Source organism: Centruroides vittatus, unplaced genomic scaffold (assembly GCF_030686945.1).
Source record: "Centruroides vittatus isolate TY-2023 unplaced genomic scaffold, ASM3068694v2 contig_79, whole genome shotgun sequence".
Classification (NCBI taxonomy): Eukaryota; Metazoa; Arthropoda; class Arachnida; order Scorpiones; family Buthidae; genus Centruroides; species Centruroides vittatus.
In genome coordinates, this window is record NW_027122509.1 from 15,022 (window position 1) to 87,110 (window position 72,089).

At 38.4% G+C, this 72,089-nt stretch overlaps 5 protein-coding genes and 2 long non-coding RNA genes across 7 annotated transcripts; 1 reads left to right on the plus strand and 6 right to left on the minus strand.

The window, feature by feature from the left end:
- Window positions 1-16,980: 16,980 nt before the first annotated feature.
- LOC136981698 (uncharacterized) lies at window positions 16,981-19,863 on the plus strand. Its single transcript, XR_010881760.1, has 3 exons — window positions 16,981-17,025; window positions 18,454-18,527; window positions 19,710-19,863. It is a non-coding gene; the product is annotated as an uncharacterized lncRNA (long non-coding RNA).
- Window positions 19,864-27,390: 7,527 nt separating this feature from the next.
- LOC136981704 (uncharacterized) lies at window positions 27,391-28,371 on the minus strand. The gene has a single exon (XM_067278046.1). It carries the CDS (start codon window positions 28,369-28,371, stop codon window positions 27,391-27,393), a length of 981 nt encoding a protein of 326 aa, XP_067134147.1.
- A 13,257-nt stretch (window positions 28,372-41,628) lies between these two features.
- LOC136981705 (uncharacterized) lies at window positions 41,629-42,843 on the minus strand. The gene has a single exon (XM_067278049.1). It carries the CDS (start codon window positions 42,841-42,843, stop codon window positions 41,629-41,631), a length of 1,215 nt encoding a protein of 404 aa, XP_067134150.1.
- A 321-nt stretch (window positions 42,844-43,164) lies between these two features.
- Window positions 43,165-44,325, minus strand: LOC136981712 (uncharacterized). Its single transcript, XR_010881762.1, has 2 exons — window positions 43,904-44,325; window positions 43,165-43,308 (listed from the first exon to the last, which is right to left on the minus strand). It is a non-coding gene; the product is annotated as an uncharacterized lncRNA (long non-coding RNA).
- A 1,640-nt stretch (window positions 44,326-45,965) lies between these two features.
- On the minus strand, window positions 45,966-46,697 carry LOC136981706 (uncharacterized). The gene has a single exon (XM_067278050.1). The coding sequence runs from the start codon at window positions 46,695-46,697 to the stop codon at window positions 45,966-45,968; it is 732 nt and encodes a 243-aa protein (XP_067134151.1).
- A 7,587-nt stretch (window positions 46,698-54,284) lies between these two features.
- LOC136981711 (uncharacterized) lies at window positions 54,285-66,615 on the minus strand. Its single transcript, XM_067278056.1, has 2 exons — window positions 66,479-66,615; window positions 54,285-56,083 (listed from the first exon to the last, which is right to left on the minus strand). The coding sequence occupies exon 2, from the start codon at window positions 55,622-55,624 to the stop codon at window positions 54,428-54,430; it is 1,197 nt and encodes a 398-aa protein (XP_067134157.1). The 5' UTR covers window positions 55,625-56,083; window positions 66,479-66,615; the 3' UTR covers window positions 54,285-54,427.
- LOC136981699 (putative nuclease HARBI1) lies at window positions 57,246-58,391 on the minus strand. Its single transcript, XM_067278043.1, has 2 exons — window positions 57,813-58,391; window positions 57,246-57,608 (listed from the first exon to the last, which is right to left on the minus strand). Exons 1-2 carry the CDS (start codon window positions 58,236-58,238, stop codon window positions 57,246-57,248), a joined length of 789 nt encoding a protein of 262 aa, XP_067134144.1. The 5' UTR covers window positions 58,239-58,391.
- Window positions 66,616-72,089: the final 5,474 nt, after the last annotated feature.

A 72,089-nucleotide genomic window follows, 5' to 3' on the forward strand; every position in this document is an offset into this window, starting at 1 on the left:
TTCGTTAACCTGGATCGCTTCGATCTTCTTACGATTGGATAATGACCCGATTGACTGTATATGTTACTGTAAATGCTCGAACTGTGGTAAATCCTAAGATCTTCCAGTAAAACCTAAGATTTACCTATTTTTTGTGGTAAAAGTCCGAATTGTTCTGCGATCATCGTTAATTTCGAACTTTTACCAGCATTCACTCTGTATATCTTAAATTTTACCTCAGAGACATGGTAAATGTTTAAAAAATAGTCCCCGCTACCCGCACCGCACCGCCACCTTCTATCGTTTAACACGTTAGAACGCAGACGTTAATTCTAATCCTGTTTGAGATTCCGCTCTCTAAAAGTTATTTATGAATCAAGATGAGTGTGAAACGGAGATTTTATGAAATAATGGATGAGCTCGTGGCAAGCAAGAAAGATAATAACTTTTATCTCAATAGGGACAAATACGCAAAGTGTTTGGAGAAAGTAAAGGCTGTTAAGAACATGAAAAAGAAACTAGTTGTTCATTATAGGCGTATAAAGCGTTACGACATTTCGACTATAGGCGGCGAAGAAAAACTAATCGTGCTTATGAAGGAGAATAAATGTAGATACTTATTTTTATAAGGTATTACATTTGTTACGAGGACTTATTCAACATTCTCGAAGAAACGCGTGTTGCTGTTGGTCACGGTAGAAAGACACAGATGCTTAAAGAGTGTAAACTCAGGTATAAAAATGTAAACAGTTGGACGCTACTATGAAATATTTGAAGCTATGTCAACCTTGCCAAAAGAAACAAGACTTTGAAAAAGGGCATTGTTATCAGACCTATACTTCACAGTGAAATTAACTCACGCTGTCAGGTTGATCTAATAGATCTACAGACTACCCCAGATGGAAATTATAAATTCATTTTAGTTTACCAAGACCATCTTACCAAATTTGTGATCCTTCGTGCGCTTCAAATTAAACGCGCGGTAGAAGTTGCATATCATCTTTTGGATATTTTCACCACTTTTGGAGCGCCGAGCATCCTTTATGGATAATGGTCGAGAATTCTTTAACGAAGTTACTGAGAGTTTATGCTCCATGTGGCCGGATGTAAAAATCGGACATGGAAAGGCCAGGCATAGCCAAAGTCAAGGATCAGTGGAGCGTGCTAATCAAGACATAGAAAAATATGTTGAGCACGTGGATGGAAACCAATCAGTTATCAAAGTGGTCAGAGGGTTTAAGATTCATAAAGGCGATGAACATTTGATTTCCTCGTGATAGAGCATATCACGAGGAAATCAAATGTTCCCTCTACGAAGCGATGTTTGGTTGTCCAATGAAAACGGGCCTTGCAACTTCAGCAATCCCTAGTAATATGATTAGAGTTATAAGATCTGAAGAGGATTTAAAGAAGTTGTTGCATTCCCATGAAAACACGGAACAAAATAATGACGTCGAAAATGCAATCGAACAGGACAAGGAAGAAAGCATTATTAAAAATTAGTCAGAAGAGGATATAGACAATAGCACTGTCAATATAACACACAAGAAGATGAAATGATTATTACTGAGATGAAGGCGAAGCAAATAGCCAATGATTCCAATGTAACGATTCAGAGACAGGAAACACGATTGAGTCTCAGGAAGTTCTTGTAACTATAGAGCCAATACCAAACAAGATAGAATCTGTAGTGACTATAAGAAACAACGCAAAATTGAGTTTGGAGAAACAAGCTAAAAAAATAAAAGCCACGTCTGTATAATAAATATCCGAATGTGAAAATTGGCCAAAATGTAAGACTGAAAGTGCCTAAAATTTACAAAGCAAAAACCGATCCCAACAGCGTTATTGCAGTTGTAGTAGATGTAAAGGACAACGAATTTTACCAACTAGGTACCAAAATTGTAGTAGTAAAGCAGCTTTATAAACAAAATCAATTTATCCCATGCCCTGAAAGACTATCAAGATAGAAGTTGTTAAAGATAAAGAAGTAAGTCTTCGAGAAGTTGTCGCAAAATTGTCTTTGATTGGAGATAGCCAACGTAGGCTATTATATTATTTTTGACAAGATAATTTAATTTTTGTTATGTTAAAAAAGGATTTTTAAACTGTTTCACTAGTTATTAAAAAATAGGACTTAGTAAGTTGAGTGTTTATAATAATTGCAAGAAATGATTATTAAAATACTCATAGTTTTAGTTCCAAAACCAACATTTACTAACCGTCCTTAGTAAAACCTAGCATGTACCAAATTCTAATAGTAAAAGCCCGGAAAACCATCTCACTTTATAAAAATCCTTACATTTACCAACTCATGTTGGTAAATCCAAAGATTTACAAGTAAAACCTAGAATTTACCAATATACGGCCTTTTACAGTAACATATATATTACCTCCATTAGTCCATGTATTTATAATTTTTCTTTGCTTTTTTCAACAGCGTAGTTCTAAAGAAGAGATTTCTGTTTTAAGGAGACAAGTGTTCGTTTACGTAAACGTTGTGTTCTTCAATCACTATACCACAATTATTTGTCGTGATGCGCAGTTTCTTTTCCTGGATGGTATTAAATTTTTGCTTTGTAACGGCGTTCGCGAATTTTACAATTATAGGGTGTTTTCGTTTATTTGCCGCATTTTGAATTTTTTGGTCCTAATTAACTCGGTGGACATTTATACTTAAACTGTTATCGAAGTTATCATACACTTGCGTGATTATTTTATTGCTTATGTCGATTTGGTGTTCTTTTTGAAGTTCAGGTACTCCTGCGATTTCCATCATAGAATTATATGGTATTTGCTCCAAATTTTTCATTTTATCCTAAGAAATTAGTAGTTCCGATTTTATGTTGGCAATTTCTTGATTTAAATCAAAAATCTTTCTTCGAAAAGTATTATTATTATATTGTAAGATTATTTTTGTCACTAAATTTTCGAAACTTTCCGAAAGACAACACAATAGATTTTTGTATTTCACTATATCTCTTATTAGTTTTTTCCACTTCTTTGTATATTGTCGTCAGTTCTCTAAAAATTTTGTCGATATTCTCTTGTACAGTACAGTTAAGTGTCGTTGGAGTGTGAGAAGTTTTGTCTTCTTTGACTGCCGAAAGATTTAAGCGTTTCGCGTTCTCTAAATTCAAATTGGAATTGTTGAACTTACCCAAGCTGTTTTCACCTGTTATTTCCACTAAGTTCTCTTCCGAAACCACCTTATTTCTTTGGCATTTTCCTGTCTTGCAGCTTGAGCATTTCCAGTTATTTTTAGACGTTTTGCTTATTTTTAAAAGTTTGTACGAACTGTGCCGTAGCAATCGAAATGCGCTGACTTTAGACACTGGGAACAGGTTAGAATGTCACTTTCTAGTAGTTTGTAGCTGCATTTTTCGTGCGTACTTGATCTTCGAGTCGATATTCGCCCAAGCCAAACCGCGCCATCTCGCAGAACCTAAGATCTAGCTAATTCAGTCGGATTTCTAAGAGCCGCCGCAAACTACCGCTTTGCGAGAGCAAAACGCTAGCAAACGTGCGCTAGCACAACCGATGACGTCAAAGACTCCGCCCCTCTTTGTCCGCTTGGTTTTTCCTTCGCTAGCGCAGCGATACGAGAGTACGCTCGCGTTCACAGAATTCAACAGCGAGAGCAATCACGCTAGCAAGAGAGAGTGGGGAAGATGAATGAATACATGAACATGTCACATGTCGAGAAAGAAATAATAGAATTGCGGGTACCGGAGGTAGACAGAGTCGTACCTCCTTTGATTCGGCTTACAGGTCAGTAAGACCTGTCCACTGTCAAGGATGGCGGTTTCCGGTCTGAAATTTAATTGTCCCGAGATGTCGGGCTTAATTGTTTGTTGGGTCGAGTGGTAGGAGGAGAATGGGCTCGTCGATAAGACAGAGACGATATTCGAATAAATGACACCAGTTAAACAACAAACAAAATTTATTAATAAACAGAAGAGAACGATTACAAATGCTAACATCGATATGGATATATTGGCCCTACGTGCTAATACGAGGGGTTACTAACCTGACAGAGAATTAACATAATATTGGTCGTCATACCTCGTCAAGGTGATCCTCGGTGGAATGGATGGAGTTGCGGACGGCGTTGATAATCGAATCGTCGGCGGCGGTGAGACGTCCTTCTAGACTCTGATGTTTCGGGTCCGGCTTGAGGCTGGAACGACGAACGACGAACGACCCCTCTGTCCTCTCGCCCCCTCTTTTTATTTCATCTGGTTACGTTACTTTTCTCGCCAATTGGCGAATTTTGTCTTTAGTTCCCCTGACTCAGATTCGAGTTCCGCGGGGAGAGGAAACAAACGGTGGGAAAGGAAATATAGACATCATCCGGTGGAAAAATTTTCGACTTTTTGTTTCCGATTTCGAAATTTGTACAGAGAACAAAGAAAATGAATAAAATAATATGCCATAGTAACAATTTAAATTTATTTTTTTGATTTGTCAATTAATTCGGACTCTCACAGAATTTTATCGATGTACGTAAATTACATCATTAATACATTCAGTATTGAAAATAGTATAAGCATTGTATATAAATAGTTTTCGGCTTAACTAATGGGCATGCTTTTCCCATGCTGTTTCAAAGTTCGGAACGAAAACTGGCTGATTATAAGCAAGGTCTGTATAAGAAGGTCAGGACACGCTCCCGTGATTCTATGCGGCAGCGGCCATTTTGGGACTTATCGATAGAGCTCACTACACGTGGTTCCTGCGCGAGTCGACTATTATTGCGTGTATACGTACTCAAAACGTTAAACAATGGGTTATTGTGTGGCACCTAATTGTAAAATACGTCTACCGACGTTCGATTGTTTAGATTTCCTGCAGATAAGCAGAGAAAAGCGAAATGGGTAATTCACAAGCTTGTAAGAGGATCAAAAATAATTACTTGTAATAATTGCATACAATCTATTTGTACCGTAGAGCCTTCTATAACATTACCACTACTGGAATGGACCACTACTCCTAAGTAAAGGTAATTTAATTCATCCAACAGAGATTGCATTCAACATTGTTTGGGAAAGTGAAAAAACATTTAGAAAGCATATTAATTCATTCCTAAACAGAGACAATTTAAAGGAAAATTTGTTACAACTCACTTCAAGGCTGGTAACTCATGTGATACAAAATTCTTGTCAACACAATATCAAGGATTTGTTAATCTCAACTTTTCTGTCAGTGAGATTACATATTTTTGCCAGAGATATGAACAGTATTTTGAATGTAAAAGAACTGTACGGAAGCAAAAGCTCATTTATGCGTACTTCTGCTAATCTCCAAGAATAGTGTTTTATTATATTCGTGTTTACAGAGAAAGAAGTTGTCTCAGATAAGCTCTGTTAAAAATATCATTAAATTGTGTTTAATATTATCCTTTTTGATTAAGTCATATGTAATTAGGAAAATGACGTTTAAGCCTTTGAAAAGCCAAAAATGTTCATTAATTAAACGTTACCCCAGTATTTATATTTCTAATGCCTTAATATTGTATTGGTAAATGTTTTAAAATAAAATTTTGGATAACTTCATTGTATATTCTTTATCATACTTTAAATTTTCTTTTATGTTATTGCATTATTTTACGAAGTGCTTATATACGTAATTGCATCAGTTTTAGCACCTATTTAATTACCGTATATCTCGGCGGATAAGAGGAGGTATAAATTTTCGTCGAAGTTTTATAGTTTCAGCTTATATCTGTCATATAATACCCCAAACTATCAACGACCTATGAATTTAGTTTAGATCAGCGATCATCATTTGAATAATAATACTGTATAGCGTATACGGAATTATGTCCTATCTGTAATTTTTCGAATGGACAAATTTATTTTCTTGCATCAAGCAGCACTGCCTTGCGATTGTTGCAAGCATTCGCACTGATTCGGCATTCGGGTAATGACCTTGAATACTCACAAAAACGTCGTATGGGCTATTCTATTTTTGTGCACATACCCTACTCGCTATTAGTAAATAATTACGGTCTGTCCGTTTTTTATAATGGTTTTGATTTATATAAATTTCAATCTAATTTTTTGTATCTGTCCTATAAGACGACCGCGGATTTCGGGGGCCTTTTTTTATGATTCAACTATCGTCTTATCCGCCGAGATATACGGTAGTTTCAATCACGACAGCAAATGATATGGATGATTGTTTCTTTTAAACTATTTGATCGAAAACTTATATAAAATTGGGGTTACTATTATATTTTTGACTGGAAATCACTAGATTTAAGCAATTTTACTTTAATTAATGTCGTATAAAACTGACTGCTCGTACAAGTTTGCTTAAAACATGCGACTCAAAATACCCCAAAATGGCGGCTCAAGAAGTAGGTCACGCGTGTACTGACCTTCTTATACAGACCTTGATTATAAGTAAAGGTTATAATAAAATCTTTGTTCTATAGCCAGTCCACATCTATGGAATGCATGTCGTGCGGACTACGTTACGTGAACAAACGTTGTGTAGTTTACGGCTGCTTCGTGCCCGCGTAGCTTACTTAGCAAAAATGGCTTACAGCCTCATGGAAAAAAAGGCGGGATTAGAGAGCGCAACCGAGTGTACGCTAGCTCCCGCCTCCTGTAGTTTGCAGCGGCTCTAAAAAGTCTGCTCTGTGGTCATTGGATGAGAGACTTATTTTTTATCTTGAAAAAACAATAAACAAATATATAGAAATAGAAACATAAACCTGTATATTAGAATTCACTTATCAGTTTACCATTAGAATTTGCTATTATTAAATTTAATAAATAATTTCTTGGTAAGTAAACCAAATTATATGATGGCATTTTTAAAATTGCAAGTAATAAACATCAAATAATAGAAAAATATCGTCTGGTTTATTATCTTGTGTTGACGAAATAATTAATTTATTAAGTTAAATTTTTGAAATACAGCATAAAATAAGAATTTTTATAATGAAAATATTACATAATTAAGTAATAATATTAGTACATAATATTCAGTGCTCTTCTGATTGTTGTCCATTCCGAATATGGTTTCAGTCTCGCCCAAACTTGCTTTCCTATTGTGGGATTGGTCATTCGTGCGATTAGCTTGGTTAACAGACTTTGTTATCGCCCAAAAAACTTAAAGAGTAAAACGTATCTTTATTAGTATGACGCTTTGTCGGTATGAGTTAATTGCAATATAAAATCGGCTCATACTCCTCACCATGAAATAACCTGCATTCTCTTTAAACTTGTCTTATAAGCATAGATAGCAAATGGAAGGTACTGTACAGTTAATGATGCCGTGTAAGATATACTTGTCTCGAAATAAAATAGACACTCCTGCTTCTTTAATTAAATTGCAAATAATATGCAAAATTGCACACAGTATAGTATAAATAAAAAAGAGTCGTAGATTAAGAATGAATTTCAACATGACATACTTTTAAAATACATGATGAGCCAAGGTTTTATATTTATTTTAAGGGCATTTATAGAAAAACGTGGTTTTCATTATTTCGTGGCAATTTACATTCATTCCAGTAGAGAAAATAAAATACCTTCTGGATTGAATTCAAAAATTGCTTACTTTCAAAAAACTCAGCAATTCTATTCAATACGTGAGTCCGAAGCAAATTGCATTCCATCTAAATGTGTCAAAATCAACAGTATACAGATTTTTCTGATCATCTAAAAATAAGAAAATGAGTTTGAAACAAATATCTGTTTTGGATACAAGTGAGTCAAAATCAACAATTTCACCACATACAAAAAAAGGAAACAAATCTCTAAATAAATTTTTCTCATAAATTTTATGCCTCTAATTAAGAGCCAGAAAGTTAGTTAGTTAGTTCTAGTTTTTTGGCACAAGAGCCAAACAGGCTATGCTGCGCCATGACAAATGGTAAAATTAAACAAAGCTAAATATATATATCACAAGGCGTCAATACAACACAAAAACACAAACAAACAGAACAACACAAATATAAATATATAATAAATAAATAAATAAATAAATAAATTAGTTAACTTAAATCTCTCTATTAATATTTATAACTTTCAAAAAGTTCAGTATCTTATCAAGATTTGGCCTCTGGCCCAAAATCTCTCTCAAAGTTGCATTTCCAAAATGCTGTCTGCGACTCTGGTCAAAAGCAACACAGTTGCAAAGTATATGTTTAACACTTAAAGTACAAATGCAATACTGGCATACTGGCTGGTCATCACCCTTCAAAAGGTATTGATGAGTAAGCCGAGTATGTCCAATTCTCAGGCGAGTAAGAATGACTTCAGATCTCCTATCATACTGTTTCTTGTGTGTCCAATTTTCTATTATAGGTTTGATCTCGTAAAGTTTATTGTGGACTTGTTCGTTCCACACATTTTGCCATCTCTCTGCTAGTCGTTTTTTAACAACCAGCTTCAAGTCACCTCCTTCAATGAACATTGTATGCTGAGAAGGACTTGCTGACTTTGCAGCTGCATCAGCTGCTTCATTCCCTTTTATACCTACATGGCCTGGGACCCAACGAAATTTTACAAAAATATTACTTGCAATAAGATGGCAAAACAGTTTGTGAATTTTAATCACTATAGAGTGAGAACTAGGTTCATGTGAGATCAAAGCCTGAAGTGCACTAACTGAGTCAGTGTAAATAACACAGCGACGATGACCTTTACTAATTATATATTTTAAGGCTAGATAAATAGCCTGACACTCTGCAGTAAAAATGGAAGAATTTGATGCAATTTGTTCTGCCACGATCTCATCCTGGCAGACAAAGGCTGAGCCAACGTAATCAACCGATTTCGATCCATCAGTATAAATAGGAATTAAATTCCTGTCGTAGTGTTGAATTTCTGCAAAGTGCTGCCTATAGATGTAGTCCGGGGTGGAATCCTTAGGAAACTGCTTTAAGCTAAAGTCAACATTAATCACAGGAGTTGACCAAGGTGATATATTATCGACCTCGACCTGTGAAATGTTGCTTGTGTCCAGGTCAATCGTGCTGCTTACATTCTCCATTCTAATGTCAAATGTAGGGACACAACTTGGGCGAGCTGTAAATAATCTTTTCAGCTGAGTATCTGATACTCTACAATAAACTGAAGGTTTAGCCAGAAATTTCTGTTTAATGTAATAAAACAAAGACAACTGCTCTCTCCTGAGAGATAGTGGAGGCTCATAAGCATCCACGTACAAACTTTGAACAGGAGAAGTTCGAAATGCACCAGTGCACAAACGCAATGCTTGATGGTGGATTGGATCCAGCATCCGAAGAGTAGATTCTCGCGCAGAGCCATAAACAACACATCCATAATCCAGCTTAGAGCGAACGAGGGCTCTATATATCCTGAGCATCGAACATTTGTCTGCTCCCCAGGATGAGCAGCATAATACCTTTAAAAGGTTCAGAGATTTTAAACATCTACTCTTCAAATTGCGCAAGTGTGGCAAGAACGTCAATTTATGGTCGAACACAACACCCAAAAATTTTGCTTCATTGACCATTGGGATTTTAACCCCATTTAGGTGAATTTCAGGTTCCAGGTGCAAACCACGCCTTCGGCAAAAGTGGATGCACGAGGTCTTCTCTGCATTAAAAGTAAAACCATTGATCTTGGACCAACAGTCTATGCGATTTAGGGAGGTTTGCAGTTGTCTTTCAATAAAACTCATGTTAGTAGACTGACAGGAGATCTGAAAGTCATCCACATACAAAGAGTGTTTCACACTGGAAGGAAGACACTTAGCTATGCTATTAATTTTGATTAGGAACAGAGTCACACTCAGAATAGAACCTTGAGGAACACCCTCTTCTTGTGTGAAAGGCCTAGACAAAGTGTTGCCCATCCTGACTTGAAATCTTCGATTTTGCAAGAAGTTTTTTATAAAAATTGGCAGATTACCCCGCAGTCCAAATTCTTGCAGATCACGGAGTATTCCATATCGCCAGCAGCGGTCATAAGCCTTCTCTATATCGAAAAACACAGACACTAAGTGCTGTCGTCTTACAAACGCTTCGCGTATAGATGTTTCAAGGTTTACTAGATTGTCTGTGGTACTTCTGTTCCTACGAAATCCACTCTGATGTGGTGAAAAGTAGTTCTTTTCCTCTAGGAGGAACATCAGGCGTCGGTTTACCATTCTCTCGAAAAGTTTGCAGAGACAACTAGTCAGAGAAATTGGTCTATAATTAGAGGGATTCTTGCAGTCTTTACCTGGCTTGGGAATGGGAATTATGATAGATAGCCTCCAAGAGTCTGGAAAAGTATGTTCTGTCCATATTCTGTTGAACAGATTCAGAAGGTTACTAAGGGAATTGTCTGACAGATTTTTAATCATGCTGTAATGGATTTTATCCGGACCTACAGCAGTATTCCCCGAGCGAGAGATTGCTGTACATAGTTCTATTCTGCTAAATGGCACATTATATTCCTCATTAGATGGAGAGTGGAAGTTTAGATATTGTTTTTCACTTTGGACTTTATAAGCCTGGAAATTTGTTGTATACATAATATTGCTGGATGAAGACGAAAATGTTTCACCCAACAAATCAGCAATACCTTTAATGTCACTGATTATTGTGCCATTATTTTCCAGCATGGACAGAGAGTGAGAAGCATATTTCCCATTAATTTTATGGATTTTATCCCAGACTGCTTTTGAGCTGGTGGAAGATGTTATGCTAGAAACATACTTCCTCCAGGAATCCCTTTGGCTTTGCCTCCTTATTTTTCTGGCATTTGCCTTTGCTTTTTTAAAAGCTATCAAATTCTCAGCAGTGGGGTATCTTCTGAAAATCCCCCATGCTTTCTTTTGTTTTTTAAATGCTGCCTCACAATTCTGATCCCACCATGGTTTCGGATGTTTTGGATATCTGGTTGACGTTTTCCCCATTGTTTTTTCGGCTGCCTGAATAATACTGGAAGTGACAACTTCTACTGCATCATTGATATCGGCAGTATTGACCATTTCCTCAGTGATGTTAGCCAAAGAGGAAAATGCAGGCCAATCTGCCGTTTCAAATTTCCAGCGTGGTGGACGGGCTGTTTCACAGCTTCCTCTGCCCCTATATTTTAAAAATATTGGAAAGTGGTCACTGGAAAGTGGATTAGATCCAACCTCCCATGTAAACGCTGAAAACAGATTTGGACTAGCTAATGTCAAATCAATGGCAGTAAATGTTCTTGTTGGGGCGTGGAAGTATGTCACTTCTCCAGTATTAAATAAATACAGTTGGTGATTACCTATGAATCTTTCAATGGCTCTGCCTCGACAATTGATGTCGTGACTGCCCCACATTGGATTGTGGCCATTGAAATCACCAAGTAGAATAAACGGAGTTGGCAGTTGTTCAACCAAGTCATCCAATTCATCCTCATTGACTCTGACATCTGGTGGCAAGTATATGGAACAAACTGTGACAGTTACTCCAATTGAAATTCTGACTGCCACAGCTTGCAGCTCTGTTCTTATTTGTACCGGTAAGGAAGGGATGCAATTTGAAACCAGTACAGCCACACCTCCACTGGCGCGAGTGTGGCTATCATCATCCTTACGGTAAAGATTAAATCCTTTTAAAGTAATTTTTTCTCCAGGTTTTAGATGTGTTTCCTGGAGTGCCACGCAGAGAGATGTGGGAGATGATGTCAAATGTTTAATGTCAGAGAAGTTGTTGCGGAAACCACGACAGTTCCATTGGATTATTTTATAATCCATTATGTGGTTGAGGCAGCATTCTTTGCGAGGGTATCCCTCTTTAATTTAACAGGCGGTCTCTCTTTTGGAGGTGACATTGGTTTTTTTACCTCCACATTATTCTCTTCATCAGAGATATCAGAGAACTCGCTCACAGACTGAGTCTCTGATTTTTTAGCTTTAGAGAGAGCTGCTTTCACTCTCTGTTTGTTTAATGGGTTCTTACTAGCCTTTTTTGAACCCAGGTTTCTTGTTATCACCCCTGTTTTAGGGAGGGGTGTTTTTTGTTTTTTATTGTCATTTTCTGCTGTTTCTTTTGAAGGGATCAGTAAACATTTTGCATGGCGAGTGAAAGATTCCTTTGGGGAAACAGAAATGTCTGTCTGAACTTCACATGTCTTTGTGAATTTCAGAGCAGCAGCAAATGTTTTTTGTTTCAGTGGTGCACTTGAAGTGACCATGCGACGTGCCTCTGGGTAGGGTAAGTTGTTGACTGTTTTTACACGCTGTATTTCTTTTTCTCTCTGCCATGCAGGGCATTTCCGGGAGTAAGCAGGATGGGCATCTTTACAGTTCACACAGCATGGGGTACTTTTACATTCTGTACTGTCGTGACCCTCAGTCCCACACTGTGCACATGCGCTTTTTCCTCGGCAGGATGTTTGCGAGTGTCCAAACCGCTGGCATTTGAAACAACGCAGCGGATTTGGGATATATGGACGGACTGAGCAACGTAGGTATCCTGCTGTTATAAAGGATGGCAATGTTGGTTTGTTGAAAGTAAGAATCAGGTGTTTGGTTGGTATCAACTTTCCATCTCGACGAATTGAAATGCGCCGGACAGCAACGACACCTTGATCTGAAAGACCAATCTGAATATCTGATTCGTCTTCAGACATCAGATCAATTTCAGATATCACACCACGTGATGAGTTTAAACTTCCGTGTGGTGTGACAGTGATTTCCATTTCTCCCAGGGTCTTTGTTTCTAGAAGTTTTGCAGATTGTTGTGGGGAGGATGTTTCCACCAGTAAATCACCTGATCTTAATTTCTGAATTTTTTTCAAATCTCCAATAGTCGACTGGAACAATTTTTGAATCAGAAAAGGAGAAGCTTTAGATAATGGTTTGTCACCAGTTGCGTGTACTATTAAGTACGCTGGGGTACTGGACATTTTTAAATTTTTCCGCTCTTTCGAATCTTTTATTTTTGGGGAATCCATGATTAAAAGTAAAACATTCAGCTTCTGGTGACCCCACCCACCATGGGGCCCAACAAGGGGATGCCGTCACATGGGAGACTCCCATAGACCGTCGCACCAGGGTTTCCCAGGAGCTATACCCTCACAATGCAGTCGAGAAGAGCACACCTTGTCTGACATGTCTGCCCGGTCTGCATCGATCGGTTGACTCCAAGCCGAGGTCCAGAATGACTCAACGACCAGCCGATTGACTCAAACGGAGCCTGATTTGAGCCTCCCGTTTATCCGAAGCAGGGGCCAAAGCAGTGTGTTGGGGACGGTATGTTGCCCCTCAACTACCAGGATCCCCCTTTCCGGCGTACGGGTCACCACGCACGGCAAACACGTGGGTGGGCGTTCAGATCCCAGGGATGGTAAAGAAGAGTTACTAAACCATCTCTGGGAGGTCCCCTCACCACGGACAGGAACCCACATCGAGGGAAAGAGCCAGAAAGACATGATTTTGGCATGTGCAAAATATGTAATGCGGTCCACCTCTTGAAAAATTTGGGGACCTCTGTTGTAGGATATGAGATAGGCACATAATGCTATTTCCAGAAAAATTAGAGATTTTTTCCAATTTCTTCAAAATCAACTTATGTTTTATCACGAAAAGCAAATTTGATTATCTATCTATCGCTATATTTTTCTCTTTTTGACCTATGGGCATTAACATTCCATTAACAATTGTTAATGGAACCCATTAAAGCATTTGCCAGTCGCACAATAATAGAGCAGTTTGAGGAGTAATAGAGTTCGACATATCTGGAACGGACATCAAACAACGTAAGCTCACTTTGAACAATTCGGTCGTTTGGCCTATTCGACTAATGTATATATACACAGCAGTAAATTATAAAAAAAGTTTTATACTTGCAGCAATTTTTGGCAGTTTACAGGCATAAAAATACAATAGCAATCAATTTTTACTACTTGAAATATAAATGTACAGCATCTAATTACCTTAAACTTACATGTGCTTAGTGTGTCTATATTCATCATGTTTTAAAAGATCTAACAAAAATAGGTAATATTACTTAGCAATAAAAAATTTCTATTATAAAAACTCTCATTTTATAAAAACATATACAGTGGTGCCTCGTATAACGTACGCCTCGAATAACGGACGCTGCGAACAACGGACTTTCTCGGGACATTCCAATTTTCAGCGCTGATCTCAACGTTCGCTAAAATTCGTTCCTTTTTTCAACGTTGAAGTGGCGCTGTTGTCAGCGCTGACTCAACACACTCAGCACTCAACAGATATGTTGACTGCTACTTTCCAATGAATTGTGGGTAATTGGTACGACATTTGAATGGAATCCATCTTGCTGAGAATGGAATTATGGGAACTAAGCACTTCGTACTCAAGTTGGAACGCTATTGATGACGTCAAATTGTTAGTTTCAACACTCAACACTCGTGTTGAAAATTGGAATGTCCCGTCTGTTTGGCCGTTACGTGACTCGAGCAACGGACTTGCTGCGAACAACGGAGTTTCGGCATAATTGGTGACTGCTCCATGGGCTCGTTCTTTAATAGCGGTCGCTCTGCGTCTCCGCTACTACGGGAGTGCACTGCTGTTTGTAGGCATTTAGGAAGGACGGTGAAAGAAAGAAAGATGGTGGCGCCCGCACTATCGATAGTATCGCGATGGAGGAATCTATAATTCTAAAATATGAGCTTTTAAAGTCAAAAGAAGGGTCTCAATTGTAAAATTTAACCATAAAATAGATTATTTGTTGAAAGAGCATTCAAAATAGCCTCGAAAAAAATTCGTAAAAACACTTACATCACCGCGTGCGCTAACTCGCGCTTTCACAATTTCTAAATTTTCATTCATAAAACCACATAATGGACTCGGAAATGAAACTATCTGAGCCATGGAGGACGCCATGTTGCTTTCCACCGTAAACTACTGCTACAAGCGGCCGTTTTTGCCGTTCGACGGCGTGCACTCCCACCGGAATTTAGGAACGCGTTCCGCGGGAATTTTTTAACGGATGTCGCTCGCGCAGAGTTACGCGGAGGAATAAAAGAACGCACCCCATGTTCATTTTTTTTTGATACAGTACGGTTATTTTATGCTGCGGAACGAATTAGACATTTTAACATGTATTTCTATGGGAAATGCGTTTCGTATAACGGACGTTTCACTTAACGGACGTGCACCTGGAACGGATTAAGTACAGTACAGTACGTTATATGAGGCACCACTGTATTGTAATTTATTAAAGAAAATTTGAATATCACTAACAATTAACATGATAAACGACTTTTTGTAGTTTGTTTTGATGTTTGTTATGATTTGCAATTTTGAAATATCAACAAACGAATTATTATAAATACGATATAATTTAATTAATTTACAAACCGATTGTTTATTAAATAATGAAAAGTAATTTTTAATACTAAGGTTTACATTTTTATCTTTATTCTTCCGTCCGTAGCTGAGGAATTAACGACGGACTCGTCCTAGTGCTCTCTTAGTGGCCACAGAGAATAAAGATTTTGAAATCCAAATGATTCATGCATATTCAGCAATTGTAAGTTGCTGAAAATGCGTGAATTGCTATATAAAGAAGTATATTAAAAAAAAAAAAAAAAATCATTTCTGATAAAAGTATATCGATCCAGAATGAAGGTTTTGGTCATTTTCTGCTGGTAAGTTCCATCGAAAATTTAGTAAATAGTAAATGTAGAAAATATAGTTGACTTTTACAAATTTCTGTCTATTTTTTAACGTGTATTGTAGCTAATGCTAAACTAGTATACAATAGTATAATGCTTTATAAATGTGTGAGAACTTGGAGACAATTTAACCTATTTTATTTACTTTTAAGAGAGATTTATCTAGAATTTACATTGATTATCTAACAATTTTACAAATTCTTTAATTAATTAAAAAAATAAATCATAAAATTTGCTATTACTGTCGAAATTGGTAAAAGTGAAAAACACAACTTCCATCTGTTTGTCAAGATAAAAAAAACACTTCCCGTGGTGAAGTGGGCGCGATCACCCTCAGATCTTGTCTGATCTGCGATAAATTATCACCCGATTGGAACACATTCCGAGAAAAAGGGTAAAAATCCCGTTTTTCGAGATTTCCGTCAGAAGCAGCCCTGAGAAAAGTTCTTGTCTACTTTAGTTTTCTGCCTCGATCTTCGGCCAGTAAAACAGAAGATTGCCGCCGACAAAAGAAATAAAGTGCTATTTAGCAGCATCATGAAACTTATATTGTAAACGCTCTATCTTACGCAATACGTGGAACGTTTAGTTACTTCGATTTGGTTAATCCGTTTGCATTTTTGATCCTATATATATCAAAGTATATTAAAGAATTTCTTTGTTGTTTTAATTTAATCTCAAACTCCATTCATGTAATCCAAGTTTTATATACATGAGGATAAGAATATTTTTGGGGATCAAGTAAAAGTATATTTTTTAGGTCAGCTTGACCTAGAACAACTTCATCTATCGGGGGCAATTGTTTCACCTAAAATCATTTTGGGGTGTTCTACTATCTGAAACACAAGAATAAACACAAATACTTGATAAAACAACCCTGAAAACACAGTAAAATTCCATAACTTTTGTCTTCACTTACTGTATATTTTAACATTAAGATTCTGCTTTAAGTATATTGAAATTCCGTTTATCACAACTCGAATGCCTTTCGTGACAGATAATTTTTACCTTAATTTTCTTGTATATATATAGCTGAAATTAATCACATCCAAAAGTAGAGCGCAGAGTAAATAGATCGAACACGAAGGTTTTGAATTTCGGAATTAAATCGACCCAAAAATCCAACGTAATTTCGAAATTCAAAACCTTCGTATTGGATCAATGTACTCTGCGTCCTACTTTTTGATATGATTAAATTCAGCTTTATGTACTTTACAGCAATTGTTTTTGATGCGGTGTTTATGAAAATAAGAAAGAAAATATCATAAATCGACCCAAAAATTCAACGTATGATATTTTCTTTCTTATTTTCATAAACACCGCATCAAAAACAATTGCTATAAAGTATATAAAGCTGAATTTAATCATATCCAAAAGTAGAGCGCAGAGTAAATTGATCCAAGATGAAGGTTTTGGCCATTTCCTTTTCGTAAGTTTCACCAAAATCTAGTAAACTAAAAAGTAAAAAAAAATTTAATAAATTTTTACTAATATTTTGTTAATTTTAATCATAAATTGTAGCTCGTTCTAAATGAATATGTAAGAATAATGCTGTCTTGTAAATCTAGATATTTCAAGGATTGCCGGATTGTTATAATATTGCACCAACTAAACTGAAAAGGTTATTTGCATAAAAATATTAATATAAAAAATTCAGAAATATAGGTATAAAGATATGAATGATGGAGTGTATATTAAACATAGAAGGCAGTGCATTAATAGATATAGAACGTATTTTTGTTGTTTCTTTATGCTTGGAAGTTTGTCAATTCAGATTAGTCAGTCATTTTCATATGGTTTATGGAATATGAGCAATATTTTGAGGCAACAGGATTAGTGTTAGCTCTTCCGGTTTTAAGTGGTTTGATGTTCTAGGAAGGAGCGTAGTATCGACACTTCAACAAGTTCATATGGAACTCATGAGAGATTTACTTGTGTAGTATCTTGTTGACAAGATACTACTAGAATTAGAGTTCTATAACATAAAAATAAATCTGGGGGTGTCTAAAGTCTCTAAGCGTTTGACATTTTAGGCATAGTCTATAATAACTAGGATAAAAGTGTCATTCAACGTATTTTGTAAATAGGAATTATCAGAAAAATATTCTACAATGATTGCGACAAGAGGATGATACATACAGTACATTCACTCGTTAATCAAGATCTTGCGCACAATTTTCTTGTTCATCTCTTTTGCTATATGCATCTCTCTCCGTCTGTTAGTATTCCCCTCATGCTGATGAGTTTTAAATTTATCAGATTCTCATTCACGTACTGAAATCAAAATTTCTTTGTAGATATAATTCTTTGCCTTTCATTTCTTTCCACATATACATTCCTCAGAAAATACGTTTCATTTATTCTTTTACGTATTGCCAAATTAAAGTGAAACAATTTTGCTATTCTTTTGTATGGCATTCTCTTTCATGTAACATTCTAATTTCTCTATCTTGTCAATGTAAAGCCGTTTCAGAAATATCATTCACCAGATTCCTGTGTTACTACCATAGACAAGCACACGAACTTCTGTACACTGTCATTTTGAAATTTTTTGATATACGTTTGTTCATTGCGAATTTACATATAAATGTAAGAAATATCCTCGAGCTTTTGCACTCTAATCTCTTATGGTGTTATTCATGGAATGAATGTATTGTGTTTTGTCCGTGTTTGGAAAATCATTCACTTGTTCGAAACGTTTGTTCTTGTGATAAATTTCTCACGTACTATCTCTAACACTTATCACCATAGCATTGTTTGTAGTAAGGTTTACATGTAATTTTATAGAATTATTCTAGAATATATCTACTAAATGTTTTTTCACCACTGGTAAAATATTTTTTATTTCTGCTTCCAGTATAACACTTGTTTTACCTCTAATCTTGTGTAAGCCGACAGAAGTGACAACAATGCCGGATAAATCAAATTCAGGTATTTTTCTGTTCGCATTGATGTATTAATTAACGATTTGTAAATTTATCCAAGTAATAGTTAAAATCACCATTAATCATTATTTATATCTATACTAATATATTGAATTGTTTGTTTGTTTTTACTTTGAAGTATTCTTAGAATATATTGAACTGACTTTTCTAATTCTTTTACCATTAGAAAGCTTATCACTTTCCCATGTACGGTACATCACATAAGCCAGTGGGACATTACACTTAATGCAGCACAGGCAGATATGAATTATGGAGACGTGTGTTCAGTGTTGACTTTAGAAATATATTTATAAGAATATCTTTGATTTGATTTTTGTTGCGCCCCCCGATATCTTTGTTTGATTTTTAATGCGCCCTCTATAGGATTATGTTCTTTGCCCGTGTACCCAGCCACTGCACCAAACTGAAATCTAGTGTCTGCAGCTACGTCTGAAATTTATATTTCAACGTTCTTATTACAGTAATGAGTTAATAAAAGAAAAGTTTGCGCTCTCTATTGGTGAAGATCCCAGGCATTGACAATCTTGCCGATAGGATAATATACCACTGACATAAGCTGCCTTAAAACTCGAACCCCTCATTCCTTCCTATTGATTTTCATTACCCCTACAAACTTCTAAACTATTTGACCGATCTGGGCTAAATTCCGCACAGTTACTCTCAGGTATCGTATAGCAAACACTCTTACCTCTCATTCATTTTCTCTGATTTAATTCCCTTCCCCGAAACTTTCAAACCTTTTGAGTGGTCTCAACAAATTTCGAATTCTCGATAATCTTCCAAAAAATTTACGCTACTTAAAAACTCAGACTCTTTTTTTCTCCTGGTTTCATCTACAAATTGCTTAACTCTTTGACGTGTTTGCATTAAATTTCCCATAGTTAATCTCTGCCGCCATTTTGTAATTATTGGTGTAATTTAAACTGGTGTATATGTTCATATTTATTTTTTTTTAAATTGTAAAAAAAAAATTGTGAATCATTTTTACATTTCGAGAATAGAGCATTTGTATTTCTTGTAATTTCAGTGCTGAAATGAATATATCAATGAAGTACAGTACATCTATGATTTAAAAAGTTATAATTCATATACATGTGTCTATTAAATAAAACAATTAACATTTGGATTCTTCTATTTCTATTTTTTTCATGGATTTTTCTCTTTTCAGATATTAGACTTATAGACCTACTAAAGGCCTTATCAGGAACTTTACTTACTGCTTGCACCATGGTAAACGGAAATTGTGAAAAGACTGAACAGGATAGTAATGATACTGAAATAGACAAAACAGGTTGAAATAGTAATGTTAATGTGAAAATAATAAATAAATAAAGCTAATAAAACTTTGTTTTATGCTATTTATTTTAAATGAATTGATTTCAACTTTTACAAACTTTTCAGAAGACCAATACAGATTTCCTTCGTAAGGCGCTAAGTGATCATGCAAATGACATTCGTACATCAATTTATAAGAAACGAAAAATATGATTAGCTTGATTTATTAAACTGAGTGACAAAAATAGGGAAAATGTATAAAGTTTTTAAATAAAATTGTGAAAATATAATTATTAATGAATAGGATGATTAAAAATTTTATTTTACTTTCCCGGCTGTTATAATATAGAGAAAGTATGGCGATCTGGCAAAAATGACTCATCAGACTTTTACATTTTTGGACTTAGGACACCTTGAAACATCAGAAAAATCAAAGGTCGGGGTTAATTTCTGTATGTATGAATGTTAGTGTGTGGCACATTTTTTGTGGCAGTGTTTGAAGTTGTCAGCTTTTTGTCAAAAAATTCTGAAATTTTCAAGGAAGACTTATTTATTAGGTGGATTGATGCTGTTAAATTTTGATGGTTAAAGGTTGAGGGAGTGAGGAGATAATAGGGGTCTATGTATCAGTAGGGTCGGAATTAATGACAATTGCATTCGTTATTGATATTTACAATTTTTTTAAAAACTCATCCCAACATTCAAAATTGATCCTGTTATTTTATAATAGTTAAAAATTATAATTTTTAAAAACAAAATATGATCTAGAGCAGTCACTTTAGATGGCGCTACCAAAATTTTAAATGTTTCCGGGAAAGTTGAGCAACTGGTTGCGCGTTTATTAACTTATGCAGCTCCCATATGTGAAAGAGGGAAAGTATAGCCAAAAGTAGCCAGAAGTATAAGCAAAAAATGGCCTCCGTACATTTTTACATTTTTGTACTTCACGTCCTTAAAACTTCCAGAAATGTAAAAAATTTTGAGATGTTTTTGTCTCTATGTAAGGGTGTTAGTGCTTGCGGGTGGCACAATTTCATTTACTCAATTTGGAGATACTGTTTATTTTGTGAAAAATTTCTAAAATTCTGCATGGTGGTTTGAGTATTAGAGGACGGATGCTAATAAATTCGATTAAGTGAAGCTTGTAGGGTAAGAAGATGGAGGAGGAGTCATCAGTCACTTTTCAAGTGAGATCAGACTTAGTGAAAAATTTACTACTTATTAGCATTTAAAATTTCTTATACCATGTCCTCAAAATTACGCTTTTTCATTTTATTATAATTAATTTGGAAAATTTTATATAATTTAATATCATAATACATAGCATCGCACTCATTTTTAAATGAGTTGCCGGAAAAGTTACACAACTTGATGCTGGACTTTTTCTCTTCTTACTTGTTTCTATGCGTGTATTTTATGCTGAAACTAGTTTTAAACGTCGTTTTTACTTTCCCCAGCTGTTATGTATATATAACAATAAAAAGTATTGAAATCGTTTCAAATTTAACCCTCGAGTTTTTTGCAAATCTGCACATTTTGAGATTCTTGTAAACAAAAAAGCAAACCAAAACAAATTTCGTGAATATGTGCGCGTGTGTTAGCGTTTATTTCGTTTTATATCTCAGGATTGTGAAACGAAATTTGTCACTTCTACAAATTTCAAACGTAACTTCTACATAAGGAACATTGATGCTGTTAAATTTTGGTTGTGAAAGATCGAGGGGATGGAGATCTAGAGAGTATATCTCGTGAGGAATCAGACTTAATGAAGAAATTTACTTGTTGGTAGCGTTTAGTGTTTTATAAAACGCATCTCTACCCTCAAAATTAAGTTTATTTGCTGTTTTATAATAATTAAAAATATAAATATTTTATAACAAAATCTGGTAATAGACGACGCCACACACAATTTTAGTTGTTTACTTTGATTAATGATGTAAATGTTATTTAATTAAAAAGTAAAATTTCATAAATGCCGGAAAATTTACACAACTCATTGATAGATTTTTTTGAAACCTTGTCCGATTTCTCTAGACACAATAAACATTTAAAAATTATTCATTATTTTCTAAATTTGTTTAGAAGAGGGATGAGCAACCTTTTTCTACGTAAGGGCCACATTTCAAAACTTTTTCACTGACGCGTGCCGCACACAAGAGAAAAGAGGGGGGGAACTGTCGGTAAATCACAATTCTTTATTCATGTATAATTATAAATAACATAGGTATACTTAATATATCTAAACTGATTCTGGCACTGATCTAAACGTAATATATCAAAAATATTTAGCCAAATATTAGTCACTGCTAGTTTTAAATTAGTTTCCATGTGTCTGTTAGTCGATTTCTTGTTTTAATTTTTTACTAAATTCATTGCGAAAATACTATTCACAAATATAAGTTGTAGAAAATAACGTTTGAATTTTTGTTGAATATCTCATTAAGCTGGAAAATTGATATATTTATTCATATTTTATGTCACGCGGGCCGCAAAAAAATATTACTGAGGGCCGCATGCGGCCCGAAAGCCGCGGGTTGCCTATCCCTGGTTTAGAATATTATCTGGAGCTGTTTTTGAGAAATTTAACTTTCAATAATTACAATGTAAACGCGTTTTTTGTAATTTTGTAAACAAAATATCATACTTTTCAAATTAAAATTATTGTTTGGTTGTGTTTTTCATTTGAAGTACTAAAATCTTTTTTAGAAATCGTCTAATTATAAATGTTAAAGACGATTCTTTATTTTCTTTTAACTGTATATTATTACCCAAAGTCCCTTGTGAAGACAAACAAAAACTCAAACTGGGCCCCGCGTTATTACATTTGAGCAAAAACTTTTATAAATAAAATGAGGTATTCGAGATGAAAATTCACCATGTATACAATATGAGCCAATTGCATGCAAAGAGTTTAAAACATCCTCACGACTTCTAAATGTCAGTACATGTATTTACATCGGTTATCCAAAAAATCGATTTTCCAAACAACCCCAGTCCCCAATTGATTTGGATAATCAACGTTCTACTGTAATAGGCCTACAGCTAGTTTACTTTTAAAAAACCTCCTTAGGCAGATTGCCCAAGTGTCGGAGTAGAATCGAATAGAGACACGATTCCCGCCTTTTTTCAAACTGGTAACGGTCGCCATTACAAGAAGACGATTGAGAAAGCGATCGTTGGACTTTGAATGCGCCACCATCGTTTGGTCATCCGACCTGCTGTTGACGAATATAAAAAGTCAATGTCGAGGCGGGAAATGGGAGTTGACTCGAAATGTCAAAGAACCGATAGGCTGGATTGTCAAGATACATTCAAAGAGATTATCTCTTTTTTATCGTTTTTTAAGAGATAAAGTATGAAAAATTGTGTAATACGAAAAAGACAGTTAACTATAAATCATATTGTCCCACAGAAACAAAGAAAAATGTCTTTATTATGGGCCTTAGAAAAGGTTGGTTGGTTGGTTGGTTAAAGTTTAGTGGCACAAGGGCCACATAGGCCAAGCTGCGCCACAACTTATAGTATATATATGTACATTAATAACAATAAAAATGAACAATACAAAAAACAAAAAACCAATAACAAAAATATACAACAGTTAAACTGTGTATAACAACAACATGTATATAGATATAAATAAATAAATAATTAAATTTCTTTATAAATATTTGTAACTTTTAGTAAGTTCAATAATTTATCAACATTTGGCCTCTGGCCCAAAATCTCTTTAAAACTTGCATTTCCAAAATGCTGCCTACGAATCCGTTCAGAGGCAGTGCAATTGCTCAGTATGTGCTTAACACTTACATTACAGTTGCAATACTGACATACAGGCTGGTCATCACCCTTCAAAAGGTATTGATGAGTCAGTCGAGTATGTCCAATTCTCAAACGAGTAAGAATGACCTCAGATCTCCTGTCATAGGGTTTCTTCTGTGTCCAATTTTCTATCACAGGTTTGATCTCGTGTAGTTTATTGTGGACTTGTGCGTTCCACACATTTTGCCATCTCTCCTCTAGTCGTTTTTTAACAACTAGCTTCAAGTCACCTCCTTCAATAAACATTGTATGCTGAGAAGGTCTTGCTGACTTTGCAGCTGCGTCAGCTTCTTCATTTCCTCTTATACCTACATGGCCTGGAACCCAACAAAATTTTATAGAGAAATTCCTCGCAAAAAGATGGCAAATCAGCTTACGAATTTTAATCACTATGAAGTGAGAACTAGGTTCATACGAGATCAAAGCCTGAAGTGCACTAACTGAGTCAGTGTAAATCACGCAGCAACGATGACCTTTCCTATTTATATACTTTAGGGCTAAATAAATAGCCTGCAACTCCGCAGTAAAAATAAAGGAATTTGGTGTGATTTGTTCTGCCACAATTTCATTCTGGCAGACAAAAACTGACCCAACGTAATCATCCGATTTAGACCCATCAGTGTATATAGGAATTAAATTCCTGTCACGATGTCAAATTTCAGCAAAGTCCTGTCTATACATGTAATCTGGGGTGGATTCCTTAGGAAATTGCTTTAAGCTAAGATCAACATTTATCACAGGAGTTGACCAAAGTGATATACTGTAAAGCTCAGGCTGTGAAATGTTGCCCATATCCAAGTCAATCGTGCTGCTGACATTCTCCATTCTTATGCTGAATGTAAAGACACTACTTGGGCAGGCTGCAAATAATCTTATCAGCTGAGTATCTGATACTATACAATCAACTGAAGATTTAATCTGTAATTTTTGCTAAATATAATAGAACAGAGACAACTGCTCTCTCCTGAGAGATAGTGGAGGCTCATAAGCATCCACGTACAAACTTTGAACAGGAGAAGTTCGAAATGCACCAGTGCACAAACGCAATGCTTGATGGTGGATTGGATCCAGCATCCGAAAAGTAGATTCTCGCGTAGAGCCATAGACAACGCTTCCATAGTCCAGCTTACAGCGAACGAGAGCTCTATATATCCTGAGCATCGAACATTTGTCTGCTCCCCAGGATGAGCAGCACAGTACCTTTAAAAAGTTCAGAGATTTTAAACATCTACTCTTCAAATTGCGCAAGTGTGATAAGAACGTCAGTTTTTGGTCAAACACAACACCCAAAAACTTTGCCTCATTGACTATTGAAATTTTAACCCCATTTAGGTAAATTTCCAAGTCCAGGTGCAAACCACGCCTTCGGCAAAAGTGGATGCAAAAGGTCTTCTCTGCATTAAAAGTAAAACCATTAATCTTAAACCAATTGTCTATGCGGTTTAGCAAAATTTGCAGTTGTCTCTCGATGAAACCCATGTTACTAGACTGGCAGGAGATCTGAAAGTCATCCACATACAGAGTGTGTTTCACACTGGGAAAGAGACACTCTGTTCCTAGTAAAAATTAACAGCATAGCTGAGTCAAACTCAAAATACAACCTTGAGGAACACCTTCTTCTTGTGTGAAAGGCCTAGAAAAAGTGTTGCCCATCCTGACTTGGAATCTACGATTCTGCAAGAAGTTTTTTATAAAAATTAGCAAATTACCCCGTAATCCGAATTCATGCAGATGACAGAGTATACCGTATCGCCAGCAGCGATCGTAAGCCGTCTCTATATAAAAAAAAACAGACACTAAGTGCTGTCGTCTTACAAACGCTTCGCGTATAGATGTTTCAAGAATTACTAAATTGTCTGTGGTACTTCTGTTCCTACGAAATCCACTCTCATGTGGTGAATAGTAGTTCTTTTCCTCTAAGAGGAACATCAGGCATCTGTTTACCATTCTCTCGAAAAGTTTGCAAAGACAACTAGTCAGAGAAATTGGTCTATAATTAGAGGGATTCTTGTGGTCTTTACCTGGCTTGGGTATGGGAATTATGATAGATAGCCTCCAAGAGTCTAAAAAAGTATGTTCTGTTCATATTCTGTCAAACAGATTCAGAAGATTACTGAGGGAATTGTCTGACAGATTTTTAATCATGCTGTAATGAATTTTATCCGGGCCTACAGCAGTATTCCCCGAGCGAGAGATTGCTGTACATAGTTCTATTCTGCTGAATAGCACATTATATTCCTCATTAGATGGAGAGTGGAAGTTTAGATATTGTTTTTCAGTTTGCAATTTGTAAGCCTGAAAATCCTTTGTATACATAATATTGCTGGATGAAGACAAAAAGGTTTCACCCAACAAATCAGCAATACCTTTTATGTCACTGATTATTGTGCCATTATTTTCCAGCATGGACAGAGAGTGAGAAGCATATTTCTCCATTAATTTTATGGATTTTATCCCAGACTGCTTTTGAGCTGGTGGAAGATGTTATGCTAGAAACATACTTCCTCCAAGAATCCCTTTGGCTTTGCCTTCTTATTTTTCTGGCATTTGCCTTTGCTTTTTTAAAAGCTATCAAATTCTCAGCAGTGGGGTATCTTCTGAAAATCCCCCATGCTTTCTTTTGTTTTTTAAATGCTGCCTCACAATTCTGATCCCACCATGGTTTCGAATGTTTTGGATATCTGGTTGACGTTTTCCCCATTGTTTTTTTGGCTGCCTGAATAATACTGGAAGTGACAACTTCTACTGCATCATTGATATTGACAGTATTGACCATTTCCTTAGTAATGTTAGCCAAAGAGGAAAATGCAGGCCAATCTGCCGTTTCAAATTTCCAGCGTGGTGGACGGGCTGTTTCACAGCTTTCTCTGCCTCGATATTCTAAAAATATTGGGAAGTGGTCGCTGGAAAGTGGATTACATCCAACCTTCCATGTAAACGCTGAAAACAGATTTGGACTAGCTAATGTCAAATCAATGGCAGTAAATGTTCTTGTTGGGGCGTGAAAGTATGTCACTTCTCCAGTATTAAATAAATACAGTTGGTGATGGCCTATAAATCTCTCAATGGCCCTGCCTCGACGGTTTATGTCAGGACTGCCCCACATTGGGTTGTGGCCATTGAAATCACCGAGTAAAAGGAATGGAGTCGGCAGTTGTTCAACCAAGGCATCCAATTCATCTTCATCGACTCTGACATCTGGTGGCAAGTATATGGAACAAACTGTGACAGTTACTCCAATAGAGATTTTGACTGCCACCGCTTGCAGCTCTGTTGTTATTTGTACCGGTAAGGACGGGATGCGGTTTGAAACCAGTATAGCCACACCTCCACTGGCGCGAGTGTGGCTATCATCATCCTTACGGTAAAGATCAAATCCTTTTAAAGTAATTTTTTCTCCAGGTTTTAGATGTGTTTCCTGGAGTGCCACGCAGAGAGATGTGGTAGATGATGTCATGTGTTTAACGTCAAAAAAGTTGTTGCGGAAACCACGACAGTTCCATTGGATTATTTTATAATCCATTATGTGGTTGAGGCAGCATTCTTTATAAAAGTATCCCTCTTTAGTTTTACAGCCGATTTGCCTTTTGGAGGCGAGTTTGGTGGTGTAACCACCTTATTAGTCTCCTCATCTGAGAAGTCAGAGAACTCACTCATAGACTGAGTCTCTGATCTTTTAGATTTAGAGAGGGCTGATTTTAAGTTTTGTTTGTTGAGTGGGTTCTTATTAGCTTTTTTAGAACCCACATTTCTGGTTACAATCCCTGCTTTAGGTAGGGGTGTTTTTTCTTTATATTCTCTTTTACTTCTGTATCTGTAGATTGAGTTAACAAGCATCTAGCATGGCGAGTGAGAGATTCATTTGGTGAAACAGAAATGTCTGTCTGAACCCCACATGTCTTTGTGGACTTCAAAACAGAAGCAAATGTCTTTTGTTGTAATGATGCACTTTGAGTGACCATGCGCCGAGCCTCTGGGTAAGGTATGTTGTTAACTGTTTTTAGGCGTTGAATTTCTTTTTCTCTTTGCCATGCAGGGCATTTCCGAGAATAGGCTGGATGGGCATCCTGGCAGTTCACACAGTGTGGAGTACTTTTACATTCAGTACTGTTGTGGCCTTCAGTTCCACACTGTGCACATAAGCTTTTGCCTCGGCAGGAGGTCTGGGAATGTCCAAATCGCTGGCATTTGATACAACGCAGCGGATTTGGAACGTATTGTCGAACTGGGCATCGAAGATATCCCGCAGTAACGAATGATGGCAATGTTGGCTTTCCGAAAGTGAGAATCAGATGTTTAGTCGGTATCAGCTTGCCATCACGACGAATGGAGATGCGTCGAACAGCAGTGACACCTTGATCTGCAAGACCGATCTGGATGTCTGCTTCATCTTCAGACATCAGATCGACCTCAGATATCACACCACGTGATGAGTTCAAACTTGTGTGTGGTGTGATGGTGACTGTTATGTCTCCTAGAGATGTCATTTTCAACAGCTTTGCTGACTGTTGAGAGGAGGCTGCTTCTATCAGTAGGTCCCCTGACCTCAATTTTCGTATTTTCTTTAAATGTCCAATAGTTGATTGAAACAACTTTTGAATTAGGAAAGGGAAACATTTAGACATGGGTTTTTCAGTTGTACTACGTACTATGAGATAAGTTGGTTGGTTGGAGGAACTGACCTCCTTTGGTCGTGATGCATCAGTGCTTGTAGTTTTTAGTTTTATTGAATCCATGTTTAATAATAACTATTCAGCTCCTAGTGACCCCACCCACCATGGGGCCCAATAAGGGGATGCCGTCACATGGGAGACTCCCATAGACCATCACACCAGGGTTTCCCAGGAGCTATACCCTCACAATGAAGTCAGGAAGAGCACATCTTGCCTGACGTGTCCGCCTGGTCTGCATCGATCAGTTGACTCCAAGCCGAGGTCAAGAATGACTCAACGACCAGCCGATTGACTCAAACGGAACCTGATTTGAGCCTCCCGTTTATTCGAAGCAGGGGCCAAAGCAATGTGTTGGGGACGTTATGTTGCCCCTCAACTACCAGGATCCCCCTTTCCGACATACGGGACACCACGCACGGCAAACACGTGGGTGGGCATTCAGATCTCAGTGATGGTAAAGAAGGGTTTCTAAACCATCTCTGGGAGGTCCCCTCACCACGGACAGGAACCCACATCGAGGGGCTTTAGAAAAACAGTGAACAGAACATCTTTACAAGAAGACATAGACAAAGAAACAAAACAGCTTTTTAAAAAATATTTATTGAATGATTATCAAAAGAATTTATTATGTAAGTGGTACAATTGTTTTATAAATTACAGATATAATGTTAAAAATCATATAGGTAGTACTCTATATGTTGATTTTCCGTATGTAAATAAACTTTATGAAAGATATAGAATACTGTTTAAAAATCGATTTATATGTATCGTGGCAAAACAAAAGAACAAATTGTTGAATATAGTTAATGTTATAAACAAAGATGATACAAATATGTTAAACAAACTCGATGTTGCAGGTGTAATTTATAAATTGTCTTGTACTTGTCCACAAACAAAGTCTTATGTTGGAGAAACCAAAAGGAAGCTGGAGATACGCTTGAAAGAGCACGAGGCTGCAATACGATTAAAAAGAGAAGAGTCACCGTGGTATCTACATTGTAAAAATAATCATTGTAAAATAGACAATAATAATGTAAAAATACTTTATAAAGAAGAATAATAGAACATTTGTGTATAATAGAATATGTAAATCTGATAAATCAGAATGACGGTATGCAAATAGATGCATGCTGGGAAAAAGTTACCCGGTATAAAAGGAACGGGAGTTGCCGAGATTCATGTGGTATTCGATCGGGTCATTAGCGACGCGTTGTCCGCTCTCGAGGAGAGCAGAAATCTAAAAAACGGAAATTAAAAAAAAAAACAAATCACTGATAGCTTGGGTAAGGCTAAGGACTTATTCCACGAATTACTTAACAACTACAACCGTGTAGTCACTTCAAAAAATAAAGTATCTGTAGCTCCGGACGATGAGGCCCGCAGTCAGCCGTTTCTCAGTCAGGCCCTAGGATGTACGCGTCCGTCCTGAAGCTCCGTCCACCTCCCATCAACGACAAGGTGGTTATCATATACAACAATGATGAATCTAAATCCATACAAGAAACGATGGAAGTAGTCACTAGAAACGTAGATCTTACTCAATTGAAAGTCGGAATAACGGCGACCAGAGACATCAAAAATGGCATTGTAATCAATTGCAACTCACAGGACGCTACTAAGAGACTCGTTGCTGCACTTAATAAGAGCAATGACCCTTCAGTCACTCCTTTCCCTTAAAATTCCGTGGAACCGCCTCCCGAGACTATATAAGCCACGCTGACCTTCATGTTCTCGCACCTACTATTTGTTAGTGCTAGCAAACGATATGCCCTATTCTTACAACATTTCAGTGTCTCCCATTGTGGATTCCACCACGATATTTGACAATTTAACATCTTATAACTTTCTTCGCTCCCTCTCCAATGAAGAGGCTGCACAGAAATTTTGCCACCTCGTGGGGCTTGTGACACATCCGGACCTAACCGGTTTCTTCCTGCCATGCCCTAAGTGCAGAAGTAAGCCTTTCCTTGATTCCCGCCTTTACACATGTGCCGCACATAGGCTGCTGTATCGATATTTGACCATGCGAGTAAATAGTAATACTAGTGGTAAACATTAACTGCCAATATTCCAATTTACTACTTTTTCAATATGTTTGTCATAATTTTCAGGCACCATGCAGAAGGAACCGGCTCCATCTGACAGGTTTGGATTCATCTACCACTGTGAAAAAGTCCAGCAAAAAAAAAAATGAGAAGGCAGACTGGTGGCACTGTCTAGAGGGTCATTTGAACTGATTCCCTGTCTTGCACCCAAAACACCTTTTTTCAAAGAAGACAGCTATCAACCCAAGAGGTATGACATGTCAGTTGCTCGCGAAACATGCTCACAGAATCAGTAGTTTCTTTTTTTTTGTGGGTCACACTACACTATGCATTTCTGTAATTTGATTGTATGGCTTGAGATTATGTATATGTATATATGTGTTTTGTTTCTATTTTACAGATGCTGATGCTTGTATATTCGTGGGTCAAGCAGTAGCCAGTCACCGTCACCACAGAGGAGTGGTCCCCAAAACAGCCGGTAGATTGGTATAATTACTGCTGTGAAGTTGTGGAAGTTTTTGTCTCCTATCAGCAGAACATTCAGCTTGGAGATAAAGGGTTGCATGTTGAGGTGACAATCAACCCACATTTCTGACTTTGCCAAAATGTCTATATTTATATTCAGGGCCGTGTTCAGTAATGCAAAACAACTAAGAATTCTGAGTGGCTTAGTGGGCGGAGCTAAGAATGTTCTGAGTCAACGTCACCTAGGAATATTTTTAGGTGGCATTGTCTGAGCATCATTGAACTACTATTCTTTGTTGGACAACTGGGCAAAATGGCGGACGAAGTGAAAGTTATTATTGCAACAATTCTCGCAAACGAACTAGCCAAAAACGATGTAATAACGAATACAATTCTTGAAATGGAAGCTATGTCAGATCGTGACGAAATTAATGAATCAATCATTAATTCTAATCGAGGAAATGGACTGTTATCGTCCGTTAAAATGTATTCGGAATCTACTGTACCGACACATGATGATTTTACATTCCGAAGTCATTTTCGATCTTCAAACTTCTGAAACAGATGGTATAGGAAAGAACTTAACAACAATCCCAGTTATTAAAAAAATTCTTATAACTATCTTGCCAATTAAGAAAGTTGTAGGTAAATAATAAGTAATTAATTTAGTTTCTAAAGCGTTTTGATTTTAATATAAAGAATTAATGTTATATTTTCAGACAAATTGCAAACAGATTTGGGGTATGGAAAAGTACTGCTCATTATATAATTTCTGCTACTATTAAGGCAATTGCATCACATCAGCATGATTTCATACATTGGCCAGAATCTCATCAATACAAGTCAATTGCAAATGAATTTGAATCAAAAAGACACTTTCTGAAAGTTATAGGTGCCATAGATGGTACATAGCAATGCAAACCTCCAATGAATGGTAGGAATGCTTTTGTCAATCACAAAGGTGATCCGTTGATTATTCTCCAAGCAGTCTGCAATTCAAATAAAGTATTTTTGGATGTATTTGCAGATCGAGCAGGTTCTACATGACGCTCGTGTATTTCGCATCAGTCCTCTTGGTCAAAGATTAGCAAATGATTTTAACTTTACACCCTCAGATTACCATCTACTTGGTAATTCTGCTTATCCGTGTTAACAGTTAATTTATTGACACCTTTTAGAGACAATGGTCATTTATCTCTACAAGAAAAACATTACAATTATGTACACAGCTCAACACAAGTAGTTATTCAATAAGCATTTGGTATTTCAAAGGCAAAATTTTGCAGAATATAGACAAAACACGCATTGACTTAGTCCCTAATGTTGTTATTGCATGTTGTTGTTTGCATAATTTAATATTAAATACAGATAGAAGCATCTGTGATTATGAAATGGATGATGATGATGAAAATGATATTCATTATCAAATTATGAATGATGATTCAGTTTCAGGAAGATCAAAAAGAAATAAAATAATGAGACTGATAATAGAGAAATAATGCATTGAATTTAATACTTGTACAAAGTTGTAGAATTATGTTTTTCTTTAAAGTTTTGTAATATAAAATTATTATTGTAGTAATAAACTGTTTTAAAAATTATACAGCATGTAAATTCATTGTATATTATACCAGTTATCATAAACATATGCACTGTTTAACAGAATTATAAAGATGTTTCTTTCTAAACTTTAATTTGTATTATTTTGAAATTTTACATACATACATAATTAATTTTTAACATTGTTTTGTGTTTAATATTTGATAAGATTTATACACAATTTTTGAAATTAACTGCATTATTCAATGATTTAAAATATGATCATATATATTGTTTCACTTGCACTTTTAATACATTCAAAATTTTTGACAAAAATATTTTAAATTTTACAAATAATGTTACCTATTTGTCCATTTCAATTAAAAATTAAATATAGGGTCAGTGTGGGTAAATATGAGACAGTTGTGAAATTTGACTTAATCTGTCTGATCTGTCCTGTACAAAATAGTTTATTTAGTACTTTTTAACATAGTCATTTTTATTCAATGAACCCATAACTTTTCTGAGTCTTTTTAATTTTTAAGAAACACTACAAAAATATGTGCAAAAACTTTTGTCAGTTCAACTAACTTTAGCTCTATATTCTGCAAAAGACAGCTATTAAATTAGAAATTTTTATGTAGTATATAAACACAGCTTTCAGCTGCTAGTTGTTTTTATTGCATATATATCTTTTGTCTGAGTTTTGTACATTTCAAAATGAGACACACCAGATTTTATTCAACAGTCATTAATTTCCATGAAACTTTTACTTTGATACAGCATAACGAAAGTATTTCTTTGTTCTTATATATGTGAGTTTTGAATAAAATAATAAAAATTCCAAACAATTATCAGAAAAACTAAAAAGTAGAGTCAATGTGGGTAAATATGAGACACTTCAGAACATGCATATTTAATCTTATCTACTTCTAAATATCATGGAGCAATGTTTTATACAAAAATGTCTTGCATTTAACCTGTAGTACCTTATTATTAACCTCCATGTTGGCATAGGCAAGTCCTTATGATGATATAATGGGTCTCACATTTTTCACCTCCCAGTGTCTCATATTTACCTTTTGAAGGTAAAATAAAAGACAGGGAAAAATTTTTTGCTCAACATTGCTCATACATAAAAAAAACTGCATACTCCATTAGATTTTAGTGCCATCTGTACACCTTGTCATGTATTTCTCTTTGTAAAATATTGATCCTAACAAATTTTATGTACTGTACCAATTGACTGGTTGATTATGATTGACTTGTTGGCCACCTGTTATATAACATTAAAATAAAACTTATGTTAATAATAAAGTACAAAAATGTTTAAAAAAAAAAACAATATATATATGTATGTAGAACAATTTTTATTTGTTTGCAAACATAAACATTTTATTTACTTTCATTTTTCTTCTAATATATTAACTAGTTTTGTTAATACATCAGTTCTTTTTCTGTTTTCATTAATATTTTCTTGCAACAGTTTTACCATGTGATCCTGATGCTCTGCATCAGCTTTAACTTTTTTCTTTTGATTGCTCAAGATTTCTTAAACCCATTCTGGTATCGTTTTTTTTTCTTTATTTTTTCTTCTCTTTTATTGTGTGATAAACTGTAAAGAATAAAGAATGTTATAATAAACATTATAAATAAAAGCTTAATTATAAATGATGAAAATTGCTCACCTAATTTCAGAAATTAATTTGTTTTCTTTTGTTTCATTTTCATTGTTGTGTGTCATATTAGCAAAAGAATTTATGAGCTCTGAGACCGGTACTATCGTTCCTGTTTTTTCCAGTATATCATTTAAAAGTTGAAAATATGGCCAAGATATTTGACCTCTTCCAGTTAAATTGTTGTTGTCCATAACTTTTTTATATGTTACACCTACATTGCTCCTTTCAGAGGCAATACAATCCTTTCAGAAGCAATGCAATTGCTCAGTATGTGCTTAACACTTACAGTACAGTTGCAATACTGACACACAGGCTAATCATCACATTTCAGAAGGTATTGATAAGTAAGTCGAGTGTGTCCAATTCTCAAACGAGTAAGAATGACCTCAGATCTCCGGTCATAAGGTTTCTTCTGTGTCCAATTTTCTATCATAGGTTTGATCTCATGTAGTTTATTGTGAACTTGTGAGTTCCACACATTTTGCCATCTCTCCGCTAGTCGTTTTTTAACAACTAGCTTCAAGTCACCTCCTTCAATGAACATTGTATGCTGAGAAGGACTTGCTGACTTTGCAGCTGCATCAGCTTCTTCATTTCCTCTTATACCTACATGGCCTGGGACCCAACAAAATTTTATAGAGAAATTCCTCGCAAAAAGATGGCAAATCAGCTTACAAATTTTATTCACTATGGAGTAAGAACTAAATTCATACACGATCAAAGCCTGGCGTGCACTAACTGAGTCAGTGTAAATCACGCAGCAACGATAACCTTTCCTATTTATATACTTTAGGGCTAAATAAACAGCCTGCAACTCCGCAGTAAAAATGGAAGAATTCGGTGCTATTTGTTCTGCCACAATTTCATCCTGGCAAACAAAGGCTAAACCAACATAGTTATCCGATTTAGATCCACCGGTGTATATAAAAATTAAATTCCTGTCACAATGTTAAATTTCTGCAAAGTGCTGTCTATAGACATAGTCTGTAATGGTTTCTTTTGGAAACTGCTTTAAGCTTAAATCAACATATATCACTGAGATTAACCAAGGTAAAATACTATTAACCTCAACCTGTGAAATGTTGCTTGTGTCCAGGTCAATCGTGCTGCTTACATTCTCCATTCTTATGTCGAATGTAGGGACACTACTTGAACAAGCTGCAAATAGTCTTTTCAGCTGAGTATCTGAACAATCAGCTAACAGTTTATTCTGAGATCTCTGTTTAATATAATAAAAAAGAGACAACTGTTCTCTCCTAAGACATAGTAAAGGCTCGTGAGCATCCACATACAAACTTTGTACAGGAGAAGTTCGAAAAGCACCAGTGCACAAACGCGATGCTTGATGGTGGATTGGATCCCGCATCCGAAGAGTAGATTCTCGTGCAGAGCCATACACAATGCATCCATAGTCCAGCTTAGAGCGGACAAGGGCCCTATAAATCCTAAGCATAGAACATTTGTCTGCTCCCCAGGATGAGCAGCACAGTACCATTAATAAGTTCAGAGCTTTTAAACATCTACTCTTCAAATTATGCAAGTGTGGCAAGAACGTCAATTTATGGTTGAACACAACACCAAAAAAATAGCCTCGTTGACCATTGGAATTTTCACTCCATTTAAGTATATTTCAGGATCCAGGTGCAATCCACGCCTTCAACAAAAGTGGATGCATGAAGTCTTCTCTACGTTAACAGTGGTGATATTCGAAATATTTAACAAAGGGTTCGCTAACAAAAAATTTTTCGTTATGACTCGCACACGTCTAACAACTAACTGGCTTCCCCCCCCCTGGAACCGGCTCATGCTCCGAGCAGTGGCGTAGCGTAGTGGGGGCGGCAGGAGCAACACGCCCCAAGCGCCACTTTTAGGGGGCGGCAAAATTTCACAATAAAAATATCTTGTAAAAATTTAAACCTGTACAATACACAATGATGATGATTGTTCTTGCTACAAAGTTCTTTAGAATTACTGTATACTTTAGTCTTTTAAAGTGAGATACCTGAATAAGAAGGCGGGCGGCCCCCGACCCACGCTACGCCACTAACTCCGAGCAGTTTTCTCAAAAAGTATGAATGATCTCAGGCTCTAGTTTAGTAATGTTACAGAGTATAATACGTATATTTTATGATATTTTTTAAAAGAAACAAAACCGCTGAGAAATGTTACGTGTGTTTAACAAGATTCGGAAAACTTTGAAAATATCAACAACGGGTTCGACCAAACCTGTGCAAACCCGCTGAATATCACCACTGCTCCCATACCAATTGTCTATGCAATTTAAAAAGGTTTGCAGTTGTCTCTCAATAAAACTCATATTACTAGACTGGCAGGAGATCTGAAAGTCATCCATATACAGAGTGTTTCACACTGGGAGGGAGACAGTTAGTTATACTGTTAATTTTAATTAGGAACAGAGTCACACTCAAAATAGAACCTTGAGGAACACCTTCTTGTGTGTAAGGCCTAGATATAGTTGTGCCCATCCTGACATATAATCTTCGATTCCGTAGTAAGTTTTTTATAAAAATTGGCAAATTACCCTGCAATCCGAATTGGTGCAGATCACTGAGTATTTCATATCGCCAGCAGCGATCATAGGCCTTCTCTATATCGAAAAACACAGACACAAAGTGCTGTCGCCTAATAAACACTTCGCGTATAGATGTTTCTAAGCTTACTAAATTGTCTGTGGTACTTCTGTTCCTACGAAATCCGCTCTGATGTGGAGAAAAGTAGCTCTCTTCCTCTAAGAGAAACATCACACGTCTGTTTATCATTCTCTCGAAAAGTTTACAAAAACAACTCGTAAGGGAGATTGGTCTGTAAGTGAAAGGATTCTTGTAGTCTTTGCCTGGTTTGGAAACGGGAATAATTATTGATAGCCTCCAAGAGTCAGGGAAAGTATGTTCTGTCCATATTCTGTTAAACAAAAGATTCAAAACATTTCCAAGAGAATTGTCTGACAGATTTTTAATCATACTGTAGTGGATTTTATCCGGGCCTACAGCAGTACTCCCCGAGCAAGAAATCGCTGTATGTAATTCAACTCTGGTAAATGGCATAATATATTCTTCATTACATGAATAGAAGAAATTTAAACTTTGTTTTTCTCTTTGACCTTTATAAGCTTAAAAATTCCTTGTGTACATTGTATTGCTGGATGACGAAGGAAACGTTTCACCCAACAAATCAGCAATACCCTGTATATCGCTGATTATTGTGCCATTATTTTCCAGCATGGACAGTGTGTGGAAAACATATTTCCCATTAATTTTATTGATTTTATCCAAGACTGCTTTTGATCTAGTGGAAGATGTTATGCTAGAAACATACTTCCTCCAAGAATCCCTTTGGCTTTGCCTCCTTATTTTCCTGGCATTAGCCTTTGGTTTTTTAAAAGCAATCAAATTGTTAGCAGTGGGGTATCTTCTGAAAATCCCCGATGCTTTCTTTTGGTTTTTAAATGCTGCCTCGCAATTCTGATCCCACCATGGTTTCGGATGCTTTGGATATCTGGTTGAAGTTTTTCCCATTGTTTTTTCAGCTGCCTGAATAATACTGGAAGTGACAACTTCTACTGCATCATTGATATCAGCAGTATTGACCATTTCCTCAGTGATGTTAGCCGAAAAAAAAAAAGCAGGCCAATCTGCCGTTTCAAGTTTCCAGCGTGGTGGACGGGCTGTTTCACAGCTTTCTCTGCCTTGGTTGGTTGGTTGGTTGGTTAAAGTTTATTGGCACAAGGGCCACATAGGCCAAGCTGCGCCACAACATACGGTATATATATGTACATAAATAACAATAAAAATGAACAAAACAAAAAACAAAAACCAATAACAAAAATATACAACAGTTAAACTGTGTATAACAACAACATGTATATGGATATAAATAAATAAATAATTAAATTTCTTTATAAATATTTGTAACTTTTAGAAAGTTCAATAATTTATCAACACTTGGCCTCTGGCCCAAAATCTCGTTAAAACTTGCATTTCCAAAATGCTGCCTACGAATCCGTTCAGAGGCGATGCAATTGCTCAGTATGTGCTTAACACTTACAGCACAGTTGCAATACTGACATACAGGCTGGTCATCACCCTTCAAAAGGTATTGATGAGTCAGTCGAGTATGTCCAATTCTCAAACGAGTAAGAATGACCTCAGATCTCCTGTCATAAGGTTTCTTCTGTGTCCAATTTTCTATCACAGGTTTGATCTCGTGTAGTTTATTGTGGACTTGTTCATTCCACACATTTTGCCATCTCTCCTCTAGTCGTTTTTTAACAACTAGCTTCAAGTCACCTCCTTCAATATGCATTGTATGCTGAGAAGGACTTGCTGACTTTGCAGCTGCATCAGCTTCTTCATTCCCTCTTATACCTACATGGCCTGGGACCCAACAAAATTTTATAGAGAAATTCCTCGCAAAAAGATGGCAAATCAGCTTACGAATTTTAATCACTATGGAGTGAAAACTAGGTTCATACGAGATCAAAGCCTGAAGTGCACTAACTGAGTCAGTGTAAATCACGCAGCAACGATGACCTTTCCTATTTATATACTTTAGGGCTAAATAAATAGCCTGCAACTCCGCAGTAAAAATGGAAGAATTCGGTGCTATTTGTTCTGCCACGATTTCATCCTGGCAAACAAAGGCTAAGCCAACATAGTCATCCGATTTAGATCCATCGGTGTATATAGGAATTAAATTCCTGTCACGATGTTGAATTTCTGCGAAGTGCTGTCTATAAACGTAGTCTGGGGTGGTTTCTTTTAGAAACTGCTTTAAGCTTAAATCAACGTTTATCACAGGAATTGACCAAGGTGATATATTATCGACCTCGACCTGCGAAATGTTGCTTGTGTCCAGGTCAATCGTGCTGCTTACATTCTCCATTCTTATGTCAAATGTAGGGACACTACTTGGGCGAGCTGCAAATAATCTCCTCAGCTGACTATCTGAACAATCAGCTAAAAGTTTATTTTGAGATCTCTGTTTAATGTAATAAAAAAGAGACAACTGTTCTCTCCTAAGAGATAGTGGAGGCTCATGAGCATCCACATACAAACTTTGTACAGGAGAAGTTCGAAATGCACCAGTGCACAAACGCAATGCTTGATGGTGGATTGGATCCAGCATCCGAAGAGTAGATTCTCGTGTAGAGCCATACACAATGCATCCATAGTCCAGCTTAGAGCGAACAAGGGCCCTATAAATCCTGAGCATAGAACATTTGTCTGCTCCCCAGGATGAGCAGCACAATACCTTTAATAGGTTTAAAGCTTTTAAACATCTACTCTTCAAATTGCGCAAGTGTGGTAAGAACGTCAATTTATGGTCAAACACGACACCCAAAAATTTTGCTTCGTTGACCATTGGGATTTTAACCCCATTTAGGTGAATTTCAGGGTCCAGGTGCAAACCACGCCTTCGGCAAAAGTGGATGCACGAGGTCTTCTCTACGTTAAAACTGAAACCGTTGGTCTTGGACCAATTGTCTATTCGATTTAAGGAGGTTTGCAGTTGTCTCTCAATAAAACCCATGTTACTAGACTGACAGGAAATCTGAAAGTCATCCACATACAGAGAGTGTTTCACACTGGGAGGGAGACAGTTAGTTATACTGTTAATTTTTATTAGGAACAGAGTTACACTCAAAATAGAACCTTGAGGGACACCCTCTTCTTGTGTGAAAGGCCTAGACAAAGTGTTGCCCATCCTGACTTGGAATCTTCGATTCTGTAGGAAGTTTTTTATAAAAATTGGCAAATTACCCCGCAATCCAAATTTGTGCAGATCACGGAGTATCCCGTATCGCCAGCAGCGATCATAGGCCTTCTCTATATCAAAAAACACAGACACTAAGTGCTGTCGTCTTACAAACGCTTCGCGTATAGATGTTTCAAGGTTTACTAGATTGTCTGTGGTACTTCTGTTCCTACGAAATCCACTCTGATGTGGTGAAAAGTAGTTCTTTTCCTCTAGGAGGAACATCAGGCGTCTGTTTACCATTCTCTCGAAAAGTTTGCAGAGACAACTAGTCAGAGAAATTGGTCTATAATTAGAGGGATTCTTGCAGTCTTTACCTGGCTTGGGAATGGGAATTATGATAGATAGCCTCCAAGAGTCAGGAAAAGTATGTTCTGTCCATATTCTGTTGAACAGATTCAGAAGGTTACTAAGGGAATTGTCTGACAGATTTTTAATCATGCTGTAATGAATTTTATCCGGCCCTACAGCAGTATTCCCCGAGCGAGAGATTGCTGTACATAGTTCTATTCTGCTGAATGGCACATTATATTCCTCATTAGATGGAGAGTGAAAGTTTAGATATTGTTTTTCACTTTGGACTTTATAAGCCTGGAAATTTGTTGTATACATAATATTGCTGGATGAAGACGAAAATGTTTCACCCAACAAATCAGCAATACCTTTTATGTCACTGATTATTGTGCCATTATTTTCCAGCATGGACAGAGAGTGAGAAGCATATTTCCCGTTAATTTTATGGATTTTATCCCAGACTGCTTTTGAGCTGGTGGAAGATGTTATGCTAGAAACATACTTTCTCCAGGAATCCCTTTGGCTTTGCCTCCTTATTTTTCTGGCATTTGCCTTTGCTTTTTTAAAAGCTATCAAATTCTCAGCAGTGGGGTATCTTCTGAAAATCCCCCATGCTTTCTTTTGTTTTTTAAATGCTGCCTCACAATTCTGATCCCACCATGGTTTCGGATGTTTTGGATATCTGGTTGACGTTTTCCCCATTGTTTTTTCGGCTGCCTGAATAATACTGGAAGTGACAACTTCTACTGCATCATTGATATCGGCAGTATTGACCATTTCCTCAGTGATGTTAGCCAAAGAGGAAAATGCAGGCCAATCTGCCGTTTCAAATTTCCAGCGTGGTGGACGGGCTGTTTCACAGCTTCCTCTGCCTCTATATTTTAAAAATATTGGGAAGTGGTCACTGAAAAGTGGATTAGATCCAACCTCCCATGTAAACGCTGAAAACAGATTTGGACTAGCTAATGTCAAATCAATGGCAGTGAATGTTCTTGTTGGGGCGTGGAAGTATGTCACTTCTCCAGTATTAAATAAATACAGTTGGTGATTACCTATGAATCTTTCAATGGCTCTGCCTCGACAATTGATGTCGTGACTGCCCCACATTGGATTGTGGCCATTGAAATCACCAAGTAGTATAAACGGAGTCGGCAGTTGTTCAACCAAGTCATCCAATTCATCCTCATTGACTCTGACATCTGGTGGCAAGTATATGGAACAAACTGTGACAGTTACTCCAATTGAAATTCTGACTGCCACAGCTTGCAGCTCTGTTCTTATTTGTACCGGTAAGGAAGGGATGCAATTTGAAACCAGTACAGCCACACCTCCACTGGCGCGAGTGTGGCTATCATCATCCTTACGGTAAAGATTAAATCCTTTTAAAGTAATTTTTTCTCCAGGTTTTAGATGTGTTTCCTGGAGTGCCACGCAGAGAGATGTGGTAGATGATGTCAAATGTTTAACGTCAGAAAAGTTGTTGCGGAAACCACGACAGTTCCATTGGATTATTTTATAATCCATTATGTGGTTGAGGCAGCATTCTTTGTAAAAGTATCCCTCTTTAGTTTTACAGCCGATTTGCCTTTTGGAGGCGAGTTTGGTGGTGTAACCACCTTATTAGTCTCCTCATCTGAGAAGTCAGAGAACTCACTCATAGACTGAGTCTCTGATCTTTTAGATTTAGAGAGGGCTGATTTTAATTTTTGTTTGTTCAGTGGGTTCTTATTAGCTTTTTTAGAACCCACATTTCTGGTTACTATCCCTGCTTTAGGTAGGGGTGTTTTTTTCTTTATATTCTCTTTTACTTCTGTATCTGTAGATTGAGTTAACAAGCATCTAGCATGGCGAGTAAAAGATTCATTTGGTGAAACGGAAATTTCTGTCTGAACCGCACATGTCTTTGTGGACTTCAAAACAGAAGCAAATGTCTTTTGTTGTAATGATGCACTTTGAGTGACCATGCGCCGAGCCTCTGGGTAAGGTATGTTGTTAACTGTTTTTAGGCGTTGAATTTCTTTTTCTCTTTGCCATGCAGGGCATTTCCGAGAATAGGCTGGATGGGCATCTTTACAGTTCACACAGTGTGGAGTACTTTTACATTCAGTACTGTTGTGGCCTTCAGTTCCACACTGTGCACATAAGCTTTTGCCTCGGCAGGAGGTCTGGGAATGTCCAAATCGCTGGCATTTGAAACAACGCAGCGGATTTGGAACGTATGGTCGAACTGGGCATCGAAGATATCCCGCAGTAACGAATGATGGCAATGTTGGCTTTCCGAAAGTGAGAATCAAATGTTTAGTCGGTATCAGCTTGCCATCACGACGAATGGAGATGCGTCGAACGGCAGTGACACCTTGATCTGCAAGACCGATCTGGATGTCTGCTTCATCTTCAGACATCAGATCGACCTCAGATATCACACCACGTGACGAGTTCAAACTTGTGTGTGGTGTGATTGTGACATTTATGTCTCCTAGAGATTTAGTCTTTAAAAGCTTTGCTGATTGTTGAGGAGAAGCTGCCTCAACGAGTAAATCTCCTGACCTCAATTTTTGGATTTTTTTAAGATGCCCAATGGTTGATTCAAATAATTTTTGAATCAAAAAGGGGGAACGTTTAGACAGAGATGTTTCTCCCGTAGCATGAACAATAAGGTAGGCTGGTTGGTTAACAGAAGTAAAGTCACTTGGTGGTGATGCTTTGGTACCTAATGTTTTAGATTGTAGTGGATCCATATTGAAAAAGTAATATTCAGCTCCCGGTGACCCCACCCACCATGGGGTCCAACAAGGGGATGCCGTCACATGGGAGACTCCCATAGACCGTCACACCAGGGTTTCCCAGGAGCTATACCCTCACAATGCAGTCAAGAAGAGCACATCTTGTCTGACGTGTCTGCCCGGTCTGCATCGATCGGTTGACTCCAAGCCGAGGTCAACAATGACTCAACGACCAGCCGATTGACTCAAACAAAGCCTGATTTGAGCCTCCCGTTTATCCGAAGCAGGGGCCAAAGCAGTGTGTTGGGGACGTTATGTTGCCCCTCAACTACCAGGATCCCCCTTTCCGGCATACGGGCCACCACGCACGGCAAACACGTGGGTGGGCGTTCAGATCCCAGGGATGGTAAAGAAGAGTTACTAAACCATCTCTGGGAGGTCCCCTCACCACGGACAGGAACCCACATCGAGGGGCTCTGCCTTGGTATTTTAGAAATATTGGGAAGTGGTCACTGGAAAGTGGATTAGATCCAACCTCCCATATAAACGCTGAAAACAGATTTGGGGTTGCTAATGATAGATCAATGGCAGTGAATGTTCTTGTTGGGGCGTGGAAGTATGTCACTTCTCCAGTAATAAATAAATATAGTTGGTGATTACCTATGAATCTTTCGATGACTCTGCCTCGACAGTTGATATCGTGACTGCCGCACATTGGATTGTGACCACTGAAATCACCAAGTAAAAGGAAAGGAGTTGGCAGCTGTTCAACAAAGGCATCCAATTCATCGTCATTGACTCTGACATCTGGTGGCAAGTATATGGAACAAACTGTGACAGTAACGCCCATAGATATTCTGACTGCCACAGCTTGCAGCTCTATTGTTATTTGTACCGGAAAGGACGGGATGCGGTTTGAAACCGGTACAGCCACACCTCCACTGGCGCGGGTGTGGCTGTCGTCATCTTTACGGTAAAGATCAAATCCTTTTAAAGAAATTCTTTCTCCAGGTTATAGATGTGTTTCCTGGAGTGCCATGCAGAGAGATGAAATAGAGTATGTCAGGTGTTTAACGTCAGAAAAGTTGTTGCAAAAACCACGACAGTTCCATTGGATTATTTTATAATCCATTATGTGTTTGAGGTAGCATTCTTTGCGAGGGTATCCCTCTTTAATTTAACAGGGAATCTCTCTTTTGGAGGTGACTTTGGTTTTGTAACCTCCGAATTAGTCTCTTCATCAGAAAAGTCCGAGAACTCACTCATAGACTGAGTCTCTGACTTTTTAGCTGATTTAGAGAGGGCAACTTTTACTTTTTGCTTGTTAAGTGGGTTTTTATTGGCCTTTTTTGAACCCACATTTCTTGTTATTACCCCTGTTTTAGGTAGGGGTGTCTTGGTCTTCTTGCTCTCCTTTTCTGGTGTTTGGGTAGATGGCAGTATTAAACATTTCGCATGGCGAGTAAAGGATTCACTTGGAGAGAGAGAGATATCTGTTTGAACTGCACAAGTGTTTGTGAATTTCAAGACAGCAGCATAGGTCTTCTGCTTCAGTGGTGCACTTGAAGTGACCATGCAGCGAGCCTCTGGGTATGGTAGGTTGTTGACTGTTTTCACTCGCTGGATCTCTTTCTCTCTCTGCCATGCAGGGCATTTTCGGGAGTAGGCAGGATGGGCATCCTTGCAGTTTACACAGCATGGGGTAGTTTTACATTCGGTACTCTCGTGACCTTCTGTCCCACACTGTGCGCATACGCTTTTCCCTTGGCAAGATGTTTGTGAATGTCCAAATTGCTGGCATTTAAAGCAACGCAGTGGATTTGGGACATATGGGCGAACTGGGCAGCGCAGATAACCGGCTGTAATAACAGATGGCAAAGTTGGTTTATTAAATGTCAAAATAAGGTGTTTCGTGGGAATCAACTTGCCATCCCGACGAATGGAAATGTGTCGGACAGCAGTAACACCTTGGTCTGAAAAACCGATCTGGATATCTGATTCATCTTCAGACATCAGATCGATCTCAGATATAACACCACGTGATGAGTTCAAACTCATGTGTGGTGTAATAGTGACCTCTATGTCTCCCAATGTCTTTGTTGACGAAAGTTTTGCCGACTGTTGAAGTGAAATTGTCTCTAAAAGTAAATCCCCTGATCTTAATTTTTGAATTTTTTTCAAATGTCTAATGGATGATTCAAACAATTTTTGTATTAAAAAAGGAAAACGTTTAGAGAGAGGTGTTTCACTGATAGCGTGAACTATAAAATAAGTCGGTTGGTTAAATAAATTTTCATGCTTTGGTGATAATTTTTCTGTACTCTGATGCTTGGTGGTTTTTAGATCCATATTTAAAATTAAATATTCAGCTCCTAGTGACCCCACCCACCATGGGGCCCAACGAGGGGATGCCGTCACATGGGAGACTCCCATAGACCGTCATACCAGGGTTTCCCAAGAGCTATACCCTCACAATACAGTCGAGAAGAGCACATCTTGTCTGACATGTCCACCCGGTCTGCATCGATCAGTTGACTCCAAGCCGAGGTCAACAATGACTCAACAACCAGCCGATTGACTCAAACGGAGCCTGATTTCAGCCTCCCGTTTATCCGAAGCAGGGGCCAAAGCAGTGTGTTGGGGACGTTATGTTGCCCCTCAACTACCAGGATCCCCCTTTCCGGCATACGGGACACCACGCACGGCAAACACGTGGGTGGGCGTTCAGATCCCAGGGATGGTAAAGAAGAGTTACTAAACCATCTCTGGGAGGTCCCCTCACCACAAACAGGAACCCACATCGAGGGGTTAGATTTAGAGAAAGCTACTTTTACTCTCTGTTTGTTTAGTGGGTTCTTAGCAGCCTTTTTAAAACCCAGGTTTCTTGTTGTGACCCCTGTTTTAGGTAGGGGTGTTTTTGCTTTTACATTCTCTTTTTCTGGTGTTTCTTTTGTTGGGATCAATAGACATTTCACATGGCAAGTAAGAGATTCTGTTGAAGAAACTGAAATATCCATTTGGACTTCACATGTCTTTGTGGATTTCAAAACAGCTGCAAATGTTTTTTGTTTCAATGGTGCACTTGAAGTGACCATGTGCCGAGCCTCTGGGTAAAGTATGTTGCTAACTGTTTTTACTCATTGGATTTCTTTCTCTCTCTGCCATGCAGGGCATTTCCAAAAGTAGGCAGGATGGGCATCTTTGCAATTCACACAGCATGGAGTATTGGAACACTCAGTGCTCTGGTGACCTTCAGTTCCACACTGTGCACATATGTTCTTTCCTCGACAGGATGTTTGAGAATGTCCAAACTGCTGGCATTTGAAGCAGCGCAGTGGGTTTGGAATATATGGTCGAACTGGGCATCGAAGATATCCCGCAGTCACGAATGATGGCAATGTCGGCTTTCCGAAAAAGAGAATAAGATGTTTAGTTCGTATCAACTTGCCATCACGACAAATGAAGATGCATCGGACAGCAATGACACCTTGATCTGCAAGACCGATCTGAATATCTGATTCATCTTCAGACATCAGATCGATCTCGGATATCACACCACGTGATGAGTTCAAACTTGCGTGTGGTGTGATGGTGACTGTTATGTCTCCTAGAGATGTCATTTTTAAAAGCTTTGCTGACTGTTGAGAGAAGGCTGCTTCTATCAGTAAGTCCCCTGACCTCAACTTTTGTATTTTCTTTAAATTCCCGATAGTTGATTCAAACAACTTTTGAATTAGGAAAGGGGAACTCTTGGATATAGGTTTTTCAGTAGTACTATGTACTATTAGGTAGGTTAATTGGTTAGATGAACTGACCTCCTTTGCTGGTAATACATCAGTCTTTGTAATTTTTGATTTTGTTGAATCCATGTTTAAAAATAACTATTCAGCTCCTAGTGACCCCATCCACCATGGGGCCCAATAAGGGGATGCCGTCACATGGGAGACTCCCATAGACCATCACACCAGGGTTTCCCAGGAGCTATACCCTCACAATGCAGTCAGGAAAAGCACATCTTGCCTGACGTGTCCGCCCGGTCTGCATCGATCAATTGACTCCAAGCCGAGGTCAACAATGACTAAACGACCAGCCGATTGACTCAAACAAAGCCTGATTTGAGCCTCCCGTTTATCCGAAGCAGGGGCCAAAGCAGTGTGTTGGAGATGTTATGTTGCCCCTCAAGTACCAGGATCCCCCTTTCCGGCATACAAGACACCACGCACGGCAAACACGTGGGTGGGCGTTCAGATCCCAGGGATAATAAAGAAGGGTTACTAAACCATCTCTGGGAGGTCCCCTCACCATGGACAGGAACCCACGTCAAAGGGTGTGATTACCTATGAATCTTTCAATGGCTCTGTCTCGACAATTGATGTCGTGATTGCCCCACATTGGATTGTGGCCATTGAAATCACAGAGTAAAAGGAATGGAGTTGGCAGCTGTTCAACCAAGGCATCCAATTCATCGTCATTGACTCTGACATCTGGTGGCAAGTATATGGAACAAACTGTGACAGTAACGCCCATAGATATTCTGACTGCCACAGCTTGCAGCTCTATTGTTATTTGTACCGGAAAGGACGGGATGCGGTTTGAAACCGGTACAGCCACACCTCCACTGGCGCGGGTGTGGCTGTCGTCATCTTTACGGTAAAGATCGAATCCTTTTAAAGAAATTCTTTCTCCAGGTTATAGATGTGTTTCCTGGAGTGCCATGCAGAGAGATGAGGTAGAGTATGTCAGGTGTTTAACGTCAGAGAAGTTGTTGCGGAAACCACGACAGTTCCATTGGATTATTTTATAATCCATTATGTGTTTGAGGTAGCATTCTTTGCGAGGGTATCCCTCTTTAATTTAACAGGGAATCTCTCTTTTGGAGGTGACTTTGGTTTTGTAACCTCCGAATTAGTCTCTTCATCAGAAAAGTCAGAGAACTCACTCATAGACTGAGTCTCTGATCTTTTAGATTTAGAGAGGGCTGATTTTAAGTTTTGTTTGTTGAGTGGGTTCTTATTAGCTTTTTTAGAACCCACATTTCTGGTTACTATCCCTGCTTTAGGTAGGGGTGTTTTTTTCTTTATATTCTCCTTTACTTCTGTATCTGTAGATTGAGTTAAGAAGCATCTAGCATGGCGAGTGAGAGATTCATTTGGTGAAACGGAGATGTCTGTCTGAACCCCACATGTCTTTGTGGACTTCAAAACAGAAGCAAATGTCTTTTGTTGTAATGATGCACTTTGAGTGACCATGCGCCGAGCCTCTGGGTAAGGTATGTTGTTAACTGTTTTTAGGCGTTGAATTTCTTTTTCTCTTTGCCATGCAGGGCATTTCCGGGAATAGGCGGGATGGGCATCCTGGCAGTTCACACAGTGTGGAGTACTTTTACATTCAGTACTGTTGTGGCCTTCAGTTCCATACTGTGCACATAAGCTTTTGCCTCGGCAGGAAGTCTGGTAATGTCCAAATCGCTGGCATTTGATACAACGCAGCGGATTTGGAACGTATTGTCAAACTGGGCATCAAAGATATCCCACAGTAACGAATGATGGCAATGTCGGCTTTCCGAAAGAGAGAATAAGATGTTTAGTTCGTATCAACTTGCCATCATGACGGATGAAGATGCATCGGACAGCAATGACACCTTGATCTGCAAGACCGATCTGAATATCTGATTCATCTTCAGACATCAGATCGATCTCGGATATCACACCACGTGATGAGTTCAAACTTGCGTGTGGTGTGATGGTGACTGTTATGTCTCCTAGAGATGTCATTTTTAAAAGCTTTGCTGACTGTTGAGAAGAGGCTGCTTCTATTAGTAGGTATCCTGACCTCAATTTTTGTATTTTCTTTAAATGTCCAATAGTTGATTGAAACAACTTTTGAATTAGGAAAGTAGAACACTCACCCCCATATTCACGAACGCGAGTTAAACAGAGAGTTGACGAACTCGAGTTTAGATGTAACTCGAAGTCAGATTACGAGTTACTCCTCTTTCGTATTCAGATAAAAAGTTAACTCTAGAGTTTCGCTACTCTAGAGTTAATATTTAAAAACAATCCTGCGTTCGAGATTAAACAAGTTTTCTTTTGTAAGCAGCGTCTTGATTGGTTGAAAGCAAACACGTGTAGAAAATGGCGGAAAGTCAAACGGATAACGGTGCACGCCGCAATTTTACTAATTTTGAAAAAGAGATACTACTGGAATTAGTGGAAAAATACAAATCAATAATTGAGAACGAAAAAACAAACGCTGTTTCTTCAAAACAGAAGAGGAGTACCTGGGAGGTATTAACCGAGGAATTTAATGGAATCCCGGGCGTCACGAGTAGAAAAAGTAAGCAGCTATGGGACTGCTATAAAAACTTAAAAAAAAAGCTGTAAAAGAACAGTCCCAGAAAAAAGCCGAATTATTTAAGACAGGAAAATGATTTCCTCCTGTCTTAAATAATTCGGACGTTATGGCTGAAAAACTCCTATCGATGGGCGTTTTAACTCAGCCTTTACATAATGACTTCGATAGTGATGCCCAACCTAATACAAGTAAGTATTAAGGCATTATAATTTATAATTTTTTAAAATTTGAATTAATTAGTAATATATTTTAATAGCAGAGATAGCTACAACTTCTGTAGGAAATGTTCACGATACATCTGATGTATCTGCATCTGAAGTAAGTCGATGTTTATTTAGTTATCAATAAATTATAATACTTAAATGACAATTGTGCAAATATTTATAGTATACATGAAAATACTTCCTATATTAAGTCTACTTCACTGTACAATACATAATAAGAATATACATACATTTTATGTATAAATTACATCTATAATTTAAACTATATCATGTAATTTAAATGTAAAACTATAATATTTATAGTATATATATTTAATAATAATATATATTATTAAATATATGAATTGTATGAAAGTATATATAATATATATATGAGTTTTATGAAAGTTTATACTGTATATACTAGGGTAGATGTACCAGTTTTGGCCAGTGTACCAGTTCTGGCCAGAAAACAAATTTAACTTAAAAATATAATCACCCACATATTCAAATCTGTCCAATGAAACAAACTTCTATTGTTAACTGTTCATACAGTTAACAATAAAAGTTTGTTTCATTTGTGATTATATTTTTAAGTTAAATTTGTTTTCTGGCCAGAAGTGGTACTACACTGGCCAAAACTGGTACATCTATCCTATTCAAATTGTGTACATCTTAATACTTTGAAATATTGTTATAAGTTACACATTGTTTCATTTAACATTTCATTCATAAATCAAAAAAGTCTAGATTATTTTCAGTTACAAATGTCTTGCAAGTTTTAAAAGAACTAGTATTAATATTAGTAGTTAGTAATATAGTTTTAATGCCAAGTTCACATATTCAATTATCAAATAACATAATTTTTTATCTTGCAGGTTTCAGTTAACACCACAGTTAACAGAAATTACAAATGTAATGGCCATTGAAGTTATTGAACCTGCTGCAGATTTTTATACTCAAAATATTGATAATCAGCAGGTAAATCTTAAAAATAATTATATTCCATAAAAATACTGTTTTACCTTATAATGAAATAATTACCTTTCAATCAGAGTTCCACTAAAAAGAAAAGGAAACAACCTGAAGCAGCTGAAGCAATCTATGAGCATGCTGGTTGGTTGGTTAGGTTGGTTGGTTGGTTGGTTGGTTGGTTAGTAATAGTTTTTTGGCACAAAGGCAACACAGGCCAAGCTGCGCCACAACACATGGTATAAATAAATACATAAATAAATAACAATAATAAATAAATAAAATAGAACAAAATAAAAAAAAAAAAAACACAGAACCAATAACAAGAATAAATAACAAATGTATATCGTAACAAGGTGTAAATATAAAATAAACAAACAAACAACTAAATCTGTTTATAAATATTTGTAACTTTTAGAAAGTTCAGTAATTTATCAACACTTGGCCTCTGGCCCAAAATCTCGTTAAAACTTGCATTTCCAAAATGCTGCCTACGAATCCGTTCAGAGGCGATGCAATTGCTCAGTATGTGCTTAACACTTACAGAACAGTTGCAATACTGACATACAGGCTGGTCATCACCCTTCAAAAGGTATTGATGAGTCAGTCGAGTATGTCCAATTCTCAAACGAGTAAGAATGACCTCAGATCTCCTGTCATAAGGTTTCTTCTGTGTCCAATTTTCTATCACAGGTTTGATCTCGTGTAGTTTATTGTGGACTTGTGCGTTCCACACATTTTGCCATCTCTCCTCTAGTCGTTTTTTAACAACTAGCTTCAAGTCACCTCCTTCAATATGCATTGTATGCTGAGAAGGACTTGCTGACTTTGCAGCTGCGTCAGCTTCTTCATTCCCTCTTATACCTACATGGCCTGGGACCCAACAAAATTTTATAGAGAAATTCCTCGCAAAAAGATGGCAAATCAGCTTACGAATTTTAATCACTATGGAGTGAAAACTAGGTTCATACGAGATCAAAGCCTGAAGTGCACTAACTGAGTCAGTGTAAATCACGCAGCAACGATGACCTTTCCTATTTATATACTTTAGGGCTAAATGAATAGCCTGCAACTCCGCAGTAAAAATGGAAGAATTCGGTGCTATTTGTTCTGCCACAATTTCATCCTGGCAAACAAAGGCTAAGCCAACATAGTCATCCGATTTAGATCCATCAGTGTATATAGAAATTAAATTCCTGTCACGATGTTGAATTTCTGCGAAGTGCTGTCTATAAACGTAGTCTGGGGTGGTTTCTTTTAGAAACTGCTTTAAGCTTAAATCAACGTTTATCACAGGAATTGACCAAGGTGATATATTATCGACCTCGACCTGCGAAATGTTGCTTGTGTCCAGGTCAATCGTGCTGCTTACATTCTCCATTCTTATGTCAAATGTAGGGACACTACTTGGGCGAGCTGCAAATAATCTCCTCAGCTGACTATCTGAACAATCAGCTAAAAGTTTATTTTGAGATCTCTGTTTAATGTAATAAAAAAGAGACAACTGTTCTCTCCTAAGAGATAGTGGAGGCTCATGAGCATCCACATACAAACTTTGTACAGGAGAAGTTCGAAATGCACCAGTGCACAAACGCAATGCTTGATGGTGGATTGGATCCAGCATCCGAAGAGTAGATTCTCGTGTAGAGCCATACACAACGCATCCATAGTCCAGCTTAGAGCGAACAAGGGCCCTATAAATCCTGAGCATAGAACATTTGTCTGCTCCCCAGGATGAGCAGCACAATACCTTTAACAGGTTTAAAGCTTTTAAACATCTACTCTTCAAATTGCGCAAGTGTGGTAAGAACGTCAATTTATGGTCAAACACGACACCCAAAAATTTTGCTTCGTTGACCATTGGGATTTTAACCCCATTTAGGTGAATTTCAGGGTCCAGGTGCAAACCACGCCTTCGGCAAAAGTGGATGCACGAGGTCTTCTCTACGTTAAAACTGAAACCATTGGTCTTGGACCAATTGTCTATTCGATTTAAGGAGGTTTGCAGTTGTCTCTCAATAAAACCCATGTTACTAGACTGACAGGAAATCTGAAAGTCATCCACATACAGAGAGTGTTTCACACTGGGAGGGAGACAGTTAGTTATACTGTTAATTTTTATTAGGAACAGAGTTACACTCAAAATAGAACCTTGAGGGACACCCTCTTCTTGTGTGAAAGGCCTAGACAAAGTGTTGCCCATCCTGACTTGGAATCTTCGATTCTGTAGGAAGTTTTTTATAAAAATTGGCAAATTACCCCGCAATCCGAATTTGTGCAGATCACGGAGTATCCCGTATCGCCAGCAGCGATCATAGGCCTTCTCTATATCAAAAAACACAGACACTAAGTGCTGTCGTCTAATAAACGCTTCGCGTATAGATGTTTCAAGGTTTAGTAAATTATCTGTTGTACTTCTGTTCCTACGAAATCCACTCTGATGTGGTGAAAAGTAGTTCTTTTCCTCTAGGAGGAACATCAGGCGTCTGTTTACCATTCTCTCGAAAAGTTTGCAGAGACAACTAGTCAGAGAAATTGGTCTATAATTAGAGGGATTCTTGCGGTCTTTACCTGGCTTGGGTATGGGAATAATAATTGATAGCCTCCAAGAGTCAGGAAAATATGTTCTGTCCATATTCTGTTAAACAGATTCAGAAGGTTACTAAGGGAATTGTCTGACAGATTTTTAATCATGCTGTAGTGGATTTTATCCGGACCTACAGCAGTATTCCCCGAGCGAGAGATTGCTGTACATAGTTCTATTCTGCTGAATGGCACATTATATTCCTCATTAGATGGGGAGTGGAAGTTTAGATATTGTTTTTCAGTTTGGACTTTATAAGCCTGAAAATCCCTTGTATACATAATATTGCTGGATGAAGACGAAAATGTTTCACCCAACAAATCAGCAATACCTTTTATGTCACTGATTATTGTGCCATTACTTTCCAGCATGGACAGAGAGTGAGAAGCATATTTTCCATTAATTTTATGGATTTTATCCCAGACTGCTTTTGAGCTGGTGGAAGATGTTATGCTAGATACATACTTCCTCCAAGAATCCCTTTGGCTTTGCCTTCTTATTTTTCTGGCATTAGCCTTTGCTTTCTTAAAAGCAACCAAATTGTTAGCAGTGGGGTATCTTCTGAAAATCCCCCATGCTTTCTTTTGCTTTTTAAATGCTGCCTCGCAATTCTGATCCCACCATGGTTTCGGATGTTTTGGATATCTGGTTGACGTTTTCCCCATTGTTTTTTCGGCTGCCTGAATAATACTGGAAGTGACAACTTCGACTGCATCATTGATATCAGCAGTATTGACCATTTCCTCAGTGACGTTAGCCAAAGAGGAAAAAGCAGGCCAATCTGCCGTTTCAAGTTTCCAGCGTGGTGGACGGGCTGTTTCACAGCTTTCTCTGCCTTGGTATTTTAGAAATATTGGGAAGTGGTCACTGGAAAGTGGATTAGATCCAACCTCCCATATAAACGCTGAAAACAGATTTGGGGTTGCTAATGATAGATCAATGGCAGTGAATGTTCTTGTTGGGGCGTGGAAGTATGTCACTTCTCCAGTATTAAATAAATATAGTTGGTGATTACCTATGAATCTTTCAATGGCTCTGCCTCGACGGTTGATATCGTGACTGCCCCACATTGGATTGTGACCATTGAAATCACCAAGTAAAAGGAAAGGAGTTGGCAGCTGTTCAACCAATGCATCCAATTCATCGTCATTGACTCTGACATCTGGTGGCAAGTATATGGAACAAACTGTGACAGTGACGCCCATAGAAATTCTGACTGCCACAGCTTGCAGCTCTGTTGTTATTTGTACCGGAAAAGACGGGATGCGGTTTGAAACCAGTACAGCCACACCTCCACTGGCGCGGGTGTGGCTGTCGTCATCTTTACGGTAAAGATCGAATCCTTTTAAAGAAATTCTTTCTCCAGGTTTTAGATGTGTTTCCTGGAGTGCCACGCAGAGAGATGAGGTAGAGTATGTCAGGTGTTTAACGTCAGAGAAGTTGTTGCGGAAACCACGACAGTTCCATTGGATTATTTTATAATCCATTATGTGTTTGAGGTAGCATTCTTTGCGAGGGTATCCCTCTTTAATTTAACAGGGGGTCTCTCTTTTGGAGGTGACTTTGGTTTCGTAACCTCCGTATTAGGCTCTTCGTCAGATATGTCAGAAAACTCACTCACAGATTGAGCTTCTGATTTTTTTGAAACTTTAGAGAGGGCTGCTTTCACTCTTTGTTTGTTAAGTGGGTTCTTACTGGCTTTTTTAGAACCCACATTTCTGGTTGTTACCCCTGATTTACTTACAGAGGTTTTAGTCTTTGTGATCTCCTTTTCTTCTGATTGTGTAGATGGGATCAATAAGCATCTTGCATGGCGTGTAAAAGATTCGCTTGGGAATACAGAAATATCTGTTTGAACCCCACGTGTCGTAGTAGATTTCAACACGGCAGCAAATGTCTTTTGTTGCATAGGTGCACTTGGAGTGACCATGCGACGAGCCTCTGGATATGATATGTTTTTCTCAGTTTTTACCCGTTGAATTTCTTTTTCTCTTTGCCATGCAGGGCATTTCCGGGAGTAGGAAGGATGGGCATCTTTGCAGTTCACACAGTGTGGAGTACTTTTACATTCAGTACTGTCGTGACCTTCAGTTCCACACTGTGCACATAAGCTTTTGCCTCGGCAAGACGTCTGAGAATGTCCAAATCGCTGGCATTTAAAGCAACGCAGCGGATTTGGAATATACGGACGAACTGCACAGCGCAGATACCCGGCTGTAACAAAGGATGGCAATGCAGGGTTGTTAAACGTGAGGATTAAATGTTTTGTGGGTATCAACTTGCCGTCTCGGCGGATCGAAATGCGTCGAACGGAAGTGACACCTTGGTCTGAGAGGCCGATCTGAATGTCTGATTCGTCTTCAGACATTAAGTCAAACTCAGATATCACACCTCGTGATGAGTTCAAACTTACGTGTGGTGTGACCGAAATTGCCATGTCTCCAAGAGTCTTCATTGACAAAAGCTTTACTGTTTGTTGAGGAGAGGCTGTTTCTACTAGTAGATCCCCTGACCTCAATTTTTGCGTTTTTTTTAAATGCCCGATGGTTGATTCAAATAGCTTTTGAATCAAAAAAGGAGAACACTTAGCAAGGGGTTTTTCTCCAGTTGCATGTACTATTAAGTAAGCGGGTTGGCTGGAGGTCTGGTTCTTTGTCGCTTGTTTGTTGTTTTTAGGATCCATATTTAAGAATTAATATTCAGCTCCTAGTGACCCCACCCACCATGGAGTCCAACAAGGGGATGCCGTCACATGGGAGACTCCCATAGACCGTCACACCAGGGTTTCCCAGGAGCTATACCCTCACAATGCAGTCAAGAAGAGCACATCTTGTCTGACGTGTCTGCCCGGTCTGCATCGATCGGTTGACTCCAAGCCGAGGTCAACAATGACTCAACGACCAGCCGATTGACTCAAACGGAGCCTGATTTGAGCCTCCCGTTTATCCGAAGCAGGGGCCAAAGCAGTGTGTTGGGGACGGTATGTTGCCCCTCAACTACCAGGATCCCCCTTTCCGGCATACGGGACACCACGCACGGCAAACACGTGGGTGGGCGTTCAGATCCCAGCGATGGTAAAGAAGAGTTTCTAAACCATCTCTGGGAGGTCCCCTCACCACGGACAGGAACCCACATCGAGGGGCTATGAGCATGCAAAAAGAAAAAAAGAAACTCTTGAAGAAGAGCACAGTTTAAAAATAAAATTTTTGACTGAAGAACACAACATGAAAATGCAATTGATGAAAGCTCAGCTGAAAGTTCAAGAAAAAATATTACAAATCTTAGAGAATAACCCATCTAGTTTATGTCTTCAATTAACAAATTTATAATGTACTTTTCTGCAAAATATATATATATATATATAGTGTAAAAAGTGTTAAACTGTTTTTATTTTTTAATATAAAATTTTCTATGAAGTATTTGTGACCTATAGTTTCTTTTTAAAATAACAACACAGTAATAACAATAAAACTTATTTAGGAATATTTTATTACTTAACTTTTATAGAGAATTACTTGTTTCAAAAAGTAACTTGTTTTCATTATTATTTGTTTAAATAAAATAAAATTGTTTATAAAATTTAAAAAATAAAATTTTCTTCAAATTGCAGCATCTTTATGCATATTTATATTTAATATATTTATTATCACTAATCCTTCTTCAGCATAAAAGAGTTTCTTGAGTAACAAAAATATCTTTTATTTCAAAAAAGAAATTTATTTGGAAAATCAAAATTTGATGTATAACAATATTGAAAGTTTTGATATTTTTTACTTATATTGATTTGGCTAACTCTTAAGCAAAATTTTTGGCCCTGAAAAGGGCCTTTTAATAATAATGTCTGAAATATTTGCATAATCTTTTAAGATTATGCAACAGAAACATTTCAGAAGTTAAATGCTAAAGAAATCTGCTATTAATGCATTTCTCTTTGCAAATCCAGCTGCATTCTGACTTCTGGCACTGGCAACAGGCACTGGAACATCTTTATTCATGGAAATATCATCAGATTCTGTAGGAACTGTCATATTTCCATGTGAAATTGCAATGTTATGAAGCACTGCAGTGGCAACTATGACAGCCATAGCATTTTGAAGGTTGCAACGTAACCCTACCGATAAGCAGGGAAAACGTCGTTTCCACAAACCATACTGCCGTTCCACTGTGTTCCGTGCTTTTATGTGGCATCTGTTATACCTTTCAAAGAAAAAATAATTGATATTAATTTTGAAATATATATGATCACTTAAAACTATATTATGCATTAAATATATTTTAATAATATATATCATAAACTTTAATAATTACCTTTTTTCTTGATCACTTTGTGGATTTAATATTGGTGTTAACAGATAGGCCTTGCATCCATATCCACTGTCACCAAGAAGATGATATTTCGACGGAATGTCTCCTGCTTGAAACATAGCACACAGATGACTATTGGCAAATATAGTGCTATCATGAGAACTACCTGGCCATCTGGCTACTATATTCCTGATTTTCAGTTGGCTATCTGAAACTGTCTGAACATTAATAGAAAAATATCCTTTTCTATTTCGAAATAATTCGGCAGTTTCTCCTCCCGGTGACTGAATTGGAATGTGGGTGCAGTCAATGGCTCCGTACACACATGGAAAACCACTCAAATGAAAAAAGTCTTGACTTATCTGAAAATATAAATATATACTTGATCTATTATTTTTATATTTTATTACAGTTCATACTTTGAAAAGTAATGTATTAATTAAATGAATAAAGACTATATATAATTTAAATTAATGATTCTAATATAGAAACTTGTAAAAAAAAACAATATAAAATTATTTTATTACTATAGTTTCGAAAGATAAAGGGATATTAGGCCTACTTACTTGCGTTCTTTCAGATTCTGTTTTTGGCAACTGAATATAATCTGCTGACATTTGTGCAATTAAAAAACTCACTCTATTAATCGCTCTGCAAGCAGATGATTGACTTAAGTCATTTAAATCGCCTACGACCAACTGAAATGTTCCCGTGGCATAAAAACGTAGAGCCAACAACAGTTGTTCCATCGGCGACATCGCATAATTTCTCGATGATGTAGAAACTAAATTGTCACCAATTCGTTCTACTACGTTTCTTACGCTCTCTTTTGGCAAACGATATCGACATAAAAAGTCGTAATCGTCCAATTGTTCGAAGTCATTTCTTCTTGGAGAAATAATCCGTCGACTTCTTCGTACCATACGGTCTATATAATCAAGATACTTCAGATTTTCTAGCATCTCGGCTTCGTCCTCGTCGAATGTCGCCATTTTCCCCTGAAATAGATCGCTTTGCGCAGGCGTCAAACCTAGAGTTATCGTCTACTCGCCGATTTTCTAGAGTTAGAGTTAGAGTTAGGGTTATTGTATTTGACTCGAGATTCGGAGTTGGTGAATACCAATTTACCAATAACTCGAGAGTTAACCCAAACTCTAACTCTAACTCGCATTGGTGAATACAAGGGTCAGACATCGGTTTTTCAGTAGTACTATGTACTATGAGATAAGTTGGTTGGTTGGAAGAACTGACCTCCTTTGGTCGTGATGCATCAGTGCTTGTAGTTTTTAGTTTTATTGAATCCATGTTTAATAATATCTATTCAGCTCCTAGTGACCCCACCCACCATGGGTACCAACAAGGGGATGCTGTCACATGGGAGACTCCCATAGACCGTCACACCAGGGTTTCCCAGAAGCTATACCCTCACAATGCAGTCGAGAAGAGCACATCTTGTCTGACGTGTCCGCCCGATCTGCATCGATCAATTGACTCCAAGCCGAGGTCAAGAATGACTCAACAACCAGCCAATTGACTCAAACGGAGCCTGATTTCAGCCTCCCGTTTATCCGAAGCAAAGGCCAAAGCAGTGTGTTGGAGATGTTATGTTGCCCCTCAACTACCAGGATCTCCCTTTCCGGCATACGGGACACCACGCACGGCAAACACGTGGGTGGGCGTTCAGATCCCAGGGATGGTAAAGAAGGGTTACTAAACCATCTCTGGAGGTCCCCTCACCACGGACAGGAACCCACATCGAGGGGAAGTACTGGGGGGAAAAAAGCATGAAACTTCTCTCCTAAATATTTAGGACATTTTAGAATTTCCCATATTTTAGGACCCATCACAGTTAAACAAAAAGGTAACTCGCATCATGAAAAGTTTTCTGTCCATTCTGACAGATTAAAGCCATGCTTCTTTCCCATGAAGTTACACAAATTGAGAAGAAATGACAAAAATCACTCCTCTTGTTCGTGACATGGAGAACAACGATGTTCCTTTAGCCTACTTCCGATATATCCCAAATACTCCAGTTCAAGACTGCAAACAAGCACAACGATCTACAGATGCAACATTGGATGATTATCGACACCTTAAGCCTGGTACCCACATGCGGCAACAGACAACGGAAACGGTCGACAAAACGGTAAAATGACGTCACTTTTGCCGTTGACGTCGACGGAATACGAAGTTGAAAATTTTCAACTTTTGCCGCGACGAAAAGCGGCACGGTAAAAATTAGACCAATAGGAAAACCGTTTAGCAATGTCGTCATAGAGATCACGTGGTCATTCAAACTATGGCGATCAGTACGAAGAGACAGCGTGTCATGTTTAATAACGAATATTTTATTGAAACAGTTCGAAAATATCCGTGTCTGTATGACAAAAAATGTACAGATTTCAAAGATACAACATTAAAAAAAACAATATGGTCTGCAATTGGCGAGCAGTTCGGAATTAGCAGTGAGTACTGATTTAACATTAGTTCGAAACTATAACACGTTTTATAATTTTTATATTTTAAATTTACTAATGTAATTACTAATTTTATTAAATTTACCGAATGTTGTTAGGGGATGATGCCGAAAAAAGGTGGAAAAACCTTAGAGATAGATATACAAAGGAGAGGAGAAAAATGCGCGAGAGCCACGTGAGTGGCGCAAGTACTTCGGAAGTATACTTCACAAATTGGAGTTTATTTAAGTACATTGATGGATTTCTCGGATCTGTTTTACTACAGGCAGACAGGTATGATGATTATAAGTTATAATTAATTTATAATTTATTTAAGATATTAATAAAACTGATAATAGTAGTAGTTTGCAATGGTTAGTATTTTAATTTCTTAGTTCAAACATAGATTTGAATAATCAGTGATTTTTTTAAAATATTAAAATAGTGCATTACTTAAAAAAACCATTAAATAAAATTTTAGTGTAGTAATCATTTATCAAGAAATAATGATGTCAAATTATTTTAACAGCACTATAGGAAATGACAAACCAATCAGCCAACAGATTGAGAGTGCAGGTATCAACATTTCTGATACAACAGAATCTTTTTGTGAAATGTAAGTGAAATTGTACAATATTTTAAATTTATAACAAATAATTGTAATAGATAATAACAACTGCTGAGATTGTATTATATTATATTATAGAGATGAGACATCTGAGATGCCTGAAAGCCCCTGTAAAAAAAAAAACAGAAAACATCGAAAAAAAGTGAAGACATGTTGGATGTTGCATTGAAAACCTTCAATGAAACATCCAAACTTCTAACCGAAACTAAAAAAGAAGACAGAATAGACATTTTTTGTAAAAGTCTAAATGTCAGACTTCGGAATTTAAACAAAAAAGACAGGCATCATGTAATAAAAAATATTGAATTTATGATGCTGGAAATAGAAGAAACAGAAGAATATTTGAAAGAATAAAAAATTTTATATATACAAAATGTTATCATTTATTTTTCATTTTTACACTATAAATTTTCTTAACAGGATATTTAGAATATAACCCTTGATATAAACAGCCAGTCCACAGCATCTTCAGAATATATTCAGGAAATTTGTTACATGCTTTTTCAATATTTTTGTACATATTTGTATTATGTCTACTTATTTTGTACAAATGTAATAGACAAGGAGGAATAATTCAAATGTGAGAAAAATATGAAAAAATTACCTCAGATAAAAGAACCTTTTTGTAAAATTATCAATATCACTAATTGACCTGTATGTTTCACACTTACTTTTGGTACAAATGAAACTTACTTTTTGATCTCACCTTCATACAATTTAAAAAAGTATTAATTAAAATTCTTGAAACAAATTAAATAACCAAAAGTATAATTATAACTAAAAGAATTGCAGAATGATCATGAAAAAACACTTTCTTCAAAGGATAACTATCCTGAAAAAAAGCATACCTAAAGTTGCCATAAACTACTCAATTACATTCATGAGATCTGCATTAATTGAGAGCTCATATTTTCATCAAACTCACTAGAATTAAACTTACTTCAAACTTACTAGAATTAGTTTGCATTTTTTAATATAACATTTTAAACAAATCTGATGGTAACAAATCAGTCTCTATCTTTAAAAAAGTTAAAAATTCTTATAAAATGCACATGATCTACATCTATTTAGATTTAGATAACCATTGAGTAGCTCCTTGAGAAAACACCAAACCGAACAATAAATATGTCTTTTTGTCTGCTCGATATTTAGTAAGCTTGTAAATTAGAATAACTGAATTATAGGCTTTATTAAACTTCTAATTTAATATGATTTCATTATTAATATTGGATACTTAGACCCTATTAATTAATTTAAACTATACAGAAACATTTAGCAATATATCAAAGGAACTGATGAAAGTTCCTATTGTGGGGCCGGGAGTTGAGAATAGAAATAATAATAATAATAATAATAATTACTGTTTTCTTCCTATTCGAAGTCTAATTTTAGTTTCTAGAATCCGTTTTTTTTTTGTGTTTTGTAAATAATTTAACAGGACAACTAACTTAAACGGACATCTGTTGGAAGTTCGCCCCCCCTGTTGGCAAAGTGGTTGTCGAGTTAAAGTCGTTAAACCCGTGATTTATCCGGTAAACAAGATCGAGATGGTAAAGAAATGGGTGCGCGAGACGATTTAATTGTCACATTCCCGACCTAATTGACAGATCCCCGATCGTAGATCGTGGGAGCAACTGAGGGATCGACCGACCGGGGTAAGTTTGGGTCATCGGGTTGCACCGAGTTCAAAGCGAAATCTGTCCGGCTTTCCATCGAGGGAGGCGGTATTCGGAGCCGAGTGGTCCCGGCTGCGCCTTCTCCAAGTCAGAAAACACATTTAGATGTAATTTACGGGACCGTCGTCCGGGGAAGGGCTTGACCCGACTCGGACGGGAGAGCGGCCCGGGAGGGGGAGTTCGGGGATCTTTGGCGACCCCGCGGCCCGAATCGCGTCCCTGGCAACAGACCAGGGCCAATAGAGAAAAAGAAGACCCTCGTTCGGACCAAGCCAAAAAGCTCGGGGTTTCGGGGAAAGAAAGGTTATAAAAGCCCGGAATTCCCGGGACAAGTTGTTGTGTGTGTGTGGTGGATCGAGAGCGTCAACCCTTGTGTACGGACTGCAGATACTCAAGCGAGAGAAGAAACCTTAAGGATACCGACGGAAGACAGAACAGGAGATTCGAGATTCGAGAGACTCCGGGCGCAGGGACTATAAGGACTCAACTTCCCGACGACTTTCTTCACCTCGAACCTCCAATACCCGATTCGGCGGAGAACACCCAGGATCAACTGAAGAGACAGTACGGCTGCGACACATCTATTCGGCTTTGTCTGTAAGCATGATTGTCTCTGAATAAACGCGGAAAAATTTATAAATACAATCTCTGTGTGAGTCCCTTTGCGTCCAGACCACTAACCCCCATACGGTAAAGGCCGGTTTCGCGACATCCTGACCTAAAGCGAGACGGGTCAACTTCGCCCCTTTCACTAAGAGGCGCAATTCCTCACAGTGGTGTCAGTTAAGTGGGATTCGAAGTCCCAAGAAGAAGAAAATAATATATATATATATATATAATTCTTATTCCAAGAGTGGGTGAGGAACCCATTAAAATTGGTTGGAAATGGAAAGTGGGGCTAGACAAATGGACGCAGAGGCAAACGCACAGTCACGCTCAAGAGGAACGAGCGGTTTCGGGGGATCAGCTTTGGCTTTTGTGGGAATGTTACCGGCATATTCCGGAGAAGACGGGCGCGTAACGGACTTTTTCGAGACGTTAGACGAAATAGCTAGTCTGGCTGGATGGACTTCCCGGCAGTGCCTGAGCATTGCCAAATGCAAACTCACAGGAGTTGCACGGGATTTCGCGCGACGCAACGTTAAAACGAAGGAAGTAAGCGATTACGATAGTTTTAAGCGATTAATGGTTGAATGATTCGATGAACAGACTTATTCGATCCGTGTCCAGAAATTCCACGCGTGCATGCAGAAACGGGACAAGAAGGTCCAGGAGTTTGCAGTTCGGTTACAAACTCTGGCCAGTGACACAGTGATTACGCAGGCTGGAGAAAACGAGCGGAAAACCGAGATTATCAAACGGTGCCAGCAAAAAGAGCTAAACAAAAAACTTCGGATTCAGTTTTTGCATGGTCTCAACGACCGCCTAAAACGAAATGTCTTGACCCCCGACCCTCAGACATTTTCAGATGCATTGACAATCGCGAAACGAGAAGAAACAATTGAACAATTAGTGGGAAAAACGCGAACTTGGGTGGCGAGTGTAGATACGGCAACCGACGAGGTTTCGGCAGGTTCGGAAGGGGAGACAGGACAGCCCGAGTCCGAGCTAGAAACAAAAATAAGTCAGATTACAGGGCAATTAGCTAATATAGAATAAAAAATCGAGCTTCAAACAGCTCCGGGACCGGGACCGAAACACTCGCCGCCCCCGAGAGAGAGAAATGCGCAAAGTAGACCGATGCCGCCATTTAGAAATAAGGTTGGTTGGTTGGTTAAAGTTTATTGGCACAAGGGCCACATAGGCCAAGCTGCGCCACAACATACGGTATATATATGTACATAAATAACAATAAAAATGAACAAAACAAAAAACAAAAAACCAATAACAAAAATATACAACAGTTAAACTGTGTATAACAACAACATGTATATAGATATAAATAAATAAATAATTAAATTTCTTTATAAATATTTGTAACTTTTAGAAAGTTCAATAATTTATCAACATTTGGCCTCTGGCCCAAAATCTCTTTAAAACTTGCATTTCCAAAATGCTGCCTACGAATCCGTTCAGAGGCGATGCAATTGCTCAGTATGTGCTTAACACTTACATTACAGTTGCAATACTGACATACAGGCTGGTCATCACCCTTCAAAAGGTATTGATGAGTCAGTCGAGTATGTCCAATTCTCAAACGAGTAAGAATGACCTCAGATCTCCTGTCATAAGGTTTCTTCTGTGTCCAATTTTCTATCACAGGTTTGATCTCGTGTAGTTTATTGTGGACTTGTGCGTTCCACACATTTTGCCATCTCTCCTCTAGTCGTTTTTTAACAACTAGCTTCAAGTCACCTCCTTCAATATGCATTGTATGCTGAGAAGGACTTGCTGACTTTGCAGCTGCGTCAGCTTCTTCATTCCCTCTTATACCTACATGGCCTGGGACCCAACAAAATTTTATAGAGAAATTCCTCGCAAAAAGATGGCAAATCAGCTTACGAATTTTAATCACTATGGAGTGAAAACTAGGTTCATACGAGATCAAAGCCTGAAGTGCACTAACTGAGTCAGTGTAAATCACGCAGCAACGATGACCTTTCCTATTTATATACTTTAGGGCTAAATAAATAGCCTGCAACTCCGCAGTAAAAATGGAAGACTTCGGTGCTATTTGCTCTGCCACGATTTCATCCTGGCAAACAAAGGCTAAGCCAACATAGTCATCCGATTTAGATCCATCTGTGTATATAGGAATTAAATTCCTGTCACAATGTTGAATTTCTGCGAAGTGCTGTCTATAAACGTAGTCTGGGGTGGTTTCTTTTAGAAACTGCTTTAAGCTTAAATCAACGTTTATCACAGGAATTGACCAAGGTGATATATTATCGACCTCGACCTGCGAAATGTTGCTTGTGTCCAGGTCAATCGTGCTGCTTACATTCTCCATTCTTATGTCAAATGTAGGGACACTACTTGGGCGAGCTGCAAATAATCTCCTCAGCTGACTATCTGAACAATCAGCTAAAAGTTTATTTTGAGATCTCTGTTTAATGTAATAAAAAAGAGACAACTGTTCTCTCCTAAGAGATAGTGGAGGCTCATGAGCATCCACATACAAACTTTGTACAGGAGAAGTTCGAAATGCACCAGTGCACAAACGCAATGCTTGATGGTGGATTGGATCCAGCATCCGAAGAGTAGATTCACGTGTAGAGCCATACACAACGCATCCATAGTCCAGCTTAGAGCGAACAAGGGCCCTATAAATCCTGAGCATAGAACATTTGTCTGCTCCCCAGGATGAGCAGCACAATACCTTTAACAGGTTTAAAGCTTTTAAACATCTACTCTTCAAATTGCGCAAGTGTGGTAAGAACGTCAATTTATGGTCAAACACGACACCCAAAAATTTTGCTTCGTTGACCATTGGGATTTTAACCCCATTTAGGTGAATTTCAGGGTCCAGGTGCAAACCACGCCTTCGGCAAAAGTGGATGCACGAGGTCTTCTCTACGTTAAAACTGAAACCATTGGTCTTGGACCAATTGTCTATTCGATTTAAGGAGGTTTGCAGTTGTCTCTCAATAAAACCCATGTTACTAGACTGACAGGAAATCTGAAAGTCATCCACATACAGAGAGTGTTTCACACTGGGAGGAAGACAGTTAGTTATACTGTTAATTTTTATTAGGAACAGAGTTACACTCAAAATAGAACCTTGAGGGACACCCTCTTCTTGTGTGAAAGGCCTAGACAAAGTGTTGCCCATCCTGACTTGGAATCTTCGATTCTGTAGGAAGTTTTTTATAAAAATTGGCAAATTACCCCGCAATCCGAATTTGTGCAGATCACGGAGTATCCCGTATCGCCAACAGCGATCATAGGCCTTCTCTATATCGAAAAACACAGACACTAAGTGCTGTCGTCTAATAAACGCTTCGCGTATAGATGTTTCAAGGTTTACTAAATTGTCTGTGGTACTTCTGTTCCTACGAAATCCACTCTGATGTGGTGAAAAGTAGTTCTTTTCCTCTAGGAGGAACATCAAGCGTCTGTTGACCATTCTCTCGAAAAGTTTGCAGAGACAACTAGTCAGAGAAATTGGTCTATAATTAGAGGGATTCTTGCAGTCTTTACCTGGCTTGGGAATGGGAATAATAATTGATAGCCTCCAAGAGTCAGGGAAAATACATTCTGTCCATATTCTGTTAAACAGATTCAGAAGGTTACTAAGGGAATTGCCTGACAGATTTTTAATCATGCTGTAATGGATTTTATCCGGGCCTACAGCAGTATTCCCCGAGCGAGAGATTGCAGTACATAGTTCTATTCTGCTGAATGGCACATTATATTCCTCATCAGATGGGGAGTGGAAGTTTAGATATTGTTTTTCAGTTTGGACTTTATAAGCCTGAAAATCCCTTGTATACATAATATTGCTGGATGAAGACGAAAATGTTTCACCCAACAAATCAGCAATACCTTTTATGTCACTGATTATTGTGCCATTACTTTCCAGCATGGACAGAGAGTGAGAAGCATATTTTCCATTGATTTTATGGATTTTATCCCAGACTGCTTTTGAGCTGGTGGAAGATGTTATGCTAGAAACATACTTCCTCCAAGAGTCCCTTTGGCTTTGCCTTCTTATTTTTCTGGCATTAGCCTTTGCTTTCTTAAAAGCAACCAAATTGTTAGCAGTGGGGTATCTTCTGAAAATCCCCCATGCTTTCTTTTGCTTTTTAAATGCTGCCTCGCAATTTTGATCCCACCATGGTTTCGGATGTTTTGGATATCTGGTTGACGTTTTCCCCATTGTTTTTTCGGCTGCCTGAATAATACTGGAAGTGACAACTTCGACTGCATCATTGATATCGGCAGTATTGACCATTTCCTCAGTGATATTAGCCAAAGAGGAAAAAGCAGGCCAATCTGCCGTTTCAAGTTTCCAGCGTGGTGGACGGGCTGTTTCACAGCTTTCTCTGCCTTGGTATTTTAGAAATATTGGGAAGTGGTCACTGGAAAGTGGATTAGATCCAACCTCCCATATAAACGCTGAAAACAGATTTGGGGTTGCTAATGATAGATCAATGGCAGTGAATGTTCTTGTTGGGGCGTGGAAGTATGTCACTTCTCCAGTATTAAATAAATATAGTTGGTGATTACCTATGAATCTTTCAATGGCTCTGCCTCGACGGTTGATATCGTGACTGCCCCACATTGGATTGTGGCCATTGAAATCACCAAGTAAAAAAAAAGGAGTTGGCAGCTGTTCAACCAATGCATCCAATTCATCCTCATTGACTCTGACATCTGGTGGCAAGTATATGGAACAAACTGTGACAGTGACGCCCATAGATATTCTGACTGCCACAGCTTGCAGCTCTGTTGTTATTTGTACCGGAAAAGACGGGATGCGGTTTGAAACCAGTACAGCCACACCTCCACTGGCGCGGGTGTGGCTGTCGTCATCTTTACGGTAAAGATCGAATCCTTTTAAAGAAATTCTTTCTCCAGGTTTTAGATGTGTTTCCTGGAGTGCCACGCAGAGAGATGAGGTAGAGTATGTCAGGTGTTTAACGTCAGAGAAGTTGTTGCGGAAACCACGACAGTTCCATTGGATTATTTTATAATCCATTATGTGTTTGAGGTAGCATTCTTTGCGAGGGTATCCCTCTTTAATTTAACAGGGGGTCTCTCTTTTGGAGGTGACTTTGGTTTCGTAACCTCCGTATTAGGCTCTTCGTCAGATATGTCAGAAAACTCACTCACAGATTGAGCTTCTGATTTTTTTGAAACTTTAGAGAGGGCTGCTTTCACTCTTTGTTTGTTAAGTGGGTTCTTACTGGCTTTTTTAGAACCCACATTTCTGGTTGTTACCCCTGTTTTAGGTAGGGGTGTCTTTGTCTTCTTGCTCTCTTTTTCTGGTGTTTGGGTAGATGGCAGTATTAAACATTTCGCATGGCGAGTAAAGGATTCACTTGGAGAGACAGAGATATCTGTTTGAACTGCACAAGTGTTTGTGGATTTCAAGACAGCAGCATAGGTCTTCTGCTTCAGTGGTGCACTTGAAGTGACCATGCGGCGAGCCTCTAGGTAAGGTACATTGTTGACTGTTTTCACTCGCTGGATCTCTTTCTCTCTCTGCCATGCAGGGCATTTTCGGGAGTAGGCAGGATGGGCATCCTTGCAGTTCACACAGCATGGGGTAGTTTTACATTCGGTACTCTCGTGACCTTCCGTCCCACACTGTGCGCATACGCTTTTCCCTCGGCAAGATGTTTGTGAATGTCCAAATCGCTGGCATTTAAAGCAACGCAGCGGATTTGGAACATATGGGCGAACTGGGCAGCGTAGATAACCGGCTGTAATAACAGATGGCAAAGTCGGTTTATTAAATGTCAGAATAAGATGTTTTGTAGGAATCAACTTGCCATCCCGACGAATGGAGATGCGTCGGACAGCAGTGACGCCTTGGTCTGAAAGACCGATCTGGATATCTGATTCATCTTCAGACATCAGATCGATCTCAGATATCACACCACGTGATGAATTCAAACTTCCATGTGGTGTGACTGTCACTTCAATTTCTCCTAAATTCTTTGTAGCTAAAAGTTTTGCCGATTGTTGAGGTGAGGCAGTTTCTACAAGTAGGTCCCCTGACCTCAATTTCTGTGTTTTCTTCAGGTGCCCAATGGTTGATTCGAATAACTTCTGGATCAAGAAAGGGGAGCATTTTGACAGAGGTTTTTCTCCAGTAGCATGCACTATCAAGTAGCATGGCTGGCTGGAAATGTTTTGCATTTGTATTTTTTGGCATGTCTGGATTTTTTGGGGTTTTAGAATCCATATTTAAGAGTAGATATTCAGCTCCTAGTGACCCCACCCACCATGGGGCCCAACAAGGGGATGCCGTCACATGAGAGGATCCCATAGACCGTCACACCAGGGTTTCCCAGGAGCTATACCCTCACAATGCAGTCGAGAAGAGCACACCTTGTCTGACGTGTCCGCCCGGTCTGCATCGATCGGTTGACTCCAGGCCGAGGTCAAGAATGACTCAACGACCAGCCGATTGACTCAAACGGAGCCTGATTTGAGCCTCCCGTTTATCCGAAGCAGGGGCCAAAGCAGTGTGTTGGGGACGTTATGTTGCCCCTCAACTACCAGGATCCCCCTTTCCGGCATACGGGTCACCACGCACGGCAAACACGTGGGTGGGCGTTCAGATCCCAGGGATGGTAAAGAAAAGTTACTAAACCATCTCTGGGAGGTCCCCTCACCACGGACAGGAACCCACATCGAGGGGTTAGAAATAAGGCGAACAAGACATCCGCACCCCCTCAAAATTATTTTTTTAGTCCGCGTTATCCAGTACCCGCGACCCCGTCTTATAATAATAATCAGCCAGCCTTCAGGAGGCAATCCAAACAAGCGAGTTATGGTCGACCCAGCGGGCCGAACTCTTTCCCTTATGATTCGGGAAACTGGAGGACACCCATGCAGAGTCCGCCATTTTTCCCAAGTTGGTTCGCACCTACCTATTATGCGCAGGCAAGGATGCCCGAATGGCAGGGACCCACATTCTCCCCATCCTTCGCATCACGGTATTCGTGGGTGGACGCGGCACCATTTTATGCGGCGCGTTATGGTCAGGGATGGCCAGGGGAAAGGTTCAGTAGCGAGCGCTCATCACCTACGGTAACGGTGACTGAGTATCCCGCGTTACCCGCGCCAGAAAACTCGTCCGACGGGACAGAAAATGACTCGCGGGGACAGAGGAAAAATGCTAATCAGGATCGGAAATCGAAGTCGAGCGGAAAACGGCTCGAATCGGTGAACGTTAGAGTGCCGGCTTGTTCCTTCGTGTGTTCGGGAAATGAGGTGAAAGAGACTACTCAGATAACGGGTGTAGCAAGAAACGGGCGAGAAACAGTGCCTGTAGGCACTTTGGTCTGCGAGATTAATGAAAATCGAGCCCTAGTGTTGGTCGACACAGGTGCGGCGGTTACGTTGATATCAAAGACCTTTCTCCCGGATTGGAGCGCGCTACCTCGATTAGAGCCCGGATCAGTAGAGCTATACAGCGCTTCGGGACATACGATCAAAAATTATGGGAAGGTCAAGCTAGTTTTCAAAATCGGGAATCTGACGTTTGTTCACGAATGCTATCTGTCGACCCAGACATTACCGGATCAAATGACGGTCTTCTCGGTCGAGATGCAATCGCGCAAAATGATCTGACGATCTCCATGAAAAACGCGGAGATAATTCTCCCGTCAGGAGAAAAGGTGTCGTTCCAGGGCGAATTGGAGCCCGTAGGTGACGATTTCTTAAGGGATAAGCCCGGAAAGTCAGCGCGAGGTGATCCAATGGGCGCGGGGAAACTTTTAAAGTCCGGGAGAAGTAGCAGGAACGGTGGTCGGAATAGTAATCAGTATAATGAAGGTAGCGGTAACGGTAATAATTGTAAAGAGTCAACAATTGGTAACGGGTGTATTAATGGCGTAAGTAGCGGGAAAATAAAGTATGATAAGTTGGTTAGTTTTCAAGACTTAAAAGAAAGGTCGGCGCGTAGAAAAAGGCGTATCCGCCGTAGGGGAAACGGAAACCCCGTCGAGAAAGGGGAGAGTTCCCGTTCCGGGAGTGACTCCCCTAACGAAGTTGTCTTAACAGACGATTACGTCATTCCTCCAAGATCCGAAGTGATTGTAAAGGGGAGAGTGACCTCGAAGGAGGTCGACCAAGTAGGCGTGGTGGAGCCATTTTCACCCGAGCAACAACATTTGTTTATCGCCGGTGTTTTAGTGCAGACGCGCAAACGCGGCGAAATTCCCGTACGCCTCATGAATACGGATGTACACCCAATGAAAGTTAAGAAGGGATTAAAGATAGGCGCGTTTTTCAAGGCGGAAAATGAATCTAGGGATCAGGCCGCTCCCGAAAAGCTGCCTGAAAGTGAGCTAACGCGGGCCCAATTTGCTAACCTATTTAATTTGAGCGAAGTAGGGAAGGGTAAAGTAGCCCCCTTACTCGATCTCCTGTATAAGTATAAACACGTGTTCGCCAAAAACGACTTTGATCTTGGCTTCTGTAGCTTAGTTCAGCATGATATAGACACGGGAAATAGTCCCCCGATTTATCGTCCCCCGTATCGGATCCCCTATGCGCAACGAGAACACATGGACAAGTTAGTCAACGACCTAATCGAGATTGGAATCGTGGAACACTCTCAATCTCCGTGGTCTTCCCCGGCATTATTAGTAAAGAAATCTGACGGTTCGCAGCGTCTCGTGATAGACTTCCGCCAATTAAATAAGGTCACTAAGATAGACCCTTACCCTTTGCCCATAATACAGGAGTCACTGAGCCTGTTGGGGAAGGCGACCTACTTTTCGTCGATGGATACCTTGAGTGGATTTTGGCAGATAGGGTTAAAATCTAAGGAGAAGAGCGGTTTTAGTACACCCTCGGGACATTATCAATTTAATCGCATGCCGATGGGCCTCGTCAATAGCCCTAGCACCTGGCAAAGAGGAGCTGATTTGATTTTGAGCGGGCTTAAAAATAAAATTTGTCTTGTTTACATGGACGACATACTCGTGTTTAGTTCCACCTTCGAATCGCACCTCGAGCGTTTAGAATTGGTACTCCAACGATTATCCGAGTCAGGTTTAAAGCTAAAACCGAAAAAGTGTCACTTTTTACAGCGCCAAATTAAATTCTTAGGTCATGAAGTGTCGGGGGAAGGAATCCGTCCCGACCCGGCAAAAATTGAGAGCGTTAGGAATTTTCCTCGACCGCGAAATGAACGGGATATCAGAGCGTTTTTGGGATTAACCGGGTATTATCGACGGCACATTTCCCAATACGCGAGAATTTCGAGACCCCTTTCCGATTTACTGAAAAAGGATGTCGAATTCCAATGGAATGAGGAACGGGAAGCGGCGTTCGAGAGGCTCAAGGAGATGCTTATCTCTGCCCCTCTCTTGCGATCGCCCGACTTTGAAAGTCCTTTTATTTTAGCGACGGATGCATCGAACGCCGCAATCGGCGCGGTGTTGTCGCAGGAGGACGAAC

Coding starts and splice junctions, on each gene's coding strand:
- LOC136981704 (XM_067278046.1), bottom strand. CDS start 28,371: ATGGATTCAATAAAACTAAAAACTACAAGCACTGATGCATCACGACCA.
- LOC136981705 (XM_067278049.1), bottom strand. CDS start 42,843: ATGGATCCACTACAATCTAAAACATTAGGTACCAAAGCATCACCACCA.
- LOC136981706 (XM_067278050.1), bottom strand. CDS start 46,697: ATGGATTCAACAAAATCAAAAATTACAAAGACTGATGTATTACCAGCA.
- LOC136981711 (XM_067278056.1), bottom strand. CDS start 55,624: ATGGATCCTAAAAACAACAAACAAGCGACAAAGAACCAGACCTCCAGC.
- LOC136981699 (XM_067278043.1), bottom strand. CDS start 58,238: ATGGCGACATTCGACGAGGACGAAGCCGAGATGCTAGAAAATCTGAAG. Junction 57,609..57,812: donor CAGAATCTGAAAGAACGCAA/GTAAGTAGGCCT, acceptor TTATATTTTCAG/ATAAGTCAAGACTTTTTTCA.